Source organism: Puntigrus tetrazona, unplaced genomic scaffold (genome assembly GCF_018831695.1).
Source record: "Puntigrus tetrazona isolate hp1 unplaced genomic scaffold, ASM1883169v1 S000000148, whole genome shotgun sequence".
Taxonomy (NCBI): Eukaryota; Metazoa; Chordata; class Actinopteri; order Cypriniformes; family Cyprinidae; genus Puntigrus; species Puntigrus tetrazona.
Genome location: NW_025047824.1, coordinates 2574400 through 2646488, shown reverse-complemented (window position 1 = coordinate 2646488; position 72089 = coordinate 2574400). Strand labels below are relative to the sequence as shown.

Below are 72089 nucleotides of genomic sequence, written 5' to 3'. Positions count from 1 at the left end.
GGAGTTGATGTTTGGTGTCTTTTGTAGTTTTGACTACTCCAGTCACACGTTGGTGGATTTAGTGTTAGCCTCTGCTAACAAGACGCGCATTTTAGTGCAAATAGACACTGACATATTGAAATGCAGATAAATCAACTAATGGGACGATCTTGTCTTTTGTTAAGCATATTACTAGGTTGTTGCAATCTTATACTACACATACGGGAAGCAGTGACTTTTTGGCATCAGTTATGTTGATCTTGATGCAGAAATAAAAATGTAATGGTGGCCTGCGTGGCAAAAACAGAACCGAAAAGAGCTTTATGTAAAGGGCACCTTGTAAAATCTGTTTATGGTCGCTTGTAATAAATTTATTGTTCTGTTCTGGACATAATGTTTTGTGTATGTGGTAGACGCTCTCAAACTGAGTTTTGTCGAGCCAGATCTAACAGTTAAATTAATTCTACATTGTGTGTAAAAGCTCTGGAAGAAATCGGGCGCGTTTCTCTCCAGCGCTGAGATGGTGTGTCCTTTTTCCCATAATGTACTCCAAAGGCTAGCGGACTTCCAGGGTAAAACTGGAGCCAATCAGACCTGCCAGCATCCTTCGCCCAGAGACTAATATTTTGTTGGGAAAGTTTCTACTCGAGCCTTGTGGACTGTCGTGGCTGGAGGGTCTCTTTTGGAAAATTTGGTGAGTTTCTCTTCTCTGTTTGATTGCAAAAAGCAAAAACAATGGTGCATTGAGTTCAGATGATTGAAAGGGAGTGATGCAACACTCACAGGCAGAAAAGACCACCTAAAAAAATAACCTAAGGTGGTCTGCTGGTGTTAGTTGGTCTCCCTGCGTTTTCATCAGGTTTGGCAAGGTAGCAAGTGACCGTTTGGTCAGCAAAAACCCAACCTGAAACCAGACTGTTTTACACCGTCGCCAAGACTTTGCCAAATAAGACATGATCCTGGATCAATGTTACTGTCTGAAAATATAAACTTATCCCACTCCCTACTCCTAAATCCAATCCTATGTGAAATGTATTCATAAAATCAGTAGGAAATGACAGCTAATTAACAAATGTGTAGAAGCACTTAACCCTGATCATAAGCCTAAAACAAATCTTTTCTGAAAAATTATTCCTCAAATCTGATTGGTGGATTGGAATGCTGTTCCAGGAACAACAAGGGTGTTGATCCAGGAACATCTTGTACTTACTGAAATCACGCTCACTGTTTTACAAAATCAAACTAGCTGCCAAGTAAATTTAATGTATGTCTCTTTTTTTTTGCAGAAGTTGCTGCATGGAGACCAACATGAGGTGGCCAGAGAAACTGGAATGATGCATTTCCTTACTTCTACACGAATGACCCCCGAAAACTCCCACAGTCCCCCTCTGCTCTTTACTGTCTTTAGGCATAAAATCTGTATCCTCAAAGGCTTATTGAGAAATACTGATACTTCCACCTGCAAACTGCAATGCCTGCTGGGGCTCAATATTTCCGCTGAGGTTTTTTGTATTATACAAAGTATATTTTGTAAAAACAAAGTCAAAAACGGTCATATGAATAAATATACACAGTACACACACATATAGATAGATTGCGCTGTAAAAAAGTTCTAATTTTGCTTATTTTTATATATATATATATATATATATATATATATATATATATATATATATATATATATATATAAATTATTTTCTTTTTTTAATACAATATTATGTTTTAAAATTTGAAATTTTTTTTCAATAGTCTTTATTATTATTCCTTTTTTTTCTTTTTTCTTTTTACTCAGGAAGTTAGCTTAGGTTAGGCTGGGTTGGGTTATAGGTTAGATTAGGTTACTCTGATTTACGTCTCATTAGCATCTAAGATGGGCGGGGTTTAGTTTCTTATGGGGCGGAGTCGTGCATTATGACATATTGGCTGACGGACGGGTCAGCTAATCAGCTCTGCTAGTATTCTAGAGGCTGTAATCCGCTGAACTCCGTCATTCTGTGTTAGAGGTAAGCCTTGCAAAGCCATGCGCCAGTAACCCTGTGCACTCGCCCAATGCTCCCCTCACATCCAGGGTCAATGTCCACGTCAGTGCGGATCACATTAGCGCCCGCTCATCGCCATGGCAGTGCCAACAGGTGCTTCTAACGATGGGCCAACACGGGAGGGTTTTTATTGCCATGGTAACAAGTCTTGACTCTGTCAAGTCACACGAGAAAATGCGTCTGTGCATTGCAAAGATAAAACGTTCTGAGACACGATTTGTGTGTCAACCCATTAACGGCAGCGGATGCTTACGTCAAATTGAATTGCTAACCAATTTGTTTAAAAAGTCGCTTAAATTAATCCGGATATATTAATCGTGCAGCATTTGAGGAAAATAATTAGTAGCCGTTAATTGCTTATTACCTTCTGTTATGCAATGTACACGGTAAGCGTAAAGACAAATGACACATTCTTCATAATTATCCCATTCCTTACACTCATTATAGGTATACAGAAGCTCCTGGAATTAAAGGTTTCAGCCCTTTTTGTAATTTGTAGCACATTTTCCACCGAGTCAAAGCCTGTGCAAGCAGCCAAAACAGCTAAAAGGAACGAAAAAAAAAACATATTTCTTACAGCCGCGGAGTAAAAAGCCATGCTGAACCAAATCTATGGCCTCAATATTCCAACACTGAACTGGAAATAAAACAGCAAAACTCATTTAGCGAGGACTGTTCGGTCTTGACGCTGAAAATGGACTGTCATGCGAGCTGAATTATGCACACACTTAAAAAAGGAGATTCTTCCGATGCAGACACGTGGAGCGGCGCACAAACCCATAACAGAATATCACTGTAAATATAATGCTTACCTGACACAAAGATTATAGGCCTGTCGCAAAAACACCCAAAAGTTGAATTGGACTCTAAATTACAGTCTAAAAGCTCTGAGACGTGTACATTTTTAATGCACTGAACGTTAAGCGACGTGTAAATGGTTAATCTGTCTTTATTGTTTAATAACGATAGCTGGTCGAATGCAAGCATCCGTTAGTGAGTCGTATTTTATGAGAAGAATCTGGGTTTGTCTTGTCCTCGCAAAACCGAACATCGTCTAACTTGAAACACACCTCCTTCCAAATGTCATATCGTAACATACTCGTGGTTTCTGCAGTGAGGTGAGCATGATTTGATTGTAGGTTTACACAATACACATAATTGCAAATTATGCAAACGCAGGGCATGTACACTTCTCGTTAGACCGGCCAATTAAATTAAACGCTGAATGAAATACAGTGAAAGCACAAATAATGCCAGACGGGCTCTTGAGTGTGTTTGTGCACGCATTGCTGGCTTTAGCATTGCTTTCTACACCAAAATATCTCTCTGTGGCTTTATTTAGGAGTAGAGCATTGATTATTTTTAGACAGTATCAAATGGTTAGATGTTTAATAAATAACGCACTTCAGAAGTCTTTTATGCCCACCAAAGCTAAATTTATTTGAGCAAAAATATGGTAAAAACATCATTGTACAAAACACTATTACAATTTAAAATATATTTTTTTTCTACATGAATATGTATTTTATTCCTTTGATGCAAAGCTGAATTTTCTGCGTCATGTCTTCGGTGTCACATGATCCTTCAGAAATCATTATAATGTGTTGATTTACCGCTCAAAAAACACAATTATTACCAATGTGCTTTATATTTTTGTTGAAACCTTGATACAGTATTATTTTTAGGATTCTTTGATGAATAACTAGCTGAAGACGACGGCATTTATTTGAATTATGTATTTTTCTAACATAGTAAATGTCTTTGCATGCAGTCGCTTTTGATCAGTTTAATCGAAAAAAAATGTAATCGAAGTATGCATTTAATTCAAAATAATTCATACTGAACGATAGTGCACGCACAAGCACAAGCATCCACTTTGGCTGGATTTGAGTCTTCGGCTCTCAGCGTATCATTTTATTCAGCGTGTAATTCATCTGGCCGGCCTGACAGGAAGGGCTCTAAGTTCATGCTCTGCATTTTCAGTTACAGTTTGTATTTGATGTGATACGTTGTTTAATAATATATTTATTGTAGCAGGTTACATCCAGATGGAATAATTTCCTTCACTGAAGTTCAGTTTGGTGAGACTCCACGCCGAACGCTCAAATCCAGAACCAGTAATAGATTCCTCTCATAAATTATGACTCATGAAAACAGAGCACCAATCATTCTTTAAAGCACAAACACGCTCTACAGCACGGACAGGTTGACGGTAAATCAAATGGTTTTGACTCATCCTTCTAGATTTTCATGGTTTTGTCTGGACGGAGTTCTGCTCTGAGACAATCCAGTTTGAAAAAGCTAACTTTATAAAACAAAGATGGATGGACAGCGCGGTTAATGGGCCCTGTATTTTATTTATTTATTCATTTTTATTTTGTAGCCTTTTTACGGGACTGCAGAGTGTAGACAGGAAAGCAGGAGATCGGGACGTGACTCGGGTCAGACTTAAACACGGGTCCCTGTGAGACAACCGCTCTTATTTGTTCAGAACATGTGCACAGTCCCAACAGCTGCGCGTTTAGTCTAGAGCATGGGTCAAATTAATTCTTTTATTATTTTTTATTTTTACTACCTTTGATTTAATTCACTTAACTGCCATATAGTGTACTGTATGCATGTATATATGTATGTATTGTGGACAAAGGTTTACATACACTTTGCATTATCTGCTGCTAATTTTAGCAAAATAAGAAGGATCATAAAAATGCTTTGTTTTACTGAAGCATTATATTTTACATAAAAGGACTCATGCACAACTATTACAAAAAATGTAAGCACTCACTGATGCTAGAGATAAAAAATAAACACATTAATTAATATTAAAATCAATATTTTGTCATCAAGTTTTGAAGAACCGATCAAAGTTGGTCCCTACTGACTTCCATAAAAAATACTGTGGAAGTCAATAGGGATCATCAGCTGTTTGATTACCAGCGTTATTCAAAATATCTTATTGTTTAACAGAAGAAAGACATTTATAAGTTTGGAATGACATGGGAGTAAGTAAATGATTGCAACATTTTTATTTTGGGGTGAATTGAAGAGCCAGGAGGTGATAACTTTGAATTTGAAGAACTTTTCTGCGTAGCAAATGTTCTCTGTAGCTTCTGAAGGGCGGTACTAAATAAAAAGGTATTTAGACAAAATGAGAAAAATGTAGTACGCTTTTATTTAAGGTCAACACGTCTGAGACCTTTGCAGCTTTATAGTCCCTCGGTTGTCCTCAGTGTGAAAACATGTTGTTGCTGGAAAGATATTTTTTTCAGAAGAACACCACACAGTATAACTATTCAGGATATTGTACACTTTGTGATCAAAAAAATTAAACAATATGTTTTTTTTATGCACACAATTATGTAGTTACAGCGTCTACCAGCAGAGGCTAACTTCTGCAGCTAACCAGCCAAACCTTGACCCCCTGCTCTGAGCTTAAGCCTTTTCCTCCTGGGCTTTTCCAGACCGGATCCAATGATTCCCACTCTGCTCTCCAGCCCTTCATCTCTCTGTAATCTGCTCCTTCTGCCCATCCTGTACGTGAGTAAACGCCTTTGGTCTGCAGAGCATTTGTGTTCTGCTTAGCAAACACACAAATACGATCCAGTCTACTTTTCTTTAGTCCCCATCCTTCAGAGCAGGAATGTCTTTGATGTAAGTCATTCCTTGTGGTCGTCCGGGACAGGGCTGGGGTCAGCGGGACAGGGAGCTGCTGTCCGTTTGCACTCGGCAGTGCTGATTATGGTTTTTGATTTACAGCTGTTGTAAGGGATCATTGTGTGTTCTTTAGTCTTCCTGATTTCAGGTTTGCAGCAGTCACTTATACTTACAATCAAATACAGGGAGGAAAACACCCAGTGCAATCTGATATGTGACTCAAATGCATCTGTGTGCTTTATACTACGAGTACTGATCAAACACTTATATATATATATATACACAATGTTTGTGTGTGTATTCATGTATTTTCATATATATTTGAAACGTTATACATATATATGGTTTTGAGTCAAAAATACCTAAATATTTTTAATTATTTAATTTTATAAATAAAAATAAAAAATCTAATTGCTACAAATATATCTATTTGATGTTAAATATTAATCTTATTGATGTAAACAATATACATATGTCTATCTATATAGACACACACATACACACATATTATACTATATATATATATATATATTAATATTATATATTATATATATTATAAAATTATATATATATATATATATATATATATATATATTAATATTATATATTATATATATATTATAAAATATATATATATATATATATATATATATATATATATATATATATATATATATATATATATATATATATTTAATTTTATATGACCTGTATATATTTAATGTAATATATGATGTAAATGTAATGTATTTATAAATTATAAAATTGCATTGATACTTTAGATGATTATGCTATCCTATTAGTTAAATTAGTAACAGGTTAACTAGCCAGGACAAGAGCGCAATTTCAGCAGGGTTTGTATCTTTTGGCCTTTATTTTTTTTTGTGCTTTCTCTCATGAAAATAATAGTATATTTTGGCTGTACTGTAAATCCAGTAAATGAAATATAAAGAAGATTTCAGATTTCATTTCACAAACAGATTAAGAAGATTAAGGCGGTAACTCGTTCCTCTATCCACCATGACAGCCGTCTACGTATGAATAATTTAGTCACACATGATCTGCAGTGCAAACGCGGAGAATAAAAGCGCTGGCGTGTCCACACGTGTGTGATGGTGGTTTCGGAGTCACATTAAGCAATCGCTGCCTCCCTGCAGAAGCCGTCAGTATGTCATTGCAGCAGCCAGCTAGATTACTGCTATGAGACCACAGTGCGTGTCTTGGTGCAACTTTACTTTGTTTTCTACAGGTTTCAGGGGCGTATTGCGCGTTTGAGTCCTCAGAAGACCCATTGAAGGCTGGTTTAATGTTACGCCGTTGGCCCAAAGAAAATGTCATGCCTCCGTTTCTAAAGTGATTATGAAAATACAGAGAATATAATACCGATATTGAGCTCCACTCAATTCCCTTTGACATTTCCTTCTATTTTGTGTCGGCACCTGCAGGATCTAGGATATGTACGGGTGTCAGAGTTTACATATAATGTACGATTGTTTACCAGAATTTAACATATTAAGTATACATAAAAATAGGCTAAAAGTACTGAGCTGTATTGCAAAGAAGATGTTTTACCTGTACTTATTAAGCAACATTATTTATGTGACCTGAAGACTAATATTTAATCAAATAAATGCGGCGAGCATAAGAGACGACTTTCGAAAAAGCTTGAAGAATCTTAAATATTTCTGACCGGCGATGTATACATCTCAAAGGAAAAATGTGGCCTGAATGCAATTTCTCAATTTATCTCTGAAACTATTTGATTTATTTGATGTGACCGTTGATTTGATATGTGGTTTATTACACCATAATAATAAAAGGTAAAATTCTGTTTCTCCTCCAAAAATGGGCAGAAAAAGGTATTCATTCAGCGCCTGACTAATCTGAAATGACGAAAGACAATTTTTGTGTCCAGATGATGTAGTTATGGTATCTGCCAGCGGGCCTTAATGAGGCCACGTATAGCCAGCCAGTCCTTGACCCCGCTGTGAATCGTGTTTTATAATGATCTGGCTCTGACCAGAGGTTGTAGAGAAACGTTGAGTTGACCGCTTATATCCAGACACTAATTGAGATTAATGATATTCGGGAAGTGGTTTGGAGTTCTTATGACTCGCTTCTCGCTCCAGAATCTTACTCCTTGAAAGATGTTTAGAGTTCTTTGCAGATATTGGTGGACCCATTCGGCCAGTCATACTTTACCTGTTAGATGTCGCCCTTCTTCGGTTGAATTTTGTCCAGGTTTAGTGTTTTTGTGCTGGCTGGCTCCAGTATGATCGTGTAAACCGTATATTGTCTATAAACCTCTACGGTTGAAATGTGTTTTTGAAGGGCATAGAGGTCCGGTTGTGTTCGATTCAGCTCTGCTAAAGGTTTGAGTATGACCTGGGTGTTGGAAAACATGCAAGATCTCAGGTTTACGTTACAAGATCAGGTGGAAGACTGTGTGACTGTTTGTGCTCATGTTCTGGTTAAAATGTTCAAAACATAAAGTCCTAATCAATTGCACTGTAGGGAAAGTGACCGTCTTTAGTAATATATGTTCCTGTTCTTATTGCGCATGATATATACAGTAGATTTTTTTTTTAAGTAATATATTTAGAAAATTTCTTCTGATAATCTGTCAATTACTGTCGGATAAAACCAAGTACACTTTGCTTTTTTTTTTTTTTTTTTTTTTTTTTTTAGTTTAATTTTTAAATATCTGTGTTTAGTGGTTATTATTTATATATAGTACTATTGTAGTATTTAATTAATATTTTGCTATAGTTTTAGTTTTTCTGTTTTTATTTTGAGTTTTAGCAATTTTATGTGCTTATGTCATTTGTATATATATATATATATATATATATATATATATATATATATATATATATATATATATATATATAAACACACATTTTTCTTAGCAGGGTTATTTTAGTTTTCATTTTAATTTTATTTTTAATTTAAATATGACCGCATATTTTACAGAAATAAAACGGGTTAGGTTAGTGACGTGCAATTACTTGTAACTAACTGTAACTATTTAGCATATTATATAATTAATTTCCTCAATACCTTAACCTTCATGTTTTTAAATCCTGTGCTTAGAGTTGCTAGTCTAATCTTATCTAGTAATAGGGAAAATGGGTAAGCATGAAAAATATTTCTTTGCAGAAACACTGCAAAGGTCTGAGACAGAGACACGGTACAGCGACCGCTGGAGGTTCTGCTAATGGGCCCCTAAAATATGTCCAAGAACATAAAGCTGTCTCTTGCTCAGTCGCTCCAACCACTAACAAGGCCCCTGTGCGCCGTCCCCATTGCCTCCACCGTGAGTCACTAGCTTTTCTCATGTGGTGCATCAGCAATCGAGTTTTTCCCTCCGCTTCATTCTTTGGTGTAAGAGTGTCTCCCTGATGAGCAGAAACCGGTTTGATCTTTTATGCAGACTTCTGAGATACTTTGGAATGGAGATTTTGCTTTGAGATACCAGTAAAGGTTTATGTCTGTGTAGCTCAGCGTCTTGTTCCTGACGTTGTCTCTGATCATTTAAGGTACGATTTTAGTACAAAATTTAGAGTTAGGACGCACAGGTTTTTCTGTTCACTGGTAAACAAAGCCGTGTTTTCTAGTCCACAGACTGTTTTCATCACTTTCGAGGAAGGACTTAGTCACTGGAGGTTTTTTTGTAATTGCAATGGAATCATCGGAGGACGTTTAAAAGGCAGCTTCAAAAATGAAAACTTCTGTCATTTTCCCCGACATCGTGTCGTTGTAAATCTGCATGAATTTATTTCTCGCGTTAAACACCGAACACAAGATATTCATTTTTGGGGCGGATTATGCTTTTGAGGGGTTTGGTTTTAAACACTTGTTCGCATTTGAATTTATGCTTTTAGCAGATGCTTTCAATCAAAGAAATTTGCGCATGAGCAAATTCACATTTGGAGGATGCTGAAGATTGAATATGATTTTGGAATTTCTCTGCTTCGAACCCTGCGAAAAAAGAAAGAAAATGCAGGGTTGTAAAAATAAATGTATGCCATGATAAACATTTATATTACTTGAAATATAAATATTATATTTATTTATTTATATTAATATATTTAAAAGTTTATCCCTTTTTTCTAGTTTCTTAGGGCATAACTTCATACATTAACAAAAAAATATATATATATAATAATAAATAATCACTATAAAAATACATTTAAAAACGGTATTAGGTTTTTTAAAAATGAAACTACAATTAGTAATCAGTGATGTTTATTATATCGATAAAGTTATAAGCATGTATTTGATTTAAATCCAATGTCTTTGCTTATGATCTGATCTGAGCTAGACATAAATGCCATGTGCTAGCTGAGGAAAATTAAAAATATGTCAGTGGCAAAACATCTAATGAAATATTTTATACTTATGTTGTATTTATTACGTATTAATAAAGTTAATAAATCGTAAATGATCTGTTCCAAGTGGCATTTGAATTATTTATATATTATTATAATATTTTAAAGAATGAGATGCAGTGTGGGCCTTATGTTATGCCAGGAGTGAAAAAGTCAGTCTATGAGTCTAGAGATGCTGGTCCTCAAATGAACTACATATTGAATAAAACAAACCATACAGTTTACAGCTGCAGACGGCTCAATATGACTCATATAAAAACTCATTATATTAAGCCTGGTTGTTTTATTTCAGTAGCCTTTCAGTCGGTTCAAACTCGGCTTTACAAAACAGCAGTCCAGCCCTGTTGTCGCCAAAGAGCAAATTTACCAGACGGATTATATTCAGACATTCTTAAATGACATGGCTCGGGTAAATGTGTCCTCTGCAGAAGGCCTGCATACTTTCTTGTGATGCTTCGTCATTTAAATGTGAGTATTTTCTGATATGTAACTATTTAAGTCGTCGTGGCGCCAGTCGATCCAGGTCATAATCCTAAAGCCTTTGCTTTCTCAGGCCTCTTGTGCTTAAAGGTAGAATAGATAGAATTGAAGCAGTTTGGAATCAAACACACAAAATCTGTTTCCATCTGTTTGGACACATTTCGCATGTTAAATATAGAGATATTTAATATTCTTATTTTGATACTTGATATTCTAGAGATATAGAGATATTCTTAGCTGTTATTCTCAGCTTGGCTGAATTCCCAGGACTGTGTTGATTTGACCAGACCCCTTCAACTTTAGAAATACCCTAAAAGACAATGATGGCAGCGGGAAACATGGATCTTGTTTTGTCTGTCTCTGACAAAAATCTCCCATCCTTCCCTTCATCTTTCCTCTTTCTTATCCCTCCCTCTCTCTCTCCTCTCTCTCTCTCTCTCTCTCTCTCTCTCTCTCTCTCTTTCTCATCCTCCCATTGTTCTCCTCACTGCAGCAATCGTTGTCTGTTTCCAGATTGTTTCATTTGGATGTCATTTGCCCGTTGGCTCCGTGGTAGTGGATTCAACGTTGCAACATCTCGTAAGCTTTGATGAAAGCCTTTTTTAGTATGAAACAAAGCAGGAGATTGTTCAGGCTTAATCTTTTGTTGAACATACTCATTAATGTGAGTCCTTTAATGTGTTTCCCAGAGCAGAGAAAGATTCCTTAAAGCACAACAGAAGCTACAGCAAGTAGTCCACGCCTTGCCTGCACGTGCCAAGCGGAATATACTGTATATATATATATATATATATATATATATATATATATATATATATATATATATATATACATAAAAGTTATTTCAACCCCACTGCCAAAAATTTTAACTTATGTCAACTTAAAATGTTTTGTTACTTAACAAAATTGACTAAACAAAATATTTTAAGCGATATTTTTAGGGATAACAAATTATTTTAAGTTGAAACGTAGATACTAAAAAAATAACAGTTAACATACATTCTGGGACAAATTCTTCTCTCTCTATATATATATATATATATATATATATATATATATATATATATGTATATATATATATATATATATATATATATATATATATATATATATATATATATATATATGTGTGTATATATATATATATACATTCATAGAATTCATATCATATATAATAATTAACATAGAAACATTACACATCACTAAAACATTTATTTTGAATGCAACTAATCGCGATTCATTGTTTGACAGCACTAATATATGTATTAATATATATATATATATATATATATATATATATATATATATATATATATATATATATATATATATATATATGTTCAAAACATAAAGTCATAATCAATTGCACTGTAGGCAAAGTGACCTGTTCTTATTGTAAGTGATTTATCGGTGCATGATATATACAGTAGAATCTTTTTTGAAAATATTAGATATTAAATATTATATAAAATATTATATTTAGAAAATTTCTTCTGATAATCTGGATAAAACAAAGTACACATTGCACTTTTTTTTGTTTAATGTCTGCTTTTAACTGGAAATGGATTGCATTACAGTACCGTCACATTTTAGAAAAAACTGCAGGAAAAAGGGTCCCCTTTAGTTTGTGAATATTGGAGCCCACAAAAATCACTTTCAAACCAAGCAGCTTCTGTTGATCAGCAAAGATACAATACGATACGATACGATAAATTACTTTGCTTAAATATCTGTGTCTAGTGGTTATTATTTATATATAGTACTATTGTAGTATTTAATATTTTGCCACAGTTTTAGTTTTTCTGTTTTTATTTTGAGTTTTAGCAAGTTTATGTGCTTATGTCATTTTCGTGTGTGTATTTATAGATTCTATATATATATAGAATGCATATACAGAATATATATTCTGGCTCACTAGGAACCCACTACAAAAAAGTAAGAAGCCTCTGTCCTCGTTTGACTTTTAACAGCCTAAACTTGTAGCAAAACATGCATGAGATCACATTCTTGTTTCATCTCTTTTAGAAACGTCTGGATTCACATTCATAGAGACATTTACAGCCTTTGCATATGGATCTACTTTGGTAAAACACTCAACACATCCTGAGTCATATGAGAAACATATGAATTACGGGACAAGCCATAAAATCCACTAAAATAAAAAGCGTTCACCTCTTTTAGCATATCCTCAATGCATTACCAAAAAAAAAGAGGTCAGATGAATGCAAAGTGTTTAAAGGCTAAAATGTCCCACGTTAGTGATGCCATCTAAGTAGATAAAGCCACTTGCCTGCGCTAAACGTGTGTATGAGCTTCTGAAGGCCAAGGTTGCGGTTAGAGCAGAAAATGCATGGTATGCACGAAGTTGCTATGCTTAAATATGGTGCAGCTGTGAATGGAGCTACTTTTCGGTTACCCAGCATTAATACCCTGGTAAGTATTGGCACAGTCTGTGAGAGTCAGTCTGCTGGTTTGATGGACGGGTGCTGATTTACTGAAGGTGTCAAAATGCTGGACACTTTTATTTGGAATTTTATTGGAACATTTTTTATGTGTTTGTGTCATAGGGCCAGGAACAACTGAAAGAAGCACCAGGAACAGGAGAATTAGAGCAGTCAGTCAAACTTCAACGAAGACCATATGTCTAATGGAGTCTATGCAGCTCTACCTGTTTAACAATTTTATGGGTCAGGTGTTCCTCTTTGAGACTTGATGGGCCGCGCTGACATGTAAAATCAATTATGTCTCAGGTGTTTCTCTTAAGGAGCCCTTAGGACACAAATGGAGACAAATGTTTATATACAGTGTAAAATGAATGCCAATAACAGCTCAGATCACACCGTCTTGGGTGAATCTGAGGAGAAATGTTTGCATTCATATGAGATCTATGACATTTTGATTGCAGACTTCAGGATCATGGCAAGTCTGGGCACAGTTCAGATCTATCTTCTAACTCCTAATGAGGCACGTTCGAGAATACAGGACATTTTTCTCAAGAAAGCACCATGAATTTGCTTCAAGAAACATCTGGAATGTTAAACATATCATTTGTGATTATTAATAGCACAATTAGAATGTATATTTGCCCATTTTATTCTGCTATTTTGTTTACTTTTTGATGTGCTCACATTTCTTCCTTCCTGTCTGTAGTTCTTCTTAAGCCAGACTGTGGTCGCTATGCATTCAATACAAATATATTCTGCTTCTAATTTATCTGTTCTGAGCGCATCAGACTCACATAAAACACTAAACTAAACTGAAGGTTATGCTCTCTTCATAAACGGCAATTGAAGTAACTGTTTGTAACTATATTGAGTGAATGGATTAGATAGATTTGAATGGAAAGATGGGTATGGATGGATGGATTGTTGACTGGATGGATGAATGGATGGATAAGATGGGTGGGTATATGTATGGAAGGATGGACGGACGGAAAGATGGGAGTGGATGGATAGATGGACAGATGTTTGTGGATGGATGAATTGCACGGATGGGTGGTTGGAGGGATGGATGGATGAACAGAATGGTGTGAATGGATGGATAGATGGATTGTTGAGTGGATGGATGGATGGACAGATGGGAGTGGATAGATAAATAGATGGCATGTTTCAAAGAATTGAGATTTACTAGAGATTCAATAAAAATAAATTTTGCTCCTAATTTATCTGTTCTGCACGCATCTGACTCACACAAAACACTAAACAAAACTGAAGGTTAAGATAGATGTGAGTGAAAGGATGGACAGATATGTGTGGATGGATGTATGGATGGATGGATGAATGGGTGGATAGATGGGTGTGGATGGATGGGTGGGTGGATGGATAGAACTTAGAACGTTTTTTTTTTAATCTAACTAACCCCTATGATTTAAATTATACTTCATTATATTACAGTAGACCAGATTCTTTTTGGAGTCTCTTAAAAGCATGAAATGCCGTTTTCTGTGTCTGCCGCCCAGATGAGCAACAGCCACTGATGAATGGGAATGACAGTCATCGTAGACCTCCTTGGTTGCAGCACTCCAACAAATAGAGCAATGCTGAGAGTGCCACAGTGCTGCAGCGTTTACACTCTTCCAGGAAATCAACCTACCAATGCCTTACTGTCAGCTGTCTCATTTAACATAGCAATGCTTTAAGCTGAGTGAAGTCGACTGCTTCGCACTAACTGCATGTTGGCTTTTGTTTCAGATAGCCTCGATGTTTTGACGCTCCTGGGACTGAAGTTCACTGGCAGCTGCTATGGGAAGCGATTATGGGGAAAATCTGAGCTTGATTCAATTAAGACCAAAATGACCTGTCCTTTGCTGTCTCCGTGATTTAGGAGAGAGGTTATGACAACAAGAACTTGTGTTTTCGATTTGTACCAGATTTTCCACTCTTAACAAGACCCCATTAGTCAAAAACCTTTGTCAGCAAACTTATGCACAACAACAAAACACTAAACTGTATAAATGTTTTGCTGCATTATATTCATGCTTCGGGATTCAGACTTGGTAGTGCTTGTATCAGGCCTCCAATTTGTTCTATTAGTCAGTAAAACTTTCCATTCGTTTCTCATCACGAAATTAAATAGTAAAACATTCTATTGCTCTCTTTTCCTTATTCTGCTCTACCAGGTTTCAGGCCTTGTCTTTTTTTTTTCAAGCATTCACAATTACTGTTGCCTTTTTTCCAAAAAAACATTGCAATTTCATGATGCATGTATATTTATAAAGTTATTATTATTATTCATAGTTAATAATAGCCCTGGATCAAACCTCTTCCAGTCCTAAAGTCTTGTTTGTTCCCAATTTGGTTTCAGAGCACTTCCAAGTTCTCCAAAGCGTTTTCCCACAAGAGTTATTTCACCATATCTGTTTTAGAGATAGCTAAGTGTTTATGACATGTTATGATTACCGCAGCTGAAATTTATCTTCTCTTGCCTTAGGTCCGATTCGAGAAACATCTTTTGGATCTGTTCTGCTCTCTTGTTTTGTCTTTTCAGTGTGAAGCTGTTCAACCATCTTGCGAACCCTTTGAATCCAAGACCGCCAAACACATCTGGGTGTGATGGGATGATGCGAACTGGGGATGATAACAATCAGATAACCCTAGCTGAACAAAGGGCCGATTTTGTCTTTAATCAGCACTTTCGCTCGCACTAATAAAAAAACCACAAATAAACACGATCAGAACACTGACGAACATACAAACACATGGACGCAGTCACTAACAAACACACTTCAGATGTCATAATCACTATTCGTTTAATGTTGTTCATCATTCGTTGTTTATGTAACGATTGGATTGAGATTGATAGTTTTAGAAAACAGGGTGTTGTTGAATGAAGCAAGTGGGGTTCTGGTGTGTCTCAAGTCTATGACCACATCTCCGCTGTCAAACAATCACGATTCTTTCACCAATAATCGGCACAGATCAGATCTTGAACCATGTATATGAGATCGTTTGGTTTTATTGGCATTATTGCAAACAATATTGCAAATACAACTCTTAATGAGCATCTTTAGTTCATTTTCCATTGAAATTCACTTGAATAAGAAGCATTTTTCATTTTGATACAAATGCATTTCATTTGACCGCACAGGCTTATTTTTATGAAGCATGGAAGGAAAGTATTAAAAGATGTGAGGAAAATTTCTTTTTGCATGGTACCTCAAAACTATTGCTTTTCCATAAATTCTCCTGCAAAACATTTGCTTCCACTCACAACATTATTGCATCCGCCTTACAAAGTTTGCATTGTCTCACTAAATATTTGCTTTCCCTCATATTGGCGTTGCCTATTTTTGGTTCGTTCTCTAACTCCTCCAGAGTCAATAAGTTGAGTTTTACCATTTTGGAATATGTTCAACGGATCTCCGAAAACGCTTTTAGCATAGTTAAGAGTAGATCATTGAATCAAATTAGACCGGTAGCATCACATAAAAAAATTACGAAAGAGCTTCTATATTTTTTCTCAATTAAAACTTGACTATGGCCACAGCAGGCGCAATGATATCACTGTTTTCAGGTGCTGCGTGATATCACTGCATCTGCTGCAGCCATGTTACAGCAGCAAACATCCTTGATTATTACCGGAATGGGAGTATACTTCCTAATCACATCAGTCTAGAAAATCACAACTGTTCATTTTCCTCTGGTCTTACTACACAATGTAACGACAGAAGAGCCGAGTTTTAAATATGACTCTTCTGTCATTTTTGAACGCGATGCTACTGGTCTAAGATCTGATGTTTCTGATGTTACTGATGTCTGATGCAGAACCAGTAGGGTCTATTCAATGATCTATGCTAAACTATACTAAAAGTGCCAGACCCAGAGATCAGCTGAATAGCAGTAAAACTCAACTTATTAACTCTGGGGGACTTGAAGAATGAGCCTATTTCCAAAAAAACGTTCCTTTAACACACAAAAGCACTGAAGTATAGTTTTATCGCTTTTTCCTTTAACCTCATATTATTGCATGGTATGCAGGAAAAACTTGTAGGCTAAATTGTGTGCACTTTTTGTTTCGTTCCCTCTATTCATGAACACGATTACTAATTTGTTCCCTCGGTTTGCTAATGATTTATAAATCGAGTTTACAAATTAGCAAATTGAGCGTATTTAGCAAATCAAGGGAATGAAATAGTAATTGCCTGCAGTTTTTTTCTTACATGTCATGTGCAGGACTCCAGTTTCAGTGTTGCCAAATCTGTGTTTTTCCCCCGGCTACTTTAATACTACCGGAACGCGATTTTACGCGAAATCCCTCATGCTTTGCTGCTTCTTAGGTACATTTATCTAGCTTTAAATTATATAAATAAATCAGCTCCAATACAAACAACGTGCATCAATTCAAGTAGCTCCTGCATTATGCTTAGTGCACTGTCAAGTATCATCAGCTTAGCAACATGCTAAATCCACGCAAAGTCTATTGTATCAATTGAGATTACTGATGCAAACACTATCAAACATGCCTTTTCTGAATGCAAGTAGAGAAGATAAAATGCTTGTGAATAAAACTCAACCTGTTTCTCATTATGGTCAAATATGTGAGAAAAAAAAATGAAAATAAGTCTTTGAGCTGTCAAATACAAAGATTAATTGTAGAAATTATCTTTGCCTACCAGAATTGTCAAAAAAAGAGGTATAACACAATTTCTGTTTGCTATAACAGCCATTATTCTTGGCAGAGCGGCACAGAGGCGCTAATAAACATTGACAGCCCTGATGATCTAAATGGGAAGCTATCCTTAAAATAAAAACATCCTCTTATATAAAAGCCGCTATAACCTTTGCTAATCAATATCATGCTGTTATAACTCCTGGCCAAAATAAAGCGAAACTACCATCCAAGCCATCCATCTTTTTTGACTTCTTAGCAGGGATGTGTTGCTGTCCGTTATTTGTGGCTCACCCAAGAAAAATAAAAACGTCTTTGTTGCATTAAAAGTCAATTTGTGCTCACTGCCGAGTGTACTGGGTTTGAAAGTCCAGCAAAGCTAAACCAGATCCAGGAGTCGGCCTGAATGAAACGTATGACAGACAGCAAGCGCAGTGTGGTCACCGCCACAGCTGCATCTAATAGTGTCCTACAGTAACATTAAGATGAGAGCAGGAGATCCGCGTCGTTCTGCATAACAAGTCCGGGCTAAATAACAGCTGTCGTAAAAAAGCCAAATACAGGTCACCCCGACCGTCCACTTTTACAGGGGGCACCCAAGGACACTTTCACAACTGCATGTCTTCGCCGATGCTTCGGCCTCTTATCAAAACCATAACGTACCCTGTCTCCTCTTCCGGGTCTTTACATGTCCCATTCACATCTGCACGGCTGGAAATGTGCAATCAATTGCTTCGATAAACTCCAGTGACCCCCTGCGCCCACCCCGCACGCACGAACGCGCAGTTTTGTGCAGTAAATGAATCACGTGTGTTGGGACAGCTGGGTGATGAGGCAATAGCGAGATGTTTATTGGTGTCAGAGGTTTTGATACACCCCAGCATGCACCCAAAACAACATCGTTTAACCTCGTTTCACCTGCAGTCATGTTTACGACTGTTTCCCTGATTAAATCGGTGCATATTAGCGTCAGTGTTTTACTAAGAGATCATGGATGCGTTTACTTGATGATAAAAAATATGTATTTATTAGAAATACTTATACCATTTAATGTATTTTGAAATGTAATTTATTATTACTCTTAAAATCATCAACTTTGACGATTGGAAGTCGAAACAACAGCATTCATTTCAAATCTTCTGTAGCACTGTAAATATCTTTATTGTCATTTTTAATAATTTAATGCATCCTTGCTGAATAAAAGTATTTATTTTGTAAAAAAAACAAAAAACAAAAAAACTACTTTTCAACAGTAGTACAAGTCAAGGCAAGCATAAGGTATTACTTAAGTTTTATGTTGGTTATTATGTTACTGCCAACCCACATAAATTAAGGTTTAAAATTCAGTTAAGTTTCTGTTTGCTCAGATTTTTGAGTAAACAGAATAAAAAATTATGTTTGGGTTTTGGCACTCTTTCAGATAGCTTGCCAGGATAACGTTGCTTTGTTTTGCATATTCTGTGAAAAGAATTAATTTTGTGCTCACGGTTGATTACTGTCAATCAATATAATGTTACGGGTTGGCAACCACTAGCATGCAGATTAAAAGAGATTAATATTATGTATTTATTTAATTTAGATGTTTACTTGAGGAATATTAAAGTGCTTTACCCAAAAATGTTGTCATGCAGCCTAGCTGTTTTGTTCAGCGGGAACCGTGGATAAGATGGATGCTGCCCTTTTTATTTTTTATATAAACCTTTTATAGAACAAACTGTTCGGACATTCACATGCTCGGATGTAGATTTCACATGCAATTTTTTGTAAACTTTTCACTGAGGGCTTTGATACTCACCTGGATCTCTTTTTTTAAAATCCAATATCCAATTTTTAAAAGATATCCAAGTTTTAAAAAATGAAGTGCATAGCATGTCATGGCCTCTTTTTTCACTCAGTTTTTCATTTAACCACCCAAATTAGTAAAGATTACGTCTACAAGCCATTGTGAGAAGTGACAAGTTTACAAGAAATACGTGTGAAATCTCACGTCTGAATATGCGTGTCTGTGGCTTTACAGTAGATATTATAGAGCAGGGTTCCAGAGATCCAATGCATTGCAGAGTTTAGCTCTAATCCTGATAATGCATTTGTACTGGAAAAGACTTTTTTTGCTGGTCTAGTTAGTGAACAGCTGGCGTTTTGATGAATAAGCTAGTCAAAGGGAATGTCATCCAAAACACAACATATGCTGGTGATCAACCGTAATAGTCTTTTCAAGGCGCTTTACCTTGATTATAACTCGTATGACACCGTTTAAAATCGCCAAATCTGAAGGAAAGCTTCTAGTATTCATTAGAATATGTTTTGTTCCCCTCTAAAGTTTCTGTGGTTGTGAACAAAAGCTGCAACTTAAATGAAAACAAACAACCTCGTAGGATACAACGCTGATCTGCTAAAGCTTGACAAACATAAGCATGTTTACATGAGCTGCAGGCGCCTGTTGACAATGGCCTCTTTCCTTCAGTATTATATTTATAACTAACCCATTTGAAGTCTCCTGGTTGGCTCGTTTCTTCAGGCTTTGGCTGGTCGACGGTGGCCACCGGCCAACAGCAGCTGGTGAGTCATCAGCTAACAGCGGAGTGTGGTTCCTGATGCGGTCCGAGCCAGAGAGAGTTGGATCTCACATCTGGTTCTGATGTTCCCGTCTCCCTCACCCTGCAGACAGAACCGAATCTGGCTCAGGGGATGACGAACGGCCCAAAGAGCTCATTACAATCCTTGCTGAGCGTCACACACGTTTTAGACATGCAAAACAACGGCCTTTGCTTTCTCCTCTCCCACATCATCAAGAAACAGGAGTCCGCTGGATGACAAACACTCTCCAGTCCTCACCTGTGGTGCTTCGAGAGTTGGTTCCAGCGCCGGATAACTGGCTTGTTTTCCTCCTCATTCCCTCACACATCTAGTTCTGTTTTTCTCTTCTGTCAGTTCTGCTTTCTCAATGAGTATGTCAGGTTAATGCAAAGCATCTTACAAGACATTCATTGCAGATTCAGTCTGTTTTGTTTTAGAATCCAGTTCGCTTAATGCATTGCAGACTTTACCCTGAAGCATGCAAACCATATAGTGAACTTTCTCCTAACTCTGCTTCTAAACTGTACCAAATTAGTGGCATTGACCTATCGTTTCCTTTGATTTTAGGCATTGCTTAGGTTAGGTTTAGGTGTAGAGATATGGTAAAGACTAAAAGACTAAAATCTGTTGACCTAGGAACACATCAAACTTAAAATGACCCCAACCGCAAAGCATCATGGTGTTTGTGCTAAAACAACACAGATAAAATATTCTTTGTGAACCCCCTCCCTCTCGTTACAACTTTTACATGTACTTTATGTGGAAAACAGGACATATCTGAGGTCACTTTCTGTGTGAGCTCTTTTATCATTGGGGATATAAGTTTATATGAAGATGATACCGTATATCTCAGGAGTAAAGGCCCAACACCCATAGGACTGTGACTGTCCAGGCTAGTCGGGTCATTAAAAACCACTTTTATGGTGCAAAAGTTGCCATGACGACACATGCTGTCGAAACATCTGTCAGCAAAAAAACACCCCAAAAAACAGATGGGCAGCGTTTGAAACCAGTTCAGTGTTTTTGAGCTTAAACAACACAAATTCCTATGTGATTTTTCCCTTGAGTATCTTTCAGAAGCGTGTGGTATTAGCCAAAAAGGATACATACTATATACTTCAGTTTATGGATGTGCAAATTTTGTCCACTAGCATATATTAACACTCTACAGACTGACGTTCTCAACTTGAATTAGATTAAACCAGATTTCCTCACCAATGAATCATGATTACATAACCTATTGGGAAACCTAAACACTAAAACAAAGTACAATGCTATTTGGCTCAAAAAAGACATTACAGCATGACTGCATGAGACTGCTGGTCCGTGATGAAAGAACAAACTGTGAATCACCTTGATGAGTTACAGGCTCAGCAGATAAAGGATGAGCAAAAGCATCCAAGAGGGACTCAACTCAATCCCACATGAGAGCTACAACTCATGGCGTCCTGAGCAAATGTGCTAACCGTGGGCCATAGCATTCATCATGCTTACGTAAACATACCTGCCACAAAACTGAATATTTGCCATTGAACAAGAATCATTTACGTGCCTATATCAACCCAAGATCTTGTCAAATATTCCTTTTCTGTAGATTTTTTTATTTAATCATTGTTAGGTATTTTATTTAGAGGTCTGAGCAGCAAGTGTAAGCTGGAAATGCTTATAAACAAAATGTGCATAAGTTTTCATGCCCTTTAAGCAAGCTAAACTCTAATTGAGGGAGAGTGAACGAATCCACAGATGTGAACAAAACATTAAACGGACAACAAATGAGGTGGCAAATGAGGTGTAAAGCAGCTGTGCTAAAAAAAAAAACAGCTGGAAAATGTAAAGATTAAAGACAGTGAGAAGAACTAAAAGGGGGTGTAAGCATAACGTAGTTTTAATGATGCTTTTTAATGATGTAGAAATACTGGAAACACCGTGTTTTTATAAATTCACTTCATTTTCCTTTTTTGTAATTTGAAATAAGTTTTTTTCTGCTCACCAGGACTGTATTTAATTGATCAAAATACAGTAAAACCTTTATATTTTGAAATATTATCGCAATTTAAAATAGCTATGATTTTCAGGTGATTATTGGGATTCTTTGATGAATAGAAAGTTCAAATGAACAGCATTTATTTGAAATAGAAATCTATCTTAATATTAATGTCATTTTTGATCAATTTAATGCGTCCTTGATGAATGAAAGTATTAATATCCTTTTACAGTTAATTCTTATTGACTGCCTTATAAGATTTACTTGTTTTAGCCATATGTCTTTTGCAGAGAAATCCCAGATTGCATTGCGGTGGCGACGGAAATCCAAGACGACAGACAATGCGAGAGAAATGTAACAAATTCAGTCCATCATTTCATACAGAAAAATATCAATATTTGAGTGTAACATTTTATCATACTCATTATGTTACCACTTATCTAACTTCACATGATTAGCATAGCAGCATGCCAAGAACAAACTCTACCTGAAATCAATTCCAATCCCAGTCTCTTGTGGTTTTAGTTGATTATTATATTTGATTGATCAGGGGTTTTAGGATATAGTCAGAATATGCAGCTCATACCCAAGGAGTGGGAAAAACTCATAACTTATAAAAGCCCTAAATCAGCAAAAATTTGAATAAATTGCAATTTTATAAAATATGGCAGTGTCAGTTATCACTCTATATCTTTCAATAATGCAGAGTAATATTTACTGTATATGACGCTTCCTATGTAGGCAGCATGGTAGCTCGCTTGATTTTGAAATAGAGAAGAGGGCCATGTAAAAAGATGAATTTTTGGCCCACGCATGTGATAATGATCTATATATGAGAAATGAGAGCAGCCATGGGAGTGTAGTCGCTATATGATTTGTTGATTTTGAATGTTTCTACTGTCTGAGGCTCGGCGTGGGGTTGGTGCTGAGAGAGTGTGAGAGGCCGAATTTACTACATCTCCTTCTGGCAAAGATGAAATGGATTAATAAGTGTGTCTTCCTTCCCCAACAGCTGCTCGAGGACGTGCGATTTACGGACAGAGAGAAAGAATTACGAGGAGGAAAATGGCACGAAAAGAGGGAGTCAATGGGAGATTTAAAAAAAGTTCAAGTTCACAATAAGAGAAAAGTTAAGTTATCTCTTTCTTTATCTTCCAGTTCATACATCTTGTAGACCTCCTCATATCCTACTGTTTACTTTCTTAATGCACATATCTGGTCTTATTAAGAACTATTTCAGAGAAATAATACTTTATTTTGTCTCAGAATGTTGGAACGTTCTGCACCTCTGAAAAGGTCCAATCGGGTACCAAAGAATAAATTAAAGTCCCGCCTTCCAATTTTTCTGCATTCGATGCTATTTTCTTTCATAGCATTAACAAACACTGTCATCAGATTATAGTTAAACATACAAGCATGACGTGAAATAATAGTCAGAAAAAAGCTTTTTTAATGGAAAAGTTTATTAAACCATTAATATATCTTTGTAAGATTATATTTAAGTGATTAGTTTTATGAAAGCTCTGTAGTTTTTAAACATATAATGCAATGATGACTGAGAGATGAACAAATCAACTTTCCTGATGCTTAATAAAAAACAATTTAACCATATAAACCTTCAGTATTATTCATTTTAAAATATTACCAAGTATGTAAAAGCTGTTCTTACACTTAACATGTAAAAATCAAAGGGGGGTGTTTTTACAAAGGGACTTTTATTCGCTAAAAAGGATGACTACTGGATCGCAAAAGCCATTGCAGATTGTATAAAATAGTTTTTTCGGCAAAATGTTTTGATCGTATCAGTGATAATTCAGAAGCCTGCATGTGTCACATATGAAACAAAGGCTTTATTGCATATTGGAATATTAAAAAATGAATGCATCTGTTATATTTGAATGTACATAGACTAATCTGATCATCAATATATAACGTTTGTCCGACATATTTGCGAGTTATGTACGTTATGACCATTCCCAAGCAGAACCTCACCGTCACATCACTCAAATTCTCAAGGGCCGGATACGTTTTCATTTAACTTCACGGTTAAAAGCTATACTTATCTTAGAACAGGTGTGTGTATGGACCGAGCAGGTGTTTGTACCTTATTTTGTGGGTGCTATAAAGACTATGATTTGCGACAGTGGAGACTAGCCTCGGGAGAACTAAAAAGGGTAAAGAAACTGCATTAGAAAGCAAGAAATACTGAAATCTGTTTCCACTATTTACTCTTGGGAGACGTTTATATGCGTAATTACAACCATGCATGATGTCTCTGCATCTGTGTGTGAGACACAGATAATCATTACAAGCATTTTAACAAACTCTATGTGAAAAAAATGGCTAAACAACAGATCGGTTCTTTTGCAAACGCTCTTGTACGTTCCGTCCTAGGATTTTATTCGATAATGTCAAGAGTTTATGAGGAAACTTTTGCCATCTCAGCAGTGGTTTGCACACAAGTTTAAAATATGGTGTGTGTTACTATTTTACAAGATGTTCTTAGATAGGACAGATCACGTCAACGCTTCTGAAGAACACATTGAAATTTACGACTCTGGTTACAATTTCAACCACTGTTGGTGAGTTTATATAACATTTTAATAATAGCATACTGTGATGCTACTCTTACTATTAGTGTGGCATATAATGTGTGCGCAGAGAGTTTGTGTAAATGGAAGGTAAATCTGAGCACATTGCACACTGCAAGGCATGCAAACATTCAACTATTTTGAAATTTAGCGTGAAATATTTTCGAATTCAAAATTTGATGGTACTTCAACATGCAATGGAACATGCAATACAATTAATTGCTTTTGCCATTAATCACATCCAAGTTTTTGTTTGCATAATATTTGCATGTTCTGTGTATATTTATTACGTATATATCAATACACACACATGCTGATTTTTGTTTTTTATATTTATATGCTTAATGCTCTCTCTCTCTATGTATATATATATATGATAAATATATAAAAATATGTGTATTTATATACGCATGATAAATATGCACATTACACACATATTATATAAAAAATTCATCACTAATTGTTTTATATATGTGTGCTGCTTCATAAATATGGCAGGTTTTTTTTTTGTGTGTGTGTGTGTGTGTTTGTGTGTGTGTTTGAAAGAACTCTCTTTTTAATTTAATCAAAAATACAATAAAACAATAATACAATTTAAAATAATGTTTTTTTGTTTGAATATATTTTTAACATTTATTTTATTCCTGTGATGCAAAGCTGAATTTTCAGTGTCACATGATACTTCAGAAATCATTCTAATATGCTGATTTGCTGCACAATAAACATTTATTATTATCAATGATGAAACGGTTGTTGCTTTTTCCTTTTTTAGGTAAATATATAGTTCAAAGGAACTAGCTTCCAGCTGTATGTCCTCGTCATATTTCTGTTCCTCATTATATGAACACACAAGCACATTTTTGACCTTGTGCACCCATTCTAGATAATTAAATAACCAACGCCTGCAGCCACACATGACAGAGAGAAATATCTTCTGGAAAATAACATGAACCTATGGAATGTCTAAAGGCCATTTAAATACTAGTTTCTTCTTACGTTCTGGTAAAAGTCTTCTAATTAATTTCATTTCCAGGTTTTTTTGGTGATTTGATTGAAGCTTATAGACATTTTGGCGCTTGTAGATATTATCCACAAAGAGTTTCCTGTGTGATTGATGAGAGTTAAAAGAAGGCTGGAAAAAGATCTATCTATCTATCTATCTATCTATCTATCTATCTATCTATCTATCTATCTATCTATCTATCTATCTATCTATCTATCTATCTATCTATCTATCTACTGTATCTATTGTAACTGATTAACCAAATAAAACTTCTTTTGTGAAATGCATTTGAAACTGTATATATCTCTTTAAACTGCATGCTTAAAGAGTCAAAAGCTTTGATACTTTTAATGCAATGAAATTTTGAACATTTACAATCCTTAAGTGTCAAAATATTTTCTAGGTCACTGTATATTTATTATTACACTGTAGTTTTGTGATTTATTTATCTGGCATATTGGTTATTTGGTGCACTGCGAGGCCAGATGAACATCAGTTTAAGTCTCTCTGTGAAGTTTATTTTTGACACCTCACATAATCCTTGAAAAATCAGTCTTTTTGTCCTCTGAGGAGCGAGGTGAAGATATCTGACATATCACAGCCGTTTTAGGGTGCTCTCCATCTCTGTTTCCTGCCCAGCTGCTCCAGATTTTCCCCTCCATCAAAGACCTGCACATCTGCAGCACGAAGGAGAAAGATTCCAGCTCTACAAACAGGCTAAGATTTTTTTTTTACTGAGACGTCTGTTCTGGTTATGAAGTTATGGAGACTAATATATCACTGCAGACGATGCAAACGGACAGAGATAGATCCATGCACACACACTCGCTCCTGGAAGGTAGTATCAAAAGGAAGATAATGCATGTATTCAAACGCATGAAATCATTCATGTCGCGCAAAAAGGTTTTTGCAGCATTTGTTGTGCAAAAAATTATATTTTTAGAAGTGGTGCAGCTATATGTATATATACACCTTTTCTATCAATCTATCTGTCCATCTATCTATCCACTGATCCATGCACCCATCCACTTATCTTTTCAACCATTGTTCTTTCCTTCCATCCAACGATTTATCCATCTATGTATCAATCTGTCTATCTATCGTTCTATCGTTGTGCTAGCTTTGTGGTAGCTAAAAATTAGAGTTTGTTTATTTTAAATCATTTAAATAATTTCCTTTCATTCACATTTGACTGAAAATTTAGCATCAAGCATTTCGCAACCTCAAAGTAAAATCAAATCAAAATCTTAATCTGGTTACGAATGGCATGCAAGCACTCGGTATAATTTTTGAAAATCATAAATCTGTGCGCGTGGCTTAGCAGCCACCGTATTAGGATGCCTGCGTTTTTTGCACATCTTCTCGGGTGTTTTCTAGAGATTCATCAAGCGTGCTTCTTTAATAAGCCTCGAGCTGACATATTATTCCGATTCCTCTGCAGGCTCCCATAATGACATTCTCAGACGGGAATATGGCTGTGTGCGGAGGAGCTGTGAAATCTGCCAGATTTGCGCTCGGCTTGTCCCGTTTATCAGCAGATTTATAGATGGTGTGGAAAAGCCCCCTCATTCCTACGCATAAGTCTGGCCAATCACCGTAATACTTTCATCTCACATTACTCCGCCACCGAGTCTACTGCCACAGATACCCACCCGCTGCGTAGGCAAGTACACACATCCATGTTATTATTCAGCAGAAGGAAAATGCCAGTCAGTGTGAGCACTGAATATTACTTTCGGCCATCCACTAACAACCAGCTTCCCAAGCGGCATCTTTCACTCCCTTTCGAGGCCTTCATCAGTCTGCGTTTACATTGCCGGCCGGCATTGACTTTAATGTTTTGTTGAAAACGTCTGCTTGTTTGGCCGTCTCTGAGCTTTTTCTAATGCTACATTTACTGCAAAATTCGTTTCGCGAACCAAGATGTGAGATCAGCATCTTGATTTATAATATTTACATAACTATCATGAAAGTCCTTTTCCTTTTGGACGGGATGTTTGAATGACAGCGAACATTTTTGGAGCTTTAAACTGTAGATTGCATTATCGCTGCTGGCTCGAGTGTTTATGATTTTCTGAAACCCTACTCCCGCTCCTTTTTTTCGACCTCTCTGACTATCGCACGCAGACAAACAGCGATATCCTCGTCTGGAATATTCTTCATTGGTCTGATGAGAATCCAACAGACGAGATCCGTAAAGAGTCAGAGGTCGTAGTCTCACGCAGAGAAAAATCCAAACAACAGCTCTGTTAGAAAGAGGGGAACCAGAGGACATATGGTCAGTGTCCACAACAACATGCCAGCATCTGTAGTTTTCATAGTTTGCATCACTGACAGATCGTTTGTCTTTTTACTTTTTTTCCTTATATGGATATGTACAATACAGAGCAGTCAATATGTTGTAATACAAGAAGTTATGTCATAGTTTGGCCAGAAACCCACTTCTAATGCTCATTTAATAGAACAGCTATCAACTATTCTTAAAGTATCATTAAACCAGATATATTGAATCAGGGGTCAGGATGTTTGGTGGGCCATATAACCAAGTTTTCTAACAGAACATTATATGTTATTATAGGCAATTTTAGCATAAAAGCATGTTGTTTATAAACTGCAGTGTGAAAATTATGTTTCAAAAGAGTCCAAAAGGGCCAAAAGTACTATATATATATGAACCAGAAGAATCTATTGTGCTATAAACATTATGACATCTGGACCAAACCCACAGAACATTCAAGGCTTTGGTGCAAAACCATTTCTGTACTCCATCAATCAAAAATCTCTAATTTGGCATGCACTTTAGTTTTGTGAGTACAAACCATTTAACAGTATTCAATGGCCCTTGTAACTCCTACAGATGTATTTGATTGAAATCAATTTATCTGTTGCAATATCGCAAAGCAAAGTATTTTTTCACGGTCCATTTAGGATGCAATATGTCATTTTTGTCACAAGGAGGCACTCCAGATTGAACCAAGGCAGACAGTGGGACTGTTGGTTTAATAGCATATATATAGTGCCAGTTCATAGTCTTGGGAAGGCAGCGTCTAGCATGAGGAACTGCATACAAATGGCACAAATGAATAAGTAAAAACAGGTCATCAGATTAATTAGCATGTGACATGGTTAGCTTGAGGCTAGGTCAGTGGACAAATTGCCCAAGATCTCAGCTTAGTAGAGCAAGCTTTTATTTTCTTTGACTGAAGGCATGAGAAGGAGGTTGGCTCAAGAAAGGAAGAACTTTTTCAGCATACTATTTTTGTTCGGATTCTTTTTTCCCCCAACTGTATCTTTGTTGCAATAAAATTTAGAGCACACTGACCCGACAGTCTTAATTCGACAGTAAAGGAGAGTGCTCTCACCTGGGCGTATATGTTACAGTACAATACTCATAAACCCAAACGCTGTAACTACCCTAGACTGTTGAGCACAGGACTATTAAGCATTTAATCAGATTAGGGGAGATGGGTTAATATCCCTCTCATGGAGCGCTAAATATAGCATATTCAAAGTGCCGCTTAACGAGAGGATAACGTTAGCCCTGCCCAGCCCCCTCTACGTTACATGCCCTCAGACCCAATTTCTCATCCAGTTGAGCCCGGAGCGCAAGCTAAGCTAGTATACGTATGCCAAAGCAGGAGCTAAACTGTTTAGGCTCTTATTAAAATGGGTGTTAGCTAAGTTAGCACCCTTTGTCTCATAGCTAAGGTAACACTCACTGTTTACTTTTTATGCATTATAGCATGAAATTTTATACTCCATGACCTTGTTGTTAAGCTAACTTTGCAACAGTCAGCTCATTTTTTTTGACAAATGACTCATCCTTAGCCTTTTTGGGCAAGAATTTTATTTTTCTTCATAGAACTAAATCGTATCTTCCAACATAAACAGAGGAAATATTCATACTTTTTCTGAACCACAGTCTAAATATTAAAAGCATGTTAAAAGCACTCATACCAGTCCAAATTGGTCTACTGATCTCACAGAATACCTTTTGAATTCCAATTCAGTTTTGAATTGAATCAGTAAAAAGGATGCTGATTTTCAGAAGAGCACTGCATTGCCTATATTGACTTTCTTAGAATTACTGTACAGGTTAGTAAATTCATCTCTTTGCCATTTTATTTCAGCTCTGATTCCTATTCTGACTCATGAAGTCAAAGTCCGGCGATTAATAAACTCTAAAAGCATGTGCAAGACCAGGTGAATATCAGCAAACCAACTTAGACTGCTTTCATTGGTATTTTCCCCCCTAGTAGGGCTTCTAGTGGAAATATGGACAGTGAAAAAAAGAGAATGTGTGAGACTCAAACTTTACAGTAAATAGCACCATAAATCAAAAAGTTACCAAGTCAACATATCTGAAAGTTTTTTTTTTATACCCAAGTCAAGGGTGCTATAGCAGCAACTCCTAATGAGAAAGTACAAATGGGAGAAAGTAAATGAGGGAGAGTTGAGGACAGCTGGAGTGATATCCTGTCTACGGCAACATGACGTAGGCTGAAATAAATCTGCTTGCACTCTGTGTTGCTTAGCTAACAGTTACAGGTCTGTTGAGAGATGTACCTTTGCCAAAGTACAATAAACATAGAAGATTATATGTGGAAATCGTTAAACAGGTAGATTGGTGCATCCTTTAGCCAACGGTAATGTACTCTATACAGACTGGCCATCTGCCACTCTAAGCATAAGAAATTGACTTTTGCAATGCAACAATTTTTAAAATTTATGTTAAAGTGTTAAAAAAAAATACAGGACCATTTTACCAGTATTTATGTCTGGCTGATTCACGCCAGTAAGTGCTGGTGTTGATCTAGCATACTTTTAACCAACAAAACCATCCAAAACACAGGAAATGCTGGTCTTATCAGCATGTTGTAAATTTCATGCTGTGCACTGGTTTTGTTCAAACTACACAACAGAAAGGGATAATCTATAGACAAACAACAAGAGATCAATAATAAATAGTGGCTTGCAGCTTGTTGATAACAAACATCACTGAGACAATGTAACTTTTAAAATCACCATTTAATGAGTCATTCATGTTTGCAAATACATGACGCATTGCAATGTTGACAGTAGTGAGCTCAGAATATGTCACCTGAATTCACATACAAGTTTAATTTAGAAGATAAAACGCACAAAGACTGAGACATTCACACTTGTGTGGGCACCCAAATGCAATGACTCGAAATGAAAATTTACACCAACGTTTGTTGAGAATTTGCTGCACTAATGCTTGGTAGGGTCTTTCGACTCATAAAACGCAACAGTACTTTTCACAGCATTAGAGTAAGGTCCTAACCAAGACCTTAGCCCAAACATCACAATGTACAAAAATAGAAGAATCAGTAGAAAAATAAGAGATATGATTATATGCGAGTGAGCGTATGGGAGGAAGGTATGATCAGTTAGAGCGGATTTATCCATAAGTACATTCTCAGGCCCTGTCCCAACTTACAGATTTGTGGCAACCATTGCATGCATGTGACCGTAGAGTGTCCTTTTTTTTTTCTAAAAGGTGCTCCTGAGTGCCCTTAATGCCCCCCCTCCCTTTTTTCTTTTTTTGCTTAGTATGCACCTTCGGACTACTACCGAACAGTTTATGCAGCGTTGCATCACTAGAGTGCAGAATCGGATGAGGACTGCAAGGGCTTAGGGTATCATTGGGACAGGGCCTTAACATACTCCTGACTTAGGCATGTGGCTGTAAAGTGTCCCATTTTTGTTCCTGAAAGGTGCTCCCATGTGCCCTTAATGCCCAGTCTACACCTTTGGACTACCATTGGACAGTCTATGCAGTATTGCATAACCAAAGTGTGGAATTAGTAGCATTGGGGACAGGGCCATGTCAGGGCATTCAGATTCAGACTTTATGGAATAATTCAACTAGGGGAATGTGTTGCATTAAGTTTCAACAGCATGTAGATGCTTTTACGTCAAGTATTGTTGCTTCACAATCTTGAGGAATATCAAGAATATCTTTGGTATATGTTCTCTTAAATGAGCTTCTGCCTCTCGCTGCTTTGTCTCTGCTGGTCTTAATCCCCCAGGTTATGCAGGTCAGATGTGTCAAAGGTATAATCTCTGGATTTGGTGGCTGTGTGATAATTAGGCCTTCAGAAAGACGCCAGGTAACCTGGATGTAACAACAATTTGGACTTAAACAACTTTCATTAATTCTCTTCCTGTTCGGCATCTACCTGTTTTAATTCTCTGCCTTGGATGTAATGGCATTGCCCTGGACAATTTAATCTGCGCTAAGCCAGCATTGAGCCAACAGTACATTGAGGTCAGTTTAGATGAGACAAGAAGCTGTGAAAAACTCATATGTACAGTCTTACACACAGGTGTACGAATCTTGTCAGTGCCTTGGATGAAAAAAAGGTTTTTTATGCAACACTTTCATATAGACCCCCAAATGAATAAATGATAAGTAATAGGTCTTACAAATATCAATTGAAAGTTCATGATCAAGTGGCTTTTAAAACTCGTTTTCCATTTGCTATTTCACACTACCTTTACTCATTTGTGACTCCAAATAGATATCTTGACTAACATACTTTGGGGTCATTTGCAGAGTGACTAAAATTTTTTTTAAATGCAATTTTATTCAGTTTAAGGCACTTAACTGATAATCTGTTTTGGGTATCTGGTATCTATGAGAATATCCTTGGCTTGAGAAAAGTGTCCATTGATTTCAGTCTGATAGCATGAGTAATGAGCATTCAATGAGCATCTCTTGCTAACCTATCTGCATTTTAAACACAAAATGCAGGACATCTTTTTAAATCGTCAAGTATGTCTATCACACACACATATGTACACAAACACAAAGATTGTCCCTTTTGTGTCCGTATTACTCTTGTAGAGTTTCCATGGTGTTTCCTCTCAGCCAGTGTTGTGCTTCTGTAGGCCTGGCACAAAGCCATGGAAAGCCTAGGTAGAACGTGCTGCCTGATGGGAACGAATCCAAGTTACCTCACTCTCCCTCCCTTTCTTTCATCTGGCGCGCTTGTAGCTTCTCTTTGCAGCGAACTGGCAGCAGCCAATTGGAAAAGTCTTGGGTTTTCCTCACATTGCAGAGTGCACAAATACAGACTTGTCAACTGGTCTCATTAGGCAGGTGCTCTAATTAGACATGTTGGAAAAAATATGAATTAACAGTTGGTCAGTTGCAGGGCAACCACGGTGCGAATGTGTGGGCGGGCTGACAGGCGTAGACTGGCTGCACCTGAGCAATGTAGTAATTGCTAAAGTTGCCATCTGCAATGTACGGCGCCGGCTGGTAATAACAAGTGACGTTAGCCACATTGGGAATTACATTCTGCTCCGCCAGAACACGTACCGCCAACATGGTGATGAGGCTCAGAGTCTGTCGCCTTTCATGTCCCATCAAGCATACTGTACTTTCATTGACCACACTGTACAGGGTGGTCAGGTACTCGTACTTCCGGTCCTCTAATCCCACAAAGTGATTCTGCAGATACGACTCTAGCTTTCGCCTTTGTTCCGCCACATCTGAGAAGTCGATGAAGAACCGGGAACACATGTAGCGTTCGAGAAGCTTCATCTCGGCTTCCGAAGCCGCACGGAAACCTCGCACCAACAGGTGGCAGTACTTCAGCAAACCGCCACCGCGAATCTCTTCGGGATTTCGCGTGCAGATCAGTTTACGCTGCAGGTGGTCCAAGGCTACGTTGAAGTCTCCGTAAACGCTCTCTCCCACGATGGAGGGGTGGAACGTCTCAGCCATGGGGTTTTCAGAGCACTCGTAGAAGAGGAGGAGGGAGTCCAGACGGATCTGAAAGGAGTCGACGCTGAACTCAAACTGCCGCCGCAGGGAATCCACAAACTTCAGTTCGACATTCTTCCCGCTGTTGTTGGAGAGGGAGATTAGACTCCAGCGGTCTGAATCATTACAAACCTTTACCATCTTCTGCACATAAGCCTCCTGAGGAAAGAAAGACAAAAAGATTTGGGAGGAGGCCACTGTGAAGATCTGTTCAATGAAAATTGTTAAAATACATTAAAAGATGGAGATGCACAAAAGGGTACGTGGGTGCAATGTGAAACGTTTAAGCAGACAAATAAATATTTATTAAAAACCATTCCCCTATTTTTGAAGTGTGTGTAAGAAAACAGCATATTGTAAGTCACTGTAAAGTCACTTTGCATATCTAGTAAAGGCATTCCATTGCATCGCTATTCGCTTTCAATTACATCAGCCTAATTTGCATACATGAAAAGGCTGTCTGCCTTTGCATACGCTGAGTTGAGACAGGAGAAAGCGGATCCATCGTAAATTGGTTTAGAAAAATCCTCTTTGTAGTAGAAACCTGCGTTTTTACTACCAGTGTCCTTATCTCATTGCAGCTTAAATCTAATATACGCTCTCTAGGACATGTCTGAGTCCAGTCGGTGTCAAATTATAGCATGTTGTGCACTTCCCCTTTATTTAACGCATTAAACATATGGAATTATATCAGTTACTAAGTAGTCATTTAGCTGAACCTTATCTTATCCAAAGTGACAGTACACTTAAATTAAGGACAGTCCTGATGGAGTAACCTGAGGTTAAGTGCTTTGCTGGAGGGTGATGAATCGACTTGAATTGAACTTGAATCCACAACTTTTCAATTACAAGCCAGGACTTTTAACTACCTTGCTTAAACCAGGCTACGCAGGTTTGCAAAAGTTTTTAGCTGGTCTCATGTAAAAAGAGCAAAAGACCAGTCCTACACAAAAGTCGCTAAATGCCTACCTTTAATGTGACTGGCGTAATTTTCTCTTTATTCACAGCTTCAGGCAGGAAATCCAGGAGGGAGTCGAGAACGATATCCTTGACGGTCTGAAACTCCACTTCTCCTTTCAGATCAGCGCAAAATATGAGGTCCAAGTCTTTATAACCCAAACCGCTGTCCTCGTGGAGAACGTGGCTGGCCGCGGAACCGTTGAGCCGGACCTCCCGGACGTGAATCTTGCGCTCTTCCATTCGACACCGCACGACTTTGACGATATCCCGAGGTTTCATCTCCAAAGTGGGGAAGTTCCATTTGCCGTGAATGGGGATGGATTCGGTGAGGATGACATCCAGACGCTTCACCTGCTCCCAGTTCAGCACGCTCAGGTTGCTTAAATTCTCTTCCATGGCGAGCGATTGCGGATCTGTTTGATATGAAGTCCTACAATCAGGTCGCGTTGGCCGTATCACATGAACGGAAGCGAGAAGTAAATGTTACAATAATGCGTGAAAAAAGTCGGGCGAGAGTTTATTTGAACGTCGTGTTGCATGCAGCGCGCGCCGCCGCGCCTCACCTCTGTGCGTAAAAGCTCTCCAGATGTCCCGTTTGCGCCTTTGCGCACAGCGCCGAAGTTCGTGGCGAGGGAGGTGAACGTGGGTTCTCACGGCTCTCGGGGGGTGGCCGTTTTGATCAGAATGATTGCTGCATGATCGCGATCCGATAATAAAAGGCACGCCTTTGCAGGAAAACGAATGTCAAATAGCTCAAGACCCCGTCCCTCTCCTCAACTAAATCGAAAGCTGGAAGCGTCGAGTCTTTACATGTTGTTTTATTCTGCAATAGATAAATATATGAATAGTCAACCAATCATTCGCAAATCCCGTTCAGTTGGGCACTGAAAGAATGTAGAAGCGCGTAATTAATAATGCGTAAATTGGAGACTTACCTGAATGATCACATTGTCAGCTGTTACTCTGTGTAAACTGCTGGTTGCTCATCTCGGTTGCACACAGTGAGGACTCATAGAGATTAACCCGTAAACTAAAGCAGGAGTGACGGAGAATTTGAGTGACAGCTGCGCGCACCAATCCAGACACGCGTTAAAAAGTAGTACAGGAACATATATATTAAGCAAAGTATAGCTTGGTACGTTATTTTTTATTTTTATGCGTTTTGTATTTATTCTGTTTCTATGTTGCAAAGAAACAACTGTACTGATACATGATCCCCCAAAACAGGAAAAAAGAAATAAATCAACTTAAAAGATAGTCAAAAATGGAAACGTTTCTAAAAGGTAGTTAGCGTAATTATACATGATATACAAAATGAATCAATTAAAAGTGACTAACAAAACCTCCTTGCTGCCTTTTATAGATAATACTGAATGTCAATGCTGCCCTCTAGAGAAAGACATCATGCTTGGAACTCGAACTTTACCTTTATGCAGGTGAGTACTGAGGTTTCGCTCTCTGAAGCACATTAACAAGAAGCAAACATAAAAAAATGCTGTGTTTCGGGGGGGGGAAATGGTTAGAAGATGGTTGCAGAAAAACGGTTAGCTACTACATCTGACATCATAAGTGGCCATTCTCAAAACGAAAATGATTTATAAAAAGTGCAATGTCTTTATTTGCTCCGATAGGTGCGGCAAGTTTTATTTTAGGGTTCGGATTGTGCGGTAGGTTTAGTCTGTAGTGATTGTAATTAGCTTAATTTAAGGGCAAATGAAGTCCCTGTTTAGATGGCTACGCAAACGTGTGTTTGTGAGGGTGTGAGGCAGACTTGTGTGGAACTGTGTGTGTGTCTGCGTAAGATAGACTAGTTGGTAACTGTGTGTATAAATGACTGACCGTAATGTCAGGTCAGGCTAGATGTCACCCAGAATCTATCAGGGGGAGCGGACCTGCGTCACAGCGGTAACAGCCAATAAAGAAGGATTATTCTAGATTACCCCCTACACCATGACTCTTGGACGCACTTCTGAATGTTTGAGTGTGTGTGTGAGAGAGAGGAAAAGGAGACAAAATGTGCGTTTGGTGAGAACATGGAAAGTATGAATTTACTGGAACTACAAAATGCATGATAATGTTTTAAGATTGAGCTACACAATGCAGAGCGATGTTTTAAGGAAGAAAAAAAAAACATCCATAATCACACACAAAACCCCCAAAAATAATACTAAAACACATACACACATACACACACACACACACACACACACATATATATATATATATATATATATATATATATATATATATATATATATATATATATATATATATATATATATATATATATATATATATATATATAATTAAGATAAAACATTTATATAGAATGATAGAAGTAATAATAAAAACTTTTATTGTCATGAAATTCAATGCAAAATCCTTAAATAGTCCTTAAAATGTGCTTATTAAAATGTATTTAGTGGGATATTAAATTTAAAAAAATAATGTTGTTTTCTTTATGCAAGCTATAAAAAAATGTATTCCGTTGTAATATTTATTTTTGCTTTAAGATATTAAAAAAGATGCAAAAAGTCTTTATAGTCCTTAAATATGCTTTGCATATTAGCCAAACAGTTTTCAGGTGAACTGTGACCCGGCCCATTAGCTGTTGGCATGTGATGTTGTTGAATGGTTCTGTAGGAATCTGACATTCCTCAGGGTCAGCTGAAGCGGTCAGGAGTTTCCTGTCTCTCTCCACACGCTCACCCAGAGTCATAAACTTTATCACACTGTTTTTCTTCTAATTGCCCGTATGCCTTCTCTTTAGCTCACACTAAAACATACGTTACCGAAAAAGAAACGTGAGAGTGCGCTGCATTAAAGTGTCTGTCTCTCGAACTCCTTCTATTCAGGTAAGAAGTAAAACAGAAACTTGTGTTTGATAGCTGCAATGAGATCGGATGGAGTTTTAGCACTTCCACCACCCCAGCTATACCAATGAAAGAGGTACATGCTTTGGCTCACTCTCTCTTTCAAGCGTTGACCACTAACCCCCTGTCAGCCAAGCTGGGTTTTAGAAAAAAACCTTACAGTATCACTATGCACTACTACAAACCATGAACCGTAAAGTCTATACTTGCTGTGTCATTGTCACTGGCTGGATGAATGCAGCATGTAACCTGACCTGTGTCTAGCATTGCACACCCTCATTTTATATATATATATATATATATATATATATATATATATATATATATATATATATATATATATATATATGTGTGTGTGTGTATGGGGTTAAAAAGCTGTTGAAAGGTAAGTTTACTTTTACTTTCACCAAGGGGTTAGAATGATAAAAAACATGGGGTTAAGTGCAGACTAACAAACCTACATCTCATAACTTTACTAGCAATAGGTTGCTAAACATCACGGTTAACAATATGTTTAGCATTCTTGTAACTATTAGGCCCATGACCATTTTCTTAAAAGGCCATCACGGTTTGCACAACATCTATTAAACTGAACACCGTAGGTTTACTCTATATGGGCCCATCCCAGTACCCTTGCTATATGTATTATATGTACATGACCGATGCACGTTTCATTGGTACAAAGTGCATATGTGTCCTTCGTACATTTATTTTAAATAAAAGTTTCTAAAATCAAGCTACTTAACTGCATTTTTACAGCACTAGGCATGTGCTAAAAGTGAGTCCTTTTGGTTAATCAAACAACAGTGAATCATTTTGCAACAAACTGGTCTGTTTTTTTTGCTAGCTGACATCTAAATACATAATAAAAGTCACGTGTCAAAATGAGTCGCTCAACTGCACTGCGCACTGAAGATAACTGCTTTCCATGTCGAAACATCCGACACAAATCTTCGAACATGTTTTTTTTATGTTTACTGCTAATAAAATTACTGAAACCAATCCATAATGAGCTGCACTGTGTGTTATGGTCAGGTTTGTAGCTTAATTCACTCTAGTTTAAATAGTTTCAATAAAAATTAAGAGCACCAGGTCATTACATGCCATTGAAGTGAAGTTTATACTGTAATATATAACTGTTGTATCTGATTGTATAAGTCTATAAAGTGATAGTTTAAAAAGAGCAAATGGGACATAACAAGCTCATAATAATATGCGCAAGATGCTTTGTTTTTTTCATTTATATATTTTTCATGTATTCAGATATCTGTCCCTATCAGTCTGACATCTTCCAGAGATCTCGATAGCTTGTTTTGTTTGTTCTCGATGCTAACCTCAGTGTGTACATGACTGGTTTGTGGCTAGATGCAGCTTGTAGTGTACGAGCTGTGTTTCCTGCCTCTGTGTAAAGTGGGAGTCAGATGTGGTGAAATAAAAAAAGAGGTGCGATATTATAACATAAAATGGATTCCTTTTCTCTAATGTCAGCTCTTCATACGTCGGAAATAAAGCAAGAAGTTTAGCAAAGTTTTTAGTTTTACAGTATCATTTAGAAACAGGCCTGTGCTTAACTGTTGTTGTTTTTATGCGGACAGGCAAGCGACCTGCTGCTGCTTTGACCTCTTTGGCCTCTGTCCTGCATGAGGAAGTGTGTCTTCCTCTTACCGAGGCTGATCCCATAGCAATGCATCAGTTTTTTCTTCCAAGGAACTTCCAAAAACAAGTCTTATGCAACCAGGCAAGATAAACATATATGAACCTGTATGTACAACACACATTTAAATGTAAAAATATGCAGTAATTACTGTACCTTACGGATTTGAAAGAGGTGTTATTCATTATTATTTTCATTTACTCTGAAATAAAGCATTAAATGTCATGAAATGCAGTGCAAAAAGTCCTTAAAATATGCCAAATATTTATGCAAACTAAACAGCTCTCTCTCTCTCTCTTATATATATATTTCCCTTTTAATTGTCTCAAAATTATAATAAATAGGACATTTTACTTAAAGTAAATGAAGATTATGATATTAATTATATATGCAGTTGTGTATTTTGATGTTTCTGAACACATTATAAAATATTAATATTAATGTTGTTATGTTATGACTGTTATTATGACTTAAAAAAAATTAAAATAAAAAGATATAAAATGTTGTTTAAGTTGTTTCTTTATCCAACCTATCCATAACTAAATGGTTACCACCAAGTCTTTAATTATGAATTATGAATTTATTTACTTATGAAGTAAAGCGAATCACCAGTGATTCTTATATAATATTACATACATATGTATATATAACTTAATTACTGTTAAATTATTCATTATTATCGAACACTTCGTTCTTAAGCAGTGTTGTTCTAATACTATTATCAGCATGTAGTGGAATACGGACTGACCCCAGCAGAAGAGTTGTTGCTTATAGCAACACTGAGAGGAAGTGAAATGGCTTTCGCAGTTCTGCTGAAATAGCATGTTCTCACCAGATTCTGTTTCCTGGTGGTGTGTGGTTTCACACTCACACATAAACACACACTCATGCTTTCTCTCCTACACAAAACACACCGATAACTCATTCCAGATGCCGGCCTTTTACAGAATTGTGTATCTGTGGCCTATTTATTTATATTTGTAACAAAATCTTGTTGTAACTACTATTCACACGGATGCGAATTTCACATATATTTTAGCATCTTTTATTTTACAGCCGGTTTGTGAGAAGCACCACGCTGCGGAATCCTCCTGCCCCCCTTTTTGGAAAGAGAGCACAGAACACTGCTACGCTTTCGTGACATTCTGTATGCTAAAATGCATTTCGTTTTTTCCGGACGCTTCGCAGATGTACGCTTTGATATTCCCCGATGCAGTGCGTGCCGTACAATTTTGCTTAGAAAAAAATGAAAGTAGTGCTTTAGTACAGTAATGATGACTGCTAAGTCATTGAATTTCTGGTTGTTGAAACGGTGAGAAGGAAGTCTGTGGTTTCACTCACAGCCTTGATAGTTTAGCTGCCCCCTTATGGCCGGTGCTGATATTGCATCATCTTCATATACAGTAACTCTGCTTGTTCTCTGATACAGTAATTCTCGAATCCAGTCCTCCCGACCCCCCTCGTTGTAATATTTTGCATGTCCGTCTTGTTTAACACACCTGATTCAGATAAGCAGCTCGTTGAAGAGAGCTTCACGCGTGCACAGGGTCTTACGGGGTCTTACATCACTTTGCAACATTCATTCATAGGCTTGCTTGCAGCCTGCAGTTTTTTTCGCAGCCTTCAAACGCTTTACGTTTTTTTTAGCTGCTTACGCACATTTTGTAACTTCGCTACACTTTACACGGCAAAAATTTAACACAGATTGCCTCATATCTCCCGAAAAACGAAGCGCTGCATTTGAAATATCACAAACACAATTGTTTTACGTTGCAAACACCTTTGCCATAATATTATATGTCGTGCACAGTTATCGAAAACTTAAAGCGGATTGAAAGTAATCTGTGAAAGCAGAGATTTTTCTTTTAATGTAAGCATTTGTTTTCGTGAAAATGTGAATACAGTATTACACAGCATGAAAGAAACAAAGCACATCGACCTTGTGTAGATGTGTTTTAAAAGGCCTTTTCTGAAGCTAAAAACATAACACACACATGTGTATGTATATATATATATATATATATATATATATATATATATATATATATATATATATATACACACACACACATACACACACACACACACACACACACACATACACATATATATATGCCTACTAACTAGACTTTACTGACCTAACTAGTGCCATTAGTATCCAATTTATTTTCCTATCCTGCCTATGCTTCAAAGACCGAGTCCTACCCAAAGGTGGAGACACCATTGAGCAACAATTAAGCTTGAATGTCCAGTAAGTTATCTTTTTAGCTACGCATTCATTCACCCAAACATTAAAATACTGCCACAATGATTCTGTAAGACTTCTGTTGGGGCAATCTCTTTGCGCTCATATTACAAGCTTTTATCAAACTGAGCACGTAGTTTTGTTCACTGAGTTGGCTATGATGCAAAATCAGGGCTTTGACACAAAGACCAGGGCTAAGTTGCATGGGAAGCATAGCGACGTGATCTGATAATTACAGAGTTGTTGACTGGGAAAACGAGATATTGTTGCAGATGCAAACGAAAATTAAAACCTGCAGGATAATCGTGCTTAATAGCTAATGATTGAGTCCAGGTTGAAAAATCAAGGAAGGTTAGATTTATCATTCATGCAAAACAGGTTACCTCCATTAATGGTTAATTTACTCAAATGTATGCGTCCAACCCCTGATCAGAAATTAGGCAAATTATGCATTTAAGAAATACAGACTGGACACGTATAATTTGACTGATGGTATATCATTATCGCCAAACCTAACATTTACAGTAGGAGTTTTTCTTTTTGTTTGTCTCATTGATTTTTTTTTTGGATGATTATGCCGTCAATTACACTTAATCTAACAACAATTTTTAATCCTTTTATGCTTTTTGATCTATTTGAGATGTCATTTTTGGGACAGTTTTGATAATGGCGCTTATGTGGCAGTTATGAAATTTTAAATAAAACTGTTAGCACACCATGTGTGTCATATTTATTTACATAACAACAAGTAAAATATAATTTCAAATGTCCCTGTTTAAGGATATTTCGATATTTGTACTGGAAGAGAAGACAATAATACCAAAATTATTATTATTATTTTTTTTTATGAAATTCATTCAGTATAAAGTCTCAAGTAGATTCAAATAGACACAGGGTGGCGAATTTGAAAAAGCTGTTTTTTTGGATTTTTGGATTTTACTATTATTCTAAAATGTAGAAAGCAGTAATAAAGAATGAGCAGGTGTATCTAAACCGCTATAGCATTAAACATATATTCCACAGGTAAACGCGTTTATGTGCTCCTTTATTCTTGAACTGCTCAGTTACAGCTCTGCCTGTTTATCAGAACAATTACACTAAGCCGAAAAATGTGCCCCATTACAGCTTGTTTGTAAATTAACCCGTGTGATTCATCTAAAATCCTTTCATGAGACAGTGAAATAGTATAGGAACACAAATTACTCATGTGGATGGGTTGGGAATGAAGTGAATATATACCAGACTGAAACGGAGAAGAGCGTCACAGCAAAAGAAGCCAGACTCGCTTTGCTTCCCGTTTACTCTGTTACCAAAGAGGGCTAAAAACCTCTTCAGATTCAACATCACAGCGGAGCAAGAAACGCAAACATGTAAGTAACTAAAAATAATCTGCATTCAGGGTTATTTGGAGAGATATTTAATTATATGCAATTAACATACTCAGTGCAACTTTATATACAGTATATATGCTTTGCTGGTTTTTAAAGATGTTTAACCACTTAAATGTCAAGTAATCAAATTTTTGCACCCTGCAGCATGTCTATCATAAAGTACAACAACTTCTGCAACATCGGCCGTTTCCCAGGCATTAAACTAGAGTCTGACCGCTTCTGGAGTGGGTCTGGCTGTGTGCCGGTTTACAGTAACCCCTGCGTGAAACCTTTCGTCAATCCTTGTGTGAATCCCTGCGCAAAACCCGTCATCAACCCTTGCTTGAAACCTTGCGTGGTTCCTTGCGTCAACCCGTGCAACAACCCCTGCGCCATCCCTTGCGACTATGTGAGGCCGCGCTGGGAATATGACTGCAAGGAAGTCGTCTCGAAATGCTGTGTGGACGACTGCCAGGTTGTGCGCACCTGCGAAGGTGAGGGCCGTAGATCTTAGCGGAATCTGTCCATTAAAGGTCCTAATTGATTTCCTCTGCTTGGTTTTTCTCAGATTTGGTTCTGCAGGTTCGTTCTGTTGACCTGATGAAATTCTGGAAGTGTCAGAATCGCCAGGAGCATCACACCAGCTGTTTCCGCAGCGATAACCTCATTGTTCGTAGAGGACAGTGTTTCCAGATGTGGATTGAGCTTTCCCGGCCATTCAATCCGAAATGTGACCAACTTCACCTGGAGCTGAGACTTGGTCAGTTAAGTCTTTATAAGTAAATTTGACTTCTATTTAATTTTAGGTAACTTAGGTTGGATTTTAGTAATTCTAGTTGTCATTAATTTGCAACTACATGTCTGCTAACTTTCAGAGTACACTGTTAGGGTTGGTAGATTAAGTTGACATATACTTGTTTTTATTTCACAGGTAATGTTCCATCCGTTCGCAACGGCACTCTGGTGATTGTCCCATTAGTGGATGAATTCAAGAAATGCCGTTGGGAGGCCAAGATTGTTGAACGGGTACAAAACCGAATCAAACTGTGTGTGTACTCCCTTCCGACTGCTTGCATTGGACGATACAGCCTCACCATTGTGACCTGTGGTCCAAAGGGCAGGGCCACTTCATTCTGCAACCCTTGCAATGACATTTACATGCTGTTCAACCCCTGGTGTAAAGGTACGTATGAATACAATATATATGAGAGTTTTGAATCACATCACAATGTTCCTTCTTTACTTTTGAAATTCCAAGCAGAAGCATTTTTTGAAAAATGCTAAAGATTTCAGTCCCTCATGTAAATTCATTTTTAGCATTAAACCTTGCTCACAGAAACAAAGATGCATCATAGAATGGTACAGACATTTCAAGTTCACAGAAACGATACTGGAATTACATAAAAAATGGTTTTGGTCTTGATTGTTACCTCAAAAAAAAGTATTTTGCGACGAATGGCACTGAATGATTCTGCTCGTAATAAGCAAGCATCTGTCAAAAGGAAACAAAACTTTTTTGTATTCAATAAGTGATTGTAAAATTGAAACCCTCTCTCTCTTTACCAGATGACACTGTGTATCTGGATGACGAGGCCCAGAGAGTTGAGTATGTGCTGAATGACGTGGGAAAAATCTACTATGGAACTAAACATCAGATCGCTTCCAGAACCTGGAACTTCGGTCAAGTAAGATCCAAACATTTTATTAGTGTACATCAAAATAAGAAAAGTGGATTAGCAGAAGAATATATTTAATCCGAAGTGCTGGAATACAATTTTATTGTCTTTTATAAAACACAGAGCTTGCACACTAGCATTTTAATTATATTTTTCTGATTCTTAGTTTGATGAAGGAGTTTTGGCTGCCTGTCTCTATGTCTTGGAGAAGAGTGGTGGCCCTTGCACTGGATGGGGAGATCCTGTTAACGTGGTGAGAGTGATATCTGCCATGGTGAGTCTACACTTTTCTTTCATTGGCATGTCATAAAACCTCATAAACATCCATGAAAACTTGATTTTTGGCAAGAGAAGAGATAATCAGTTTTGACTCTCTCCCTTTCAAAGATTAATGCCAATGATGACTGTGGAGTACTGGTGGCTAACTGGTCAAACTGCTATGGAGATGGAACTGCTCCAGCATCCTGGTGCAGCAGCAGTGCCATCCTGAAACAGTACCACAAATGTGGAGGAATACCTGTCAAATATGGACAGAGCTTGGCCTTTGCTGGAGTTACCAACACACGTAAGAGTTCCTGCAGACTGGACGAGAAGAAAAGGTTTTGAGAAAGTGATTGTAGATGTATTGTACTTATATTCTTCTTCTTTTTCTCATAGTGTTGAGGTGTTTGGGAATTCCTGCTCGACCAGTCACAAACTTCTGCTCTGCTCATGACACTGATGTGTCTATGACAGTAGACATTTATCTTGATGAGAACTACGATCTGATCGATAACTTGAACCATGATTCAATCTGGTAAGATTCTATAGAAACCTGTACTGTAACATCAGCATTAGTGTCCAATATAATACCATCATGGGATTTTTTTGTATTTTATTTATTTATCTTTTTCCAAAAAAAGAAAAAGAAAACAATTTCTAAAACGGCTTGTTTTAAAATTGCCCCTCCTTTTATCAAACTGTCCAAGGTGATCACCAATTTGGTAATAAGTACTTTGATGAGCACCACCTGTTGGTGAGAAAGCTTAAATGCACTAAACATACACTAAATATATTTATTTTTAATCTAAACAATGCAGTGTTCCTTAAAAAGCAAAAGTGTTGACTCTGCATTGCAGTTATTCTTGTATGCATTCTTATAATGACTTAGAAAATCTTACTTGTCATTGCATTAGGTAATATAATATACAATAATAAAATAATACAATATAACATAATCTAACATAATATCTAATATAAAATAACACCCCTTGTTCTATTATTTTTCTATTCTATCTGTTTTCCTTTTATTTATTATATAATTAAAAAAAACTGCCACATGTACTGCGTTAAGCTAAATGAGACTTGTTATAGCACTTGTATATCAGTGCTCTTTTGTTGATTTTGATTGCTTCCATTGTCCTCTTTTCACTTTGAAAAAAGCATCTGCTAAATAAATAACTGTAATATGAATTATTAGGTTCACACAAATAGCGTCAGTATTTGCAGACAGGTACAAATTGTCCAATGCACGGACATTGTATCTCTGTCTCCTCTTCTATCTTCTCATCTCATTCACAGAGACCATGCTTCTTTCTTTTTCTCTTCCATGCAGGACCTACCACGTGTGGAATGAGGCCTGGATGACTCGACCTGATCTGCCATGTGGTTTCGGAGGTTGGCAGGTGGTTGATTCCACTCCTCAGGAAACCAGCCAGGGCTTCTTCCGCTGTGGCCCCACCTCAGTTGCTGCAGTTCGCAGTGGGCAGGTCTTCCTCAAATATGACACACCCTTCGTTTTTGCAGAGGTATGAAAATGCTTGGTGATTTAAGCATTAAGCATATACTTAGGTGTATACTGAAACTTGGATCTTTTTCTCATATTCTCATGTACACACCACCTTTAGGTGAACAGTGATGTAGTTTTCTGGCAGCGGACAGCTTGTGGAACATTCGCTGTGGTCCATGTTGACAAGAACGCAGTTGGTCACTGCATCAGCACCAAGGCTGTTGGCTCAGACAATCGCGTGGATATCACACACCACTACAAACACCCAGAAGGTGAAAAGTCACACACATTATTTAAAGACCCTTTCACTCAGAATAGTTGTAATTTCATCTCCACTTCCAACATCTGTCAGGTTCAGAGGAGGAGCGCCATGCTGTGGAAACGGCTCTTCGTCATGGCTCCAGGAGATGCGTATACCCACTGCCCTGCGCTGAGGATGTAGTCTGTGATATCACCATGAAGGGTGATGGCCCATGTGTGGGCAAGGATGCCGTGCTCTGCATCGCTCTGAAGAACAAATGCAGCTCACCTCGTAGTGTCACCCTCCACAGCCAGGTGTCTGCCGCATACTACACTGGAGTCCACAAGGCCTTGGTGAAGAAGGACCAGACATGCTTTGAGCTCAAGGCCAGTGAAAGTAAGAAAAAAGTATTCATAGCTTGACAAAATCCATTAGAATTCCCTGTAAAACATGCTACCATAAGCCGTATATGCTCTATAGAAACCATAAGCAGTTCATTAAAAAAATTTAAATAAAATTTCAAAACGCAATCAATGGTTCTCATCGTAAAGGATAAATAGGGCTAGCTTTCATACAAAGACCATAAATCTTAGTAGAGAGTAAGTAGAGAGTAGTTCAACTGTAAAGAACCTTTTATTGATTGGAAAGATTCCATGGATGTTAAAGATCCTTCATGGAACTATCAATGTCATTAAAGAACCTTTAACAGTGTAACATTTTGACTAATTTGAATTGTTAGGGTTGAGGACATTTACCGTTGGATTCAAAAGTAGTATGTATTCAGTGTTTTCTCTTCTCCATCTTTAGCCAAGGTTCTGGAGTGGTGTCTGCGATATGAGGATTATAAGACACACCTTGTGGATCATTCATCCATGATGCTCACTGTGGCTGGACGGGTCACTCAAACCAAGCAAATTGTGGCCAAACGTTTCAACTTTAGACTGTGCACTTCCAATCTTGTTATAACTGTGAGTTTGAAAAACTTGAAAGCTTTACTTCACCAGCTGGTATTTATGGATGAAACTCACCCAGTTTACTAAAATCATTTAATCCTGAATTAAGAGCAACTGATAATTAGCTGGGTGTGGATAATCGAGTCCATTTCATAACTATTAGTTATATGGAAGGTGTTGAAACAGATTGTGATTTTTCCTTTCAGCCTGGATGTGACTGTGTGGTGGGCAAAGAAGTGCCGGTAAAAATCACATTCCAGAACCCACTGCCCTGTGTCCTGAAGAATGCTGTTTTCCGTATTGAGGGACTAGGAATGAAGCACTGCAGATCGGTTAACTATGGGTAGGAAATGAATTTAATTAACTCACTATTAAATTACAAATAAAATCCGGACTGCTGTTCATTTTAATTAGTATATAGTTAAAAGTCTTTCTTTCCATCTATTTCTCAGTGAAATTGCAAGCCTGGCCACAGTGAACCTGACCGAGACATTTATTCCTAAGTGTCCCGGCCCTTACAAACTTCTGGCTTCGCTCGATTGTCCTCAGCTGACTCAGGTGCATGGATTCTCTGACGTTGTTGTCAAAGAAAAGTGAAGAAGCTCTCAAATAAACAGAAAAGCAGAAAGCGTTCAGCATGATTTCACATAGATTGATTTGCAGAGTTAAAGAAGGGAATTATGCAGTCTTTAGAAAAGGGTGAACCAAAGGGTGCATTTAATTTTGGAGATCTTGGCTTAAGATTTTGGAATATGCAATGCATTTGTAGTTTCGCATTCACAACTTCAGCTGTTTCGTTTTGTTGTCAACCTAACAAAATGACTGTGTCTTGTTGCATTTAGTGATTTATTTACTTCTTTTAGCTACACTGATATTCTGTTCTCCCTGTCGCATCAATAAAAGTTATTCATTTGCAGTTCTGTTTGTGCATTTCTGATGTGTAACTGTCAATCTGTGGATGAAATCATCATTACATCTTTCAAAAACACCATGATTCTAAATAGGCTGTTGAGCATTAAAGTATAATTAAATATAATTCATTGAGTAAGCCAGTTCTTTGAACATGTAACGGGCTTATACAAATATATATAGCCGAATCAGCAGTTTGAATGAATCAACAGATTCAATTTGAATGAATCAATAGATCATTTACTAAAACAGAGACTTGCTGCCACCTTCTATTCTCTCTTTGAACTGCTTGGCTTCATGAGATAATGAGAATATTTCTGATAACTGAAAAGAAAAAGTGGACTTAACATATTCATTTTTCATAGATCTTTTGAAAAGAGGAAGGAGGAAGTCAAGCGATGTCATCAGGGTGATTTGAACATATCTTTGTTAAATGGTAACACCAATGACAACTCCAGGGGACCACTGTTTTCTAAGTGGTGTAGTGATTCATGTATCGTGTATCATATGGTTCATGATCATTTTCCAAATCAAAGTGATCATCCTTATCCCCTAGTAACAAGGGGATAAGGATGGTCGCTGTGATTTGGAAAGTTACCATGAATTGTACGATAAACGATATGTACGTCATTACACCCCTACACTTTTCATAGTATATTTTATAATATTTATTCAGGATTTAGAATTTAATTAAAAACCAATAATGCCATATTGATGGCTCAAGAAGTTGTATTTATTCAAATAACATTTGGATTAATTTTAAAATATAAAGAAATTGTAATCCTAAAGTTTTTCTCAAGTGTAATATTTCTGAAAAGGCATTTCCATAGAGTGACCCATGTGTTTTATAAACACATAATTCTTGCTGGATTACAGTTCAAATTGCCTTGACACCATAGAGAAAACGTCTTGTCGTTCTGTCCCAAATTTCCATACCTAAGGGGTTAATCTCATCAAGGTTTTAGAGCCAATAAACCTGCAGCACTAACCGTGTGTTTGACTAGAAATGGCGCAACACAGATTGCCATCCATGAGAGAGATCTGAACATGTACTGATCAGTCTGCTCTCTAATGAGCTAGTTGAATATCTCCGCCATCTTGGACTTTGGTCGAGCGAGTGTGTGCATAGGTACTTCTGGTTGTACTAAAAGCCAGTGCAGAGAACCCTGAGGAATTCAAATATTGCCTTCTATTTTAAAATATTTATAATATCACTTCACATGCAATTAAGATCTACACTGCTATTAGTACTATACTATGAATGTTAGGCAGTACATTTGAAAGTTCTAGGCAAATTTTGTATGAAGTTTCCCTTACAGCAAATGCGAAAGAAGCAAGACCGGAACTAAGTATGCACACACTTGTCTTGCCGAAGCTCATCGATGCCATCTTGTGCACCAATGCAGTCCAATGCACTTTAAGTTGGACACTATGGAAAACCAAGCCATAGGCATACTAGACGTAGGTTTGCACAGAACTGTTGAGATATTCTGTGCAGGATTGTGGCATCTTTCAAATATTGATTGATTACTATGGTGAATGACGTCAAATCAGATCGCTACAATATGGCGGACGGCTTTAATATCATGGACCATAGAACCAGTTGCCAATGATGCATCTAGGTATATATATATATATATATATATATATATATATATATATATATATATATATATATATATATATATATATATATATATATATATAAAGGGTGGGTTTATGACCTGTACTGCAGCTATCCACCATGTGTACCCACATGCGGTGAAAGCAGTGTGTGAAAGCAACCCTTAAAAGGCTACATTACTGGTGTCGTTTTGTTTTCAAACAAAAATGAATCCTCGTCCATACTGACATTTCCACTGACTTTTCAGATAGGCTACTAAACAACCCTGCACATTATAACATAATGCCCCATAAGACAATAAATACAATTTAAATTCTGAATTTACTCAAAGCTTACTTCAAACCACCACCAAGTGTTTGTAACAACTTCTGATTGCAGTCTAACATGTGTTTTGGTCATGTAAAGTTGCTGAAAAATATTATTTCTGTATTATGACTGTATTTTCTATAATATAGACATTATAGAAAATACAGTCAGACATCTTGAAGCTCCTAATGTTAGTAAATCTGTGGAAATTATAATTCTGCCTGAGTGTCAGGGTGTGGTTTAGCATGAAGGAGCACTCGATAAAAATAAATGAACTTAAATAGTTGTAATCCTCTTCAAACGGACAAAACAATAATATGCAGGCAGAACAAAAACCACACGTAATAACCTCCACGATCGGACAAACTGAATACAAACACACAGGACTTAAATATACAACGTGAATGACTAAATTAACAAGAAACAGCTGAAGACAATAAAGACAATTAACTAAAGGTCACATGGGACACATGGCACACAACAAAAACAACAACAAAAGAGTCCAAAACCGAAAACTATTTGAACTTAATTAATACTATTTAATTATGTAACTATTTTTTGAGTTGATGTAATCTTGTTAAAACTGATTTCATAAAATGGGTTTCAAAAAAGGTATCGCTCAGGAACTGGTATCAAACTCAAAGTATCTGTATCAATATAAATTTTTTTAATGATACTCAGTCCTGCAATGCAAGATTTTTGTGTTTACAGATGTAATTGACTGCTTGTGTGCTTGCTCAGATATTGATTTTGGATCATTTTTGGTCCAAAAAGTTACAAACTGGAGCTTTTATAATTAGACTTGCAGTATAATCAATCATTTAAATTATATTCTGTCTTAACTATATATGCTGCAAAATTCTAAAAGCGAATTGACACTCAATCTTTTAAATATATTTATATATATTTAAAATAAATAAGAATTCCATATATTGAACACACATGATTCAATATGGTTATTTTTTTTATTATTTTTATTGCTGAGGCTGCATTGAGACAAGATTAACAACAGAGCAAACATGATTAGTTTCAAAGGTAAGAATGTAGAATGTAGATAAGAATGTAGAATTTAAGATAAAACCAAAATGTCTCTACGATATAATTAATATAACTTAGACATGGACACTTCATTGCATATTATATATCAGGCATGATCATAATCTGCAGAGGAATTAATTACTAATTCCATATCCCACTCTTACAGAACAAAGAAAAATTGCTAATCAAGAGAATGAACAAACGCTGAAATTTAGAGAAAAGGTACCACAAATACCACAGTCAAGCTGTTTGTAAATTATTCATGTGAAATACAGATTGGAAAGCGGAACTGTTACAGGTAGTCAACAACTTTCTTCCCAGTGTATATTTTCTCTGTTTTAGTTATTTGCTTGATTTAACAGTGCTGTTTGACGACAATGTTGGCGAACCCATGCACCTGAGTGAGCTGAGGACAATTGAATGATGCCAGGAGTTTCTGTGGGCCATGACATTTGGGAATAAACTTCTCCGTCAGGCACACTGTGGCATGTCCTGCAATATCACTGTAAAAGAAATAAGGATTATTAAATACTATTTACACTTACAAATGCATTTTTAAATATTTTGTTTTAAACATTTTTAAAGTACAAAATAAAGCAACAATCATGCTTAATTAAGTGACCAATTAATTAAGTTAATTTTACCCATAGTTAACAACTCTGGCATGCTGCAGTCCAAGTCCCACAAAGCGGAATACAGTGTTCTTCAGGACACAAGGCAGTGGATTCTGGAAAGTGATTTTGATTGGCACTTCTTGACCCAAGACAGCATCACAAACAGGCTGAGAAGAACCACATACAAGACAATTTAGCACTAAATGACTTCAAGCAATCAAAAGTTTAAGCAGTTGAACTGTAATTTTAAACTCACGGCGATAACAAGGTCTGGTGTGCGCAGTCTGAAGTTGTACTGGGTGGCCAGAACCTGCTTAGTCTGAGCCACATGTCCAAAGAGGTTGAGCATCAGTGAGGCATGATCCACCAGGTGTTCCTTATACTCGTCATAACTCAAGGTCCAATCTATAGGTCTGCCTATTTGTGGGGAAACAAGACTAAAACTGAACAAGTTTTTTTACCCGTAAACTACACTATACCAACCAGGTGGTCTCATATATTGCAACTTTCACAAAACTTTATAATTTCTCACATTCAGAAGGCTTGAGCTCAATGCATGTCTGGTCTTTCTTCAGGAAGGTCTTCCTGACTCCCGTGTAGTACATGGCTGCAGCCTGGCTGTAGAGGGTGACGCTACGAGGTGAGCTGCATTTGTTTTTCAGATTGATGCAAAGCACAGCATCTTTGCCCACACATGGTCCATCCCCTTTCAGGTTGACTTCACAGACAACATCCTCAGCACAGGGCAGTGGGTATGTGCATCTCTTGGAGCCATGACGAAGAGCTGTTTCCAAAGCAGTGCACTTCTCAGAAGAACCTGATCAATGAAAATAGAAGGAAAATTTAGAGAGGGATGAATCACAAGAGAGATGCCAGCCTTCATTATTTTTTATAAGCACCATGGTTCAAAGTGTTGTAATGGTATGGTTTTTACCAAGTGGATGTTTGTAGAGGTTTGTGATATCTATACGTTGATCTGAGCCAACAGCCTTGGTGCTGATGCAGTGACCTACTACATCCTTCTCAACATGGACAACACCAAATGTACCATTGTTTTTCTTTTGCCAGTAAACTTTATCATTGTTCACCTAGAACACACAGAGACAAACAGGAATCACAAGGGATTATATGTTAATTTCTGTATGATGGAATGCTAAATTAAAGGAATTATCGTACTTCAGCAAAGAGGAAGGGCACATCATGCTTCAGGAAGGTCTGTCCTGTGCGGATCGCAGCAACTGAGGTGGGACCACAACGGAGAAGCCCTGGCTGGTGAGTTGAGGAGTAGAATCAACCACCTGCCAACCTCCAAAACCAGATGGCAGGTCTGGCCGAGTCATCCAGGCCTCATTCCACACGTGGTAGTTCCTGCATGAAAGAGAAGATGAAAGAAATGGAACTTCATGCACATTCAGAAGAAAAACTAGGACATCGCAAATGGTAATGACACATACCAGATTGAATCACGGTTCATGTGATCGATCAGCTGGAATTTCTCATCCAAATAGACGTCAGATGTCAAACAAACATCAGTGTCATGAGCAGAGCAGAAGTTTGAAACTGGACGAGAAGGAATTCCCAAACACCTCAACACTACGAGAAAAAGAAGAAGAATATAAGTACAATACATCTACAATTATAAAACATTTTATGTTACATTCCTCGTCTGTAGGAACTCTTACATGTGTTGGTGACTCCAGCAAAGGCCAAGCTCTGTCCATATTTGACAGGTATTCCACCAGATTTGTGGTACTGTTTCAGGATGGCACTGCTGCTGCACCAGGATGTCGGAGCAGTTCCATCTCCATAGCAGTTTGACCAGTTACCCACCAGCACTCCACAGTCTTTGTTGGCAATGACCTGATAAGCAAATATGATTAAAACAATTTACTTTGATCACAGGAAGTTTCATGCAAAAGTACCACACTAGAAGAGAACAAATCAGATCCTTTTAAAGTCTTTCCATCATTAAATGATGCTGCTGATAAAAAGAAAATGAAGACTCACCATGTCAGACAACACTCTGGAAATGTTAATGGGATTTCCCCATCCTAAGCAAGGTGTGCAGCTCTTCTCCAACACATACATACATGCAGGCAAGATTCCCTCCTCAAACTAAGAATCAGACAGAAGAGAGAGGATATTAGAGACTCATGCTCTTTTGTGTTTTAAAATGTTGTATTGTAAAGGTTGTTCAGTGGAATTCTCTTTCAGATGCCTCATCCAGGAGTAACCACAACTAGGTTCCAGCACTTTTAATTGCACAACCTTGTAACATAGGATCTGGTAGAGTATTTTTGTGCCTTTTTCTTGTCACATCAATGAGTTCACAGTGTAACTAATTTGGCACTTTTCTAACAAATTAGTGAAAGTTTAGGTCTTACTTGACCAAAGTTCCATGTTCTGCAGCCAATCTGCTGCTTAGTTCCATAGTAGATTTTGCCCATATCATTCAGCACATACTCAGCTCTCTCTGCCTCATCACTCAGGTACACACAGTCATCTGATTAAGAGAACATTTAACTTTAAATGGAACAGATTCATTAAGTTCTTTCCACATTCTGTTTAATTGTTATACATTCAGGTTTCAGAATTAGATAAAACACATACCTTTACACCAGGGGTTGAACAGCATGTAAATGTCATTTTCAGGAACACAAGGTAAAGTGAATCTTCCTCCTGGACAGTGTGTCACAACACTGAGCTGGTATCGTCCAGCACAAGCAGTCGGAACAGAGTGCACACACAGTTTGATTCGGTTTTGTCCTTTTTCCACAATCTTTGCCCCCCAGCAATCTTTCTTGAATTCTTCCACTATTGGAACGATCACATAAGTGCCATCCCGGATGGATGGGATGTGACCTGTGAAACATACAAAAGAACAAGATATTTCAATGATGGTAGAAATGTTGGTTTAGCTCCTCACATGTTCCTCCTCTACATACTTTATCTGAATGTCCTTTGTTGTCGTAGGTCATATAGAAACTAACCTAGTTTGAGCTCCAGGTGAAGCTTGTCACAACTGGGATTGAATGGACGGCAAAGATCAACCCACATATTGAAACACTGTCCTCTGCGGACGATGAGACGATCATCAAGGAAACAGTGTGTGTGATGCTCCTGACGATTCTGTCCAGTCCTGCATTTGAGAAGGTCAACCTTACTCACCTGGAGGACAGCATCTGAGAAAATGAAAAAAGCAGAAAACGGGTAATCAATTATCAAACGGATCATTGTTATGAGTAAGAATAATTCCTATTATGCATTGCGGGACCAAGATCTGTAACTCTTACCACTGCCTTCACAAACCCGTTTGCTTGTGCAATCATCCATGCATTCCTTGATGACGACTTCTCTATTCTCGTAATCACGGCATGGAGTGACGAAACCATAGGGATTAGTGTATGGAGTGGTGCAAGGAGCAACATGTGGAGTAGCAAATGTAGTAGCATACGGAGTAGTGCAAGGAGTAACACATGGAGTGGCGTATGGAGTAGTGCAAGGGTTAACACATGGATTTACATATGGGTTCACGTAAACATTTGCCCAGGGGTTACCAGATAGGTTTGTGCATGGGTTAGCACAAGGGTTTGAGCATGGGTTAGCACAAACCGGTGTGTAGCATGCTCCTTTCCAGCTGTTCTCTGGCTGCAGATTAATACGTGGGAAGCGACCAATGGTGCAGTGGTTTTTGCATGGGTTGTTGACGAAAGGCATCCTGTGTAATAAAGAAGTTTTTGTAGAATAATAGTAAAAAATACAACATTATCATTGTTTGCTCATGCACAAGTTCAGGTGGATGATTTATAATCTTTTTCAAGCTACTTTCATTAGATAGCATTTTACCTTTATCAGACAGTCTACTTCTTGTTGTGGTTTATTAAAATGACATAAAATCATTACTTACATGTTTTAGTCCTTGTCCTGGTTATTAACAAGTACCTGAAGAGTTGATTTACTGAAGCAAGTGAAGTCCTGCTTTGACCAGCTTATCCATCCACTGCAGCCCTTGATATATATATACTCAGTGTCCATCTCCACCCCATCCACATCTCCGCAAAGGATTTTCGGTGAGTGACATAATTCAATTTCAATGTTCAGTTTCATGGAATTAAGTCAAATTAATGTCTTAGTTTAATTGTTTTAGACTGACAGAGTTGTAATTGAGAAATTCCAGAGTAAGGAGAGAAAGCTTATTTATAATGATGACAAAATACTAATACCAAACTAGTCATGGCAAGGTCATTGGTTTAATTCCGAAATAATCCTTTAAAAGGTTCAAATGCATATTTAATTAAAGGAATAGTTAACTAAAAAAATGTTATTCTTTTATAATTTGTTCACCCTTGAGTAGTTTCAAACCTATATGAATTTCTTTGTTCTGCTAAACACAAAGGAAGATATCTTGAAAAAAAAGTCTGCAACCAATCTATTTTGGGTCACCATTTACTTTCATAGTAGGAAAAAAATACTATGGAAGTCAATGGTGACCCAAAACAGCCTGGTTACAAACTTTCTTCAAAATGTGTTCCTTTGTGTTCAGCAGAACAAAAAAATTCATACAGATTTGGAACTACTCAAGGGTTAAATCTTTTAAATATTGACAGAATTTTTATTTTTGGGAGAACTATTCCTTTAATTATACTATTCTCTTTTAATATAATTTCTGTATATTTTTATATTTTTTTGCAGTTTCACTATACATTTCTACTTTTTTTTTGTTATATCCATTATAGGTAAAGGCAGACATTCTTACAACTTGGAAAATTCTTCTTGGAAAATGATCTATTTAATTGCAAAACATGATCATTTGCTACTTAAAGTTTAAAAATATTATTTTAGCGAAATAGTCATAACATAGTTTTTACTAGTGCACCAATTTTTTTAGGGCACATACAATACATTGGTTTATAACTGTCATGCAGTTTCAGAGTTTTAAATATTTACCAAAATGCATAGCAACAAAAAAAAAAAATATGACACATTTGGTGACACCATGTTATACGTGGCATTAATTAGGGCAGTAGAACAGATTAACTCCTCTTGAACTGATAGCTGTACATGTGAGCCATCATTACTATGTGTTTCAGGTTAGTATAGTATGTGTTAATGCACTGGGTGTGTACTAGTCCTACTTAAGTAATTAATTCAGTAATCATTCATTGTAAAAGGTATGTATAGTTTCATGTCTTGCTCTGACAGCATCAACTAATTTCACTCAAGTCATGTAAAGTCATTGTTCATCGGCAATATTGTTATAAACAGAGAGGAATGACTTCATACATCAAGGCGAAAGTGCTATTATTAGGGTATAAGTAATGCAACCCAAATTCTAGAAATGTTGGGATGTTTTTTAAATTTGAATAAAATGAAAACGAAAATATTTTCAAATCGGATAAGCAACTATTTTATTCACAATAGAACATAGATAACATAACAAATGTTTAAACTGAAAAATTTTTATGCACAACGTTTTGTACATTTTTATGCACAAAATTAGCTCAATTTAAATGTGATGGCTGCTACAGGTCACGACGGGGCTTGTTTACCATGGTGTACATCTTTTTCAAAACAGTTTGAAGACGTCTGGGCATCAATCTTATGAGTTTCTGGTGTTGAGATTTGGTCCTGTTTCTTTGTCTGATATAGGTTTCCAGCTGCTAAAGAGTTTGTGCTCATCTCTAACATATTTTTTGTTTAATGATGTGCCAAATGTTCTCTATAAGAGAAAGATTGATACTGCAGTCTTTCATACTTTCTGGACCTTGACAGAGAATTATTTGGCAGTCAATGGGACAGCCTCGTGGTTTTCATCCAAAAATATCCAAAATTGTGTTCCGAGAGCTTTTACGAGTTTGGAACAAAATGGGGGTAAGTGATTAATGGCAAACATTTCATTTTGGGGTGGAGTAACTCTTTATTTGGTAGTTAGCTGTTCCCCCCAGCTGAATTTAACCCATTATTGCCCCCAAGACAACTTTGAGAACTTTAGCAGGCATCAAAATTAAAATGAGCTCATTTAGAGGATAAAAGTGTAAAGGTGTAACAAATTGACAAAGTGTGAAGCTACTTATTTTCTTCTTCTCCTCCTCCTTTTTTCATATTTTAATGAGATTTTGAATATCAGGTTTTCAGTGTGGAATTTTGGACCACAATTTATCTGTATCACTTCAATAGATTTATGTGAGTGACACAAAATTAAATGTTAATGCTTACATTTATTGGCCAACCCACTGCCTACAGAATATGCACCTGCTGTAAATGACAAAGAGACGGGTGGGATTCTATATTAATTTTATCATTTGACTGTTATTGCTACATGCAGTAGGCACACTCCATTTTTGATTATTAGAAGTGCTGGGTAGTAACTGATCACATATAATCTGGATTATAAAATCAGGTTCCAAAATGTTAAGTAAAATTTTTAATTAAATGCTCATAATAAGACCACAGTTACTTTTCTATTAATTACATGATAACATATCTACGCAATAGCAATAAATGATTAATTTGCAACTTTCCCTAATCCTTTTTCTCAATCTTTTCATTTCATCTTTTCATCACCAAATGGTCACATTTGTTTTATTTTTTAACAAGTATTTTTAAAAAATATATTTTTATTGAACATTTAATGCCTCTGCAGTTTCTTAAAAAAACTTTAGGAAAGTTTATATTAATGTAATGTTTAATTCACTTCATATTTTTAATAAATGAATTTAAATTTACTAAAATGTGTCATATAATAGATTACATTACAAACAACATTTTTATTGTGCAATTTGTAATTAGTAATGGACGACATTTTGTAAGTAAGCTAACCGACCCTAAATATTATTATCTTTTCGATGGTCCAGATATCATGCACTAGTTTTAGACTCATAAGCACCTATCAAACAGATGCAATTATTCTTATTTTTCTAAATGCTTAGGCAGCACACAACAATAATTCTACATTTAGAAAATAATCGACATAAAACAACAAAGGCATTTTTAATACATTTTTAATCAGATGATTTCTTTAATAACAGCACAGACATTTCAACTTTAACATTAGTGCATTGTAGGAGATATGTTTGCAAATCAATCATGTGAAACACATATTGCAGGTTTTACTGCTGCTTTTAGTCAACAGCACTTTATTTCCAAAATTATTTTTTTAGTGCTGCTTGACAACAATGTTGGTGAACCCATGCACCTGAGTGAGCTGAGGACAATTGAATGATGCCAGGAGTTTCTGTGGGCCATGACATTTGGGAATAAACTTCTCCGTCAGGCACACTGTGGCATGTCCTGCAATGTCACTGTAAAAGAAAGAAATGTTATTTTCTTTATTAAATTGTGTTTTTTACATGAATTACAAATGGTTTAGCAACAGATACAGAGTTTATTATTGTTATATGTATAATGTTATTGTTTATAATGTTCATAATTAAATATAATTTATATATTTGAAAATTAAATTGAGCAGTTAACTAAATTAATTTTACCCATAGTTGATGACTCTGGCATGCTGCAGTCCAAGTCCCACAAAGCGGAATATGGTGTTCTTCAGGACACAAGGCAGTGGATTCTGGAAAGTGATTTTGATTGGCACTTCTTGACCCAAGACAGCATCACAAACAGGCTGAGAAGAACCACATACAAGACAATTTAGCACTAAATGACTTCAAGCAATCAAAAGATTAAGCAGTTGAACTGTAATTTTAAACTCACGGCGATAACAAGGTCTGGTGTGCGCAGTCTGAAGTTGTACTGGGTGGCCAGAACCTGCTTAGTCTGAGCCACGTGTCCAAAGAGGTTGAGCATCAGTGAGGCATGATCCACCAGGTGTTCCTTATACTCGTCATAACTCAGGGTCCATTCCATAGGTCTGCCTATTTGTGGGAAAATGTGACAAATATTGAATGAACATTCGAGTCTTTTTAAACTAAATTATAGCAACTGGGTGGTCGCATCTATTGCAGGTGTTACAAAACTTTATAATTTCTCACATTCAGAAGGCTTGAGCTCAATGCATGTATGGTCTTTCTTCAGGAAGGTCTTCCTGACTCCCGTGTAGTACATGGCTGCAGCCTGGCTGTAGAGGGTGACGCTACGAGGTGAGCTGCATTTGTTTTTCAGATTGATGCAAAGCACAGCATCTTTGCCCACACATGGTCCATCCCCTTTCAGGTTGACTTCACAGACAACATCCTCAGCACAGGGCAGTGGGTATGTGCACCTCTTGGAGCCATGACGAAGAGCTGTTTCCAAAGCAGTGCACTTCTCAGAAGAACCTGATCAATGAATGTAAAAGGAAAAATTTCAGAGGAATAAAACACAGAGGAGATGCTAACACAGATGAACCAAACGTTTTAAGAGTCACACATGAGGTTTTTACCAAGTGGGTGTTTGTAGAGGTTTGTGATATCCACACGTTGATCTGAGCCAACAGCCTTGGTGCTGATGCAGTGACCTACTACATCCTTCTCAACGTGGACAACACCAAATGTACCATCACATTTCCTCTGCCAGTAAACTTTATCATTGTTCACCTAGAACACACAGAGACAAACAGGAACCATAAGTTATATGTCATTATAATCTATGTCATTATAATATGTATGACACAATAGTAAATTAAAGAAATGAACATACTTCAGCGAAAAGGAAGGGCACATCATGCTTCAGGAAGGTCTGTCCTGTGCGGATTGCAGCAACTGAGGTGGGACCACAACGGGAGAAGCCCTGGCTGGTGAGTTGAGGAGTAGAATCAACCACCTGCCAACCTCCGAAACCAGATGGCAGGTCTGGCCGAGTCATCCAGGCCTCATTCCACACGTGGTAGTTCCTGCATGAAAGAGAAGATGAAAGAAATAAAATCATATCATATCATATCATAAGAGAAAATTAACCAGTTAAAGGAACAGAAAAGAGTGATAGCAAAAATGTACGATTTCAGAGGCCATATAGCCTACACATGCAACAGTGTAAAAACTTTGTTTGCAAAAATAGTACTTACCAGATTGAATTACAATTCATGTGATCGATCAGCTGGAATTTCTCATCCAAATAGACGTCAGATGTCAAACAAACATCAGTGTCATGAGCAGAGCAGAAGTTTGAAACTGGACGAGCAGGAATTCCCAAACACCTCAACACTATGAGAAAAAGAAGAAGAATATAAGTGAATTACATCTACAATCATAAAACATTTTCTCCTCAGCTGTAGGAACTCTTACGTGTGTTGGTGACTCCAGCAAAGGCCAAGCTCTGTCCATATTTGACAGGTATTCCTCCACATTTGTGGTACTGTTTCAGGATGGCACTGCTGCTGCACCAGGATGCTGGAGCAGTTCCATCTCCATAGCAGTTTGACCAGTTACCCTCCAGCACTCCACAGTCTTTGTTGGCAATGACCTGATAAGGAGAGATGATTAAAAAGCTTCAAGCAGATGTAGTGCACTCAGAACAAAGCAAATCAGACCATTGTGTCAGGCTTTCTAACTTCAAATCAAGGGGATTGCTGAGAAGAAAACGAAGACTCACCATATCAGACAGTACTCTGGAAATGTTAATGGGATTTCCCCATCCTGAGCAAGGTGTGCAGCTCTTCTCCAACACATACATACATGCAGACAAGATTCCCTCCTCAAACTAAACATCAGACAGAGGAGAGAGGAAAGTGCCAATTGAAACATTGGTCATGCTGAAAATGATGTTAAGAGTAGAGTTTGTTCTATAATATATAGCATCTCAGATGCTTCATTAGAAATTTTCCAGCAAATTCCCAGCAGCAACCCCAATAAGTTATAACACTTTTAATGCAAACACTTATTAATTTTGGTGTTACTTACAGACTAGAACAAAATATGTTTTCTAATTTGTGCTGTTTTCCTGTGATCCTATTTTTCTGTGTAAGCAATTTTTTTATATAAGAGTGAACATCTGGCTCTTACTTGACCAAAGTTCCATGTTCTGCAGCCAATCTGCTGCTTAGTTCCATAGTAGATTTTGCCCATATCATTCAGCACATACTCAGCTCTCTCTGCCTCATCACTCAGGTACACACAGTCATCTGATAAACAGAACATTACATTTTAAGCATATATTCAACTTCATGGTAATTTTAAATTATAATAAAACACATACCTTTACACCAGGGGTTGAACAGCATGTAAATGTCATTTTCAGGAACACAAGGTAAAGTGAATCTTCCTCCTGGACAGTGTGTCACGACACTGAGCTGGTATCGTCCAGCACAAGCAGTCGGAACAGAGTGCACACACAGTTTGATTCGGTTTTGTCCTTTTTCCACAATCTTTGCCCCCCAGCAATCTTTCTTGAATTCTTCCACTATTGGAACGATCACATAAGTGCCGTCCCGGATGGATGGGATGTGACCTGTCAAACACACAGAAGAACAAGATATTTCAATGATGGTAGAAATGTTGGTTTAGCTCCTCACATGTTCCTCCTCTACATACTGTATCTGAATGTCCTTTGTTGTCGTAGGTCATATAGAAACTAACCTAGTTTGAGCTCCAGGTGAAGCTTGTCACAACTGGGATTGAATGGACGGCAAAGATCAACCCACATATTGAAACACTGTCCTCTGCGGACGATGAGACGATCATCAAGGAAACAGTGTGTGTGATGCTCCTGACGATTCTGTCCAGTCCTGCATTTGAGAAGGTCAACCTTACTCACCTGGAGGACAGCATCTGAGAAAATGAAAAAAGCACAAAACGGGTAATTAATTATTCAGATTATTCAGATTATTCAGGGTTGTTATGAGTAAGAATAATTCCTCTTATGCATTGCGGGACAAAGAACTGTAACTCTTACCATTGCCTTCACAAACCCGTTTGCTTGTGCAATCATCCATGCATTCCTTGATGACGACTTCTCTATTCTCGTAATCACGGCATGGAGTGACGAAACCATAGGGATTAGTGTATGGAGTGGTGCAAGGAGCAACATGTGGAGTAGCAAATGTAGTAGCATACGGAGTAGTGCAAGGAGTAACACATGGAGTGGCGTATGGAGTAGTGCAAGGGTTAACACATGGATTTACATATGGGTTCACGTAAACATTTGCCCAGGGGTTACCAGATAGGTTTGTGCATGGGTTAGCACAAGGGTTTGAGCATGGGTTAGCACAAACCGGTGTGTAGCATGCTCCTTTCCAGCTGTTCTCTGGCTGCAGATTAATACGTGGGAAGCGACCAATGGTGCAGTGGTTTTTGCATGGGTTGTTGACGAAAGGCATCCTGTGTAATAAAGAAGATTTTGAAGAATAATAGTAAAAAATACAACGCTATCATTGTTTGCTCATTCACAAGTTCAGGTGGATCATTAACTTTCCCCTTATTAATCCAGGCTTTAAAATTATTAAATTAAGATTTATAAACCTTTTCTTCCTTCTCAAGCTACATTTATAAGACAGCAATGTAGACTGTTAACTGCCTTCTTGTAGCTTATTTAATATTTTTAAAACCAATGAATATGTACTTAGTAAAAGCAGATAACAGGCACAAAGTAACATAAAATTTGATTACTTACATGTTTTTCTCCTTGTCCTGGTTATTAACAAGTACCTGAAGAGAGAAGATGATTTACTGAAGCAAGTGAAGTCCTGCTTTGACCAGCTTATCCATCCACTGCAGCCCTTGATATATATACTCAGTGTCCATCTCCACCCCATCCGCATCTTCTGTGAGCAAGAAGAAAGGAATTTCGGAGGAGTTTCAATGTTCGTTTCATGGAATTAAGTCAAATTAATGTCTTAGTTTAATTGTTTTAGACTGACAGAGTTGTAATTGAGAAATTCCAGAGTAAGGAGAAAATGCTTATTTATAATGATGACAAAATACTAATGCCTAGATAGTCATGGCAAGGTCACTGGTTTAATTTGCATGTAATACATTTTATATATGCATATATTGTAAAAGGTAAATTTTCAAAAAGGACACTTATTAGTTTCTGCATTTTTAATTATTAATTTAATTATTTCTGTACAATTATTTATGGCAGTCTTTTCAAAGAGCGTATTAATTTCGTGGTTAATTCATATTTTCACTTATGTGTTTCAAAGAAATGTATAGTACTACATCAAGGTACAATCACTTCAAAGTTGTTTTTATTTTATTTTTTTGTATTAGGTTAAAACAGACATCTAAATAATATTTTTGATTGTATATACATTAACATCTGCATTAACATCTAAAATATTCTCATGCAAAACCGTCATGGCCCAGTTTTTACTAGTTCACCTAATGTTTTTTAGGGGCTCATTCAATACATTGCGTAGCAATTGTGCAGTTTCTAAGTTTCAAACTTTTAACAAAATGCATAGCATCTGTAAAAATAAAATATTACATATTTTATTAAAAAACTGTTTTATACGTGGCATAAATTGGAGCAGTACTCCTCTTGAACTGATAACTGGACATATGAGCCATTGTCACAAAATGCATTTCAGGTTTGCATAGTAAGTGTGTTAATGCACTGGGTGTGTACTAGTCTTAGTGTAATTAGTAATTGTATAATTAATGTGAAGTTTCATATCTTCCTCTGTCTGCATATGCACTTATTTCTTTGTAAAATATTTGTTAATTGCTCAAGTATAACAGGTTCTGTTGTCAACAGATGCAGTTTAGAGGAATGACTTCTGATGAACATGTTGAGATGTCGTACATGGATTCAATACTGCGAACAGATACTGTCATCATGCAGATCTGCAATGTAAGTGTCACAACCCGAACTTGAACTCAGGTGTGGTAGTCAAGCGATTTACCGCTTAGCCACAAGGGGAGTAGCATTGGAACCCAAATGAAACACTTTAGGCTGAGCGCCAAGCAAGGTAGATTTAATAAAAAATCTTTGCACAAAAAAAAACAAATCCAACAAAAGTTCTTCTTGGAACGAGGTAAAGTTAACAGAGCAAATAGAAAGAAGTACTTGGAAAAATAAAAACTCCACGAGGGGAGAAAACAAAACCAGTAAATTGCACAAAGAAAAAATACCCGAACTTAGAGGTAGCTTGAGGGACTAGTTAACACAAGACAGAAACTCACAGTAACACCTCAAAAACCAAGTGAAGAACAAAGGAGAAAATCACAACTTAAATACCCAATGGTAAACAAGGCACAGGTGAACTAGATATCACTAAACAAAGACACACGAGGAAGAACTAAGGCAGGGGGGAACACAGGGGCCTCTAGAGGCATGGAGAACAACTGCAGGGAGTGGGATGCTGACAGGACCCCCTCCTCTAGGAACGGCTAAAGGAAGCTTGCAGTAAGGCAATAAGCTTGCAGAAGGCCCCCCAGAATCGAGACGAGAAAAGGGGACCACGATTGGAGACAATGTCCAGGGGAATTCCAAATACCCGTAAGACATGATTCATCAAGAGCTCAGCAGTCTCTTTGGCGGAAGGAAGCTTGGGCAGAGGAATGAACCGGGCAGCCTTAGAGAACCGGTCCACTACCACTAGAATGACAGTGTTGCCCAGAGATGGTGGAAGTACGTATGATGCCGGCTGCCAAAGACTCCTTAATGTAGTTATCCATAGCTAAGCGCTCGGGGGAAGACAAGGAGAAGATCTGACCCCTGGGAGGACAGGAACCAGGGAGTAGATCAATGGCACAGTCGTAACTGTGGTGAGGTGGTAAGGAGGTAGCCTGGGACTTGCTGAACACTGCTTTGAGATGATGATAAACTCTGGGGACTCGAGACAGATCAATAAATTCTTGAGACTCGGGACTTGGGACTGAGGGCTCGGACAACCCTCCCTGAAAGCAGGCTGCTATGGTCCGAAACTCTGCTGTGCTACGGGAGTGAGCAGATGTTTGGAAGCCTCACAACAGGGATCCTGGGATAGCCATACTGCGGAGGCCCAGGAGAGTGCCTTGTCTGAGAGCAGGGTGATAATGTAAGCAATCTTTGAGCGATCTGTGGGAAAGCTCGAGGGTTGGAGCTCAAAGGTGAGGGAGCACTGGGTGAGAAAACCCTGGCAGGAACTAGGATCTCCAGAGAAGGGCTTGGGAGGGGGTAGTCGGGGCTCTGCTACAGGAGAAGGCCTGTCACCACTAGGAGGAGATACAGAGGAAGACGAAGGGCATGGAAGACGTTCAAAGAGTGTGCATTCCTCAAAGTAAAAGTTCAGACTTTTGATCAGTAGAGAATGAACTCTGAGTTATGTTATAGGTGTACACATTTTATTTTATTATGTCAATTCATATGATCAACATAACAATTTGAATAAAATTTAAATTTAAAGAAGTTTCCGCAAATATAAGATGATTGGTTGTCTCTGTCTGTCTGTCTGTCTGTCTGTCTGTCTTTCTTTCTTTCTTTCTTTCTTTCAGCAGCACTGGAGCTGACCTAGAAAAAATTACGTAATTATTATGTTCTCCTACATGCTTTGAGATGTTCAGATGATGAACATCTGACTGTCTGTAAACAGAGTCAATTAATTTCTTTTACTTACATTTGAAAATGCAACATATGAAATTATTTATTTAACAGTGTAAAATTTATCTCTTTTTCAGGTTTTTATCATATTTCGAAACCCAGAATTTCAAATATAGATGTCTGGTTAGTGTCTGGTTTTTGGACGCTAATTTGAATGTGAATTACTGAATATTTAGGGCTTAGGCTTATATATAAATATGCAACCTAAATTCCAGAAATGTTGGGACATTTTTTAAATTTGAATAAAATGAAAACAAAAAAAATTCTACTTACATAAGCCAATATTATTTCATGATTTTTATAACATTTCTAATTCGATAGCTGCTACAGGTCTCAAAATAGTTGGGACGTGGGCATTTCCTCTTTTTTTCCAAAACAGTTTAAAAACATCTGGGCATCAAGTTTAGGAGTTTCAGAAGTTTTGGTGTTGAGATTTGGTTCCATTCTTACCTGATATAAGTTTCCAGCTTCTAAAGAGTTTGTGGTCATCTTTGACGTATTTTTTGTTTAATTATGTGCCAAATGTTCTCTATAAGTGAAAGATCTGGACTGCAGGCAGGCCAATTCAGTACTGGACTCTTCTACTACCAAGCCATGTCTGTAATAGCTGCAGTATGTGGTTTTGCGATGTCCTGCTAAAATACACAAGGCCTTTCCTGAAATACAAGTCATCTGGAGGGGAGCATATGTTGCTCTATAACCTTTATATACCTTTCATGCATGCTGCCCATACTGTGTGCATTTATGCTCCCCCATACCATAGAGATGTTTGAATTGAACACTGATAACACACTGGAACGTCTCTCTCCTTTTTAGCTCAAAGGACTCTGCGTTCGTAATTACCAATAAGAGTGTACAATTTGGACTCTTCTGACAATATAACAGTTTTGCTCTTTGAAACAGTTCATTTTAAATGAGCTTTGGTCCACCGGACACAACAGCTCTTTTATAAAATGTTCACATAATGTCTTCCTTTTTTCATAATAGAGCTTTGGTTTAGGTGGATTGTGTTTACTGACAATGGTTTCTGGAGGTACTCCTTGGTCCATCTAGTAATGTTAATGACAGAATCATGCAGATGAGTGATGCAGTGTCGCCTGAGAGTCAGAAGACCACAGGCATCTAACAAAGGTCTTCGGCCATGTCCCTTAAACACAGAGATTTCTCCAGTTTCTCTTGATCATTTGATAATATTATGCACTGTAGATGATGAGGTTTGCCAAGCCTTTGCAATTTGATGTTGAGGAACATTGTTTTTAAGGTATTGCACATCTTTCACAGATTGGAGAGCCTCTGCCCGTCTTTACTTCTGAGAGACTCTACCTCTCTACAGCTATAGCTATCATGTTACAGACATGGTGTCAATTAAAAATTTGCTAGAAGTTCTCTGCATCTTTTCAAAATTTCATGATTTTTTCAGTATTTTCCTGTGCAAACTTTTTTGAAACCTGTAGCAGGCATCAAATTTGAAATGAGCTAATTTAGGATAAAAGTATAAAATTTCTCAGATTAAACAAGTATGTCCTCTTATCTTCTGTTGTGAATACAATAATGGCTGTACTATAAATATTGAAACACAGAGATGGGTGTTTATATGTATACAGTTATTATCATTTCAATGTACTGAAACATATAGTAGACAAAACTTTCATAAATAATGTTTCTCAGTTCACCCACTATTATATCAAATAATTTATATTTTTTATACTGAGGCAACAATTAACAGTACACCTAAATGAAGAATATCCACCATAAAATGAGTTGTCAAAACAATTTTAATTAAATTTATTTTTTACAAAACAACATGAAAAAACTATGTATCATGAGATCATTATGAACATGTTTTACGGTCAAAGCAATGGCCATTTCTTCTCTTTATGTAATAAATACTATTTCACTGTTTAACAGTAATGTTGGCAACTCCATGCACCTGATTGAGTTGGGGACAGTCAAGTGATGCCAGAATTTTATGTGTGCCATGCCGCACTGGAACAAATGTCTCTGTCAGGTTCACTGTGGCCAGGCTTGCAATATCACTGAGGATGACAGAGAATTAATAGATGCAGAAATACAAACACAAATGTAAATGTAAATATTACTGTAAGATAAGAGCTGAATTAATCTTACCCATAGTTAACAATTCTGGCATGCTTCATTCCCAGACCCTCAATACGAAATATCACATTCTTTATACTGCAAGAAAATGGATTCTGAAATGTGATTTTTACTGGCACTTCTTGACCCACAACAGCATCACAAACTGGCTGAAAGGGGGAAAAAAATCACAATTTTACATGCAATAATATTTTACACATTTAGGCATAATCAATGGTCAGTTTCCACCTATAATTTTGTAATTGTTACCCTTTAGTTCATTAGCAACCCATGAAGATTTTAAAAGAACCTGTTAATAAACTCACAGAAATAACAAGGTCTGGTGTGCGCAGTCTGAATTGGAACTGTGTTTCGAGAATCTGCTTTGTCTTAGCCACATGTCCAAAGAGGTGGAGCATCAAGGCCGCCTGGTCTACTAGGTGGTTCTTATACTCGTCATATCGCAGGGTCAAAGGTAGAGTCTGGACTATAGAACAAAGAGTTAAACACTGAATTAAGTACACTAAAGTATACTTTTAAAACTGTTGCAATCTTTCTCTTACAATACAGGGTTGATTATCATGCCTTACCCTCACAGGCCTTCATCTCAATGTTCATTTGGCTCTTCCTCACTAAGGCATTATGGACTCCGGTATAGTGTGTGGCTGCCAATTGACTGTACAGGGTGACGGTACGAGGTGAGTTGCATGTATTTTTCAAAACGATGGAAAGCACAGCATCTTTGCCCACGCTTGGTCCATCACCCTGTATGGTGACTTTAACAGTTACATCCTCAGAACAGGGCAATGAGTAGTTACACCGCTTGGAGCCATGACGAATTGCTGTTTCTAAAGCAACACGCTCTTCCTCCGTACCTGATAAATGTTAATAAAGTCAACATTTAGCCTCAAAACATTTCCTAATTGTGACTGTTACCTTACTGACATGTGTGAGATTTCACCTCGTGGGTGTTTGTAGAGGTGCGTTATATCAAAGCGTTTGTCTGAGCCGACAGCTTTGGTGCTGATGCAGTGACCAACTGCATTTTTTTCAACGTGGACAACACCAAATGTCCCATCATTTCTCTGCTGCCAGTAGACTCTGTCATTGTTCACCTAAAACACAATCAACAGTACTGCTACAGCACCTGTGCTTACATGGAAAATAAATGTCAAAATGCTCATGCTAGAATATTAAGGAACTGACGCACTTCAGCAAAAACAAATGGTACATCATGCTTCAGGAAGGTCTGTCCTGTGCGGATCGCAGCAACTGAAGTGGGACCACAGCGAGAGAAGCCCTGGCTGGTGAGTTGAGGAGTAGAATCAACCACCTGCCAACCTCCAAAACCAGATGGCAGGTCTGGCCGAGTCATCCAGGCCTCATTCCACACGTGGTAGTTCCTGCATGAAAGAGAAGATGAAAGAAATAAAATCATATCATATCATATCATAAGAGAAAATTAACCAGTTAAAGGAACAGAAAAGAGTGATAGCAAAAATGTACGATTTCAGAGGCCATATAGCCTACACATGCAACAGTGTAAAAACTTTGTTTGCAAAAATAGTACTTACCAGATTGAATTACAATTCATGTGATCGATCAGCTGGAATTTCTCATCCAAATAGACGTCAGATGTCAGACAAACATCAGTGTCATGAGCAGAGCAGAAGTTTGAAACTGGACGAGCAGGAATTCCCAAACACCTCAACACTATGAGAAAAAGAAGAAGAATATAAGTGCATTACATCTACAATCATAAAACATTTTCTCCTCGTCTGTAGGAACTCTTACGTGTGTTGGTAACTCCAGCAAAGGCCAAGCTCTGTCCATATTTGACAGGTATTCCTCCACATTTGTGGTACTGTTTCAGGATGGCACTGCTGCTGCACCAGGATGTCGGAGCAGTTCCATCTCCATAGCAGTTTGACCAGTTACCCACCAGCACTCCACAGTCTTTGTTGGCAATGACCTGATAAGGAGAGATGATTAAAAAGCTTCAAGCAGATGTAGTGCACTCAGAACAAAGCAAATCAGACCATTGTGTCAGGCTTTCCAACTTCAAATCATGGTCTTGATTAGACGAAAATTAAGACTCACCATGTCAGACAGCACTCTGGAAATGTTAATGGGATTTCCCCATCCTGAGCAAGGTGTGCAGCTCTTCTCCAACACATACATACATGCAGACAAGATTCCCTCCTCAAACTAAACATCAGAGAGAAAAGAGGAGGAAAATATGGAAACATTTTAGCCAGTTACCCTTTTAGCAATAGTTTTCTACGCATTACAGGCCACAAATCAGAATCTCAGACTTGAGTTTCTATTACTGTGTTCGGCACAATTTGTAAAACTTTAGTTTCTTACTTGACCAAAGTTCCATGTTCTGCAGCCAATCTGCTGCTTAGTTCCATAGTAGATTCTGCCCATATCATTCAGCACATACTCAGCTCTCTCTGAGTCTTCATCCAGGTATACACAGTCATCTGATAAATGATACAGAGATTTAGTTGAAGTAAGTAATTATTTGTTTTTGTGTGTGTGTTTGATTTTTAGATGTGTAATGAAACATACCTTTACACCAGGGGTTGAACAGCATGTAAATGTCATTTTCAGGAACATAAGGTAAAGTGAATCTTCCTCCTGGACAGTGTGTCACGACACTGAGCTGGTATCGTCCAGCACAAGCAGTCGGAACAGAGTGCACACACAGTTTGATTCGGTTTTGTCCTTTTTCCACAATCTTTGCCCCCCAGCAATCGTTCTTGAATTCTTCCACTATTGGAACGATCACATAAGTGCCGTCCCGGATGGATGGGATGTGACCTGTGAAACACACAGAAGAGCAAGAGATTCCAGTGAGGGTGAAATAATAAACTGTTTGTCATGAGGTTGTCATAAAAGATGCTAACTGACCAAGTTTCAGCTCCAGGTGAAATTTGTCTCTATTGGAAATAAAAGCTCGGCTCAGCTCAACCCACATCTGAAAACACTGTCCTCTGCGGATGATAAGATGATCGCTCTGATAACAATCTGTGTGATGCTCGAGTCGATTTTGCCCTTTTCTGTCTTTAAGGAGGTCAACAGAGCACACCCGGAGCAGTGCATCTGAGGACAAGCAAGAGCAGAAAACAATCAAAGATCAGAGCTTGATATTAAACGTTTCGTTCCCACCATGCAGTTACCATCTCTTCCACAAGCTTGCATGTCTTTAAAATCACCACAAGGGTTGATATTGCAATCCGACCCGCCGCATGCACCCTCCTGCTCCCCCAGTATCCATTTGGATCCAGTACAAATATTTTCAAAAGACATATTTTTAAAGCTTTAAAAATAGACACGAGAAAGAGAATGGACAAATAAGACAAATAAAAGTCATTTTAGAAATTTATTTAATTATCTATGAAAATAACTGTCTTAAGATCATGTTAAAATGTTTAAAATATGTATTTTTGCCGTTACTGTATTTCTGTTTTTTACTTGATCTTAAAAGATACCTGATGAAATACAAATGCCGGACTAAATGCAATGATTATATGTTAAATGTAACCAGGTCACAATCTTAAAATAATTAATGTTTTGATACTTACATGTTAGTAGTCCTTTTCCCGAAATCAACTTTTATCTGTTTATTTAATAAGAGTAATTGTTCTCAAGGAGCTTGAATGAATGAAGCATGTGAAAGCAGGACTTGCTGGGACAAACTG

At 37.4% G+C, this 72089-nt stretch overlaps 4 protein-coding genes, 1 long non-coding RNA gene and 1 pseudogene across 7 annotated transcripts; 2 read left to right on the top strand and 4 right to left on the bottom strand.

Annotated features, from left to right (window-relative positions):
* Window positions 1-30814: 30814 nt before the first annotated feature.
* On the bottom strand, window positions 30815-35594 carry tent5ab (terminal nucleotidyltransferase 5Ab). 2 transcript variants are annotated; one of them, XM_043230298.1, is made up of 4 exons: window positions 35496-35594; window positions 35124-35383; window positions 34570-34990; window positions 30815-33759 (listed from the first exon to the last, which is right to left on the bottom strand). In XM_043230298.1, exons 3-4 carry the CDS (start codon window positions 34954-34956, stop codon window positions 32977-32979), a joined length of 1170 nt encoding a protein of 389 aa, XP_043086233.1. In that variant the 5' UTR covers window positions 34957-34990; window positions 35124-35383; window positions 35496-35594; the 3' UTR covers window positions 30815-32976. The 2 variants fall into 2 exon arrangements, with proteins under 2 accessions (XP_043086233.1, XP_043086234.1); XM_043230299.1 differs by having other exon boundaries at window positions 34570-34973.
* Window positions 34803-37699, top strand: LOC122332856. The gene is made up of 3 exons (XR_006248547.1): window positions 34803-34935; window positions 35924-35996; window positions 37145-37699. It is a non-coding gene; the product is annotated as an uncharacterized LOC122332856 (long non-coding RNA).
* Window positions 37700-41646: 3947 nt separating this feature from the next.
* On the top strand, window positions 41647-48219 carry tgm1l3 (transglutaminase 1 like 3). Of its 2 annotated transcripts, XM_043230301.1 has the most exons (14): window positions 41647-42702; window positions 42868-43196; window positions 43271-43462; window positions 43634-43885; window positions 44269-44387; window positions 44545-44652; window positions 44766-44943; window positions 45036-45174; window positions 45973-46165; window positions 46265-46418; window positions 46499-46783; window positions 47195-47355; window positions 47547-47683; window positions 47793-48219. In XM_043230301.1, exons 2-14 carry the CDS (start codon window positions 42869-42871, stop codon window positions 47935-47937), a joined length of 2391 nt encoding a protein of 796 aa, XP_043086236.1. In that variant the 5' UTR covers window positions 41647-42702; window position 42868; the 3' UTR covers window positions 47938-48219. The 2 variants fall into 2 exon arrangements, with proteins under 2 accessions (XP_043086236.1, XP_043086235.1); XM_043230300.1 differs by having other exon boundaries at window positions 41647-43196.
* A 3353-nt stretch (window positions 48220-51572) lies between these two features.
* On the bottom strand, window positions 51573-55548 carry LOC122332728 (annotated as a pseudogene).
* A 3277-nt stretch (window positions 55549-58825) lies between these two features.
* On the bottom strand, window positions 58826-63082 carry LOC122332862 (protein-glutamine gamma-glutamyltransferase K-like). Its single transcript, XM_043230304.1, has 13 exons — window positions 62659-63082; window positions 62343-62534; window positions 61963-62214; window positions 61770-61888; window positions 61360-61467; window positions 61053-61230; window positions 60833-60971; window positions 60469-60661; window positions 60212-60365; window positions 59823-60107; window positions 59545-59705; window positions 59319-59455; window positions 58826-59132 (listed from the first exon to the last, which is right to left on the bottom strand). The coding sequence occupies exons 1-13, from the start codon at window positions 63080-63082 to the stop codon at window positions 58988-58990; spliced, it is 2487 nt and encodes an 828-aa protein (XP_043086239.1). The 3' UTR covers window positions 58826-58987.
* A 5581-nt stretch (window positions 63083-68663) lies between these two features.
* Window positions 68664-71365, bottom strand: LOC122332727 (protein-glutamine gamma-glutamyltransferase K-like). Its single transcript, XM_043230097.1, has 10 exons — window positions 71299-71365; window positions 70957-71208; window positions 70750-70868; window positions 70483-70590; window positions 70177-70354; window positions 69957-70095; window positions 69593-69785; window positions 69344-69497; window positions 68973-69257; window positions 68664-68869 (listed from the first exon to the last, which is right to left on the bottom strand). The coding sequence occupies exons 1-10, from the start codon at window positions 71363-71365 to the stop codon at window positions 68664-68666; spliced, it is 1701 nt and encodes a 566-aa protein (XP_043086032.1).
* Between the last annotated feature and the right edge of the window lie 724 nt (window positions 71366-72089).

What these genes read in the sequence shown, in the direction of transcription:
- tent5ab (XM_043230298.1), bottom strand. Translation starts at nt 34,956, where the DNA reads ATGGAAGAGAATTTAAGCAACCTGAGCGTGCTGAACTGGGAGCAGGTG. An exon ending in TTACGCCAGTCACATTAAAG is followed by an intron (nt 33,760 to 34,569) that starts GTAGGCATTTAG and finishes TTCTTTCCTCAG; the next exon opens with GAGGCTTATGTGCAGAAGAT.
- LOC122332862 (XM_043230304.1), bottom strand. Translation starts at nt 63,082, where the DNA reads ATGCCTTTCGTCAACAACCCATGCAAAAACCACTGCACCATTGGTCGC. An exon ending in TGCTGGAGTCACCAACACAC is followed by an intron (nt 60,972 to 61,052) that starts GTAAGAGTTCCT and finishes TTTTTCTCATAG; the next exon opens with TGTTGAGGTGTTTGGGAATT. An exon ending in CACCAGACCTTGTTATCGCC is followed by an intron (nt 59,456 to 59,544) that starts GTGAGTTTAAAA and finishes GGTTCTTCTCAG; the next exon opens with CCTGTTTGTGATGCTGTCTT.
- tgm1l3 (XM_043230300.1), top strand. Translation starts at nt 42,836, where the DNA reads ATGTCAAGTAATCAAATTTTTGCACCCTGCAGCATGTCTATCATAAAG. An exon ending in TTGAACCATGATTCAATCTG is followed by an intron (nt 45,175 to 45,972) that starts GTAAGATTCTAT and finishes TCTTCCATGCAG; the next exon opens with GACCTACCACGTGTGGAATG. An exon ending in TGCAGATCGGTTAACTATGG is followed by an intron (nt 47,684 to 47,792) that starts GTAGGAAATGAA and finishes TCTATTTCTCAG; the next exon opens with TGAAATTGCAAGCCTGGCCA.
- LOC122332727 (XM_043230097.1), bottom strand. Translation starts at nt 71,365, where the DNA reads ATGTGGGTTGAGCTGAGCCGAGCTTTTATTTCCAATAGAGACAAATTT. An exon ending in GAACATGGAACTTTGGTCAA is followed by an intron (nt 70,591 to 70,749) that starts GTAAGAAACTAA and finishes TCTGATGTTTAG; the next exon opens with TTTGAGGAGGGAATCTTGTC. An exon ending in TGAGATGAAGGCCTGTGAGG is followed by an intron (nt 68,870 to 68,972) that starts GTAAGGCATGAT and finishes TTTGTTCTATAG; the next exon opens with TCCAGACTCTACCTTTGACC.